The sequence below is a fragment of the Vipera ursinii genome (assembly GCF_947247035.1).
Source record: "Vipera ursinii genome assembly, chromosome: 3".
Lineage (NCBI taxonomy): Eukaryota > Metazoa > Chordata > Lepidosauria > Squamata > Viperidae > Vipera > Vipera ursinii.
In genome coordinates this window covers 201,793,993-201,865,626 of record NC_139516.1, presented here as the reverse complement: position 1 = coordinate 201,865,626, position 71,634 = coordinate 201,793,993, and the positions used below count along the sequence as shown (strand labels likewise).

The 71,634-nt window shown below is 43.9% G+C and overlaps 1 protein-coding gene and 1 long non-coding RNA gene across 4 annotated transcripts in view; both read right to left on the bottom strand.

Moving 5' to 3' along the window:
* The window catches only part of LOC310638791, a 119,361-nt gene extending 108,544 nt beyond the window's left edge, over positions 1 to 10,817 (bottom strand). Inside the window, exon 1 of the long non-coding RNA XR_014492183.1 lies at positions 10,660 to 10,817. This is a non-coding gene — a long non-coding RNA (uncharacterized lncRNA). The remainder of the gene's footprint in view (positions 1 to 10,659) is intronic.
* A 14,949-nt stretch (positions 10,818 to 25,766) lies between these two features.
* On the bottom strand, positions 25,767 to 31,778 carry MYC (MYC proto-oncogene, bHLH transcription factor). Of its 3 annotated transcripts, XM_083358102.1 has the most exons (3): positions 31,269 to 31,778; positions 29,073 to 29,787; positions 25,767 to 26,994 (listed from the first exon to the last, which is right to left on the bottom strand). In XM_083358102.1, exons 2-3 carry the CDS (start codon positions 29,770 to 29,772, stop codon positions 26,420 to 26,422), a joined length of 1,275 nt encoding a protein of 424 aa, XP_083214228.1. In that variant the 5' UTR covers positions 29,773 to 29,787; positions 31,269 to 31,778; the 3' UTR covers positions 25,767 to 26,419. The 3 variants fall into 3 exon arrangements, with proteins under 3 accessions (XP_083214228.1, XP_083214229.1, XP_083214227.1); XM_083358103.1 differs by lacking the exon at positions 31,269 to 31,778 and having other exon boundaries at positions 25,767 to 26,991; positions 29,073 to 30,001; XM_083358101.1 differs by lacking the exon at positions 31,269 to 31,778 and having other exon boundaries at positions 29,073 to 29,999.
* Positions 31,779 to 71,634: the final 39,856 nt, after the last annotated feature.

The following is a 71,634-nucleotide window of genomic DNA, read 5'->3' as shown; positions in this document are numbered from 1 at the left end:
GCAAGCGAAGGACTCTTTTTTTTTCTTTAATACGCACACAGGAAAAACACAACCATAACACGCTTCCGCTCATGCCTGAGATCCTACTCCATTCAAAGGCCTAGAACAGGGGTAGGCAACCTTGGCTCTTTTATGACTCGTGGACTTCAACTCCCAGAATTCCTGAGCTAGAACAATGGACATCTTTTTATTCCTCTCTCTTTTTAATGAAAAGACCATAGATATTCAAAATGTTCACCGTTAAAACAAATTACGTTAGTTTTCATTCCAAACTCTTAATCAATGTTCAGCCCTGACGTTCAGATATAAATGTACTTTATTAGTAAGCTTTTTATTATGCCCAGCATATCCATGAGACTTAGAGGCTGCAGTGAATCCTTTTCCTCAACTTATAACCATTTGTTTAGCGACCATTTGAGGTCACAATGGCACTATAAAAAGTCACTTATGGCTGTTTTTCACACCTATGATCCGTTGCAACATCCCCATGGTCACATGATCAAAATCCAGGCTCTTGGCACTCACTTAACTGCCTTGCTTAGCTACAAAAAAAAAATGGGGTTTAATTGTGGTTGCAAGTCAAGACTAACTTTTAGTTGCAAAAGTCTGGAGAAAACAGATGGGTAACAGACCTGGGATACAACCTCAGGCAGCTGCAAACCAGACATCCTATCACCATCAGCAAAAAACTCCCGAGCAGCTTTAAAACTCATCTGCATTTCTCAACCTATATTTAGTAAGAAATGCATGAAGTCCTCAACTTATGACCATAGTTAAGCCCAAAATTCATGTTGCTAAGTGAGAAATTTGTTAAGTGAGTTTTGTTAAGTGCCTGGCTGAGGAATTCTGGGAATTGGAAGTCCACAGGTCATAAAAAGGGCCAAGCAAAAGATGGTCGCATGACTGTGGGACACTTCTGCCATCATAAATGTGAGTCACTTGTCAAGCATCCAAAGGCAAATCACATGATCCTGGGGATGGTGCAATGGTCATAAGAGTGAAAAACGGTCATAAGTCACTTTTTTCAGGGCCGTTGTAACTTTGAATAGTCACTAAGCAAACTGTCGCACGTCAAGGAGTGCCCATACATGAAGTCCTTAACTTACAACCATAATGGAGCTTGCCCATCATGATCATAAGTCAAGATAGTCTAAGTCAGGTCTCCCATGTGACTAACCCAAATTTACAACCTTTTCAGCAGCAGCCGTTAAGTGAACCAATTGTTCACAAAGGGCCAGTTTTGCTGAAAATTGGAAGTAAATGCCCATTTTTACCCAAACCGTCCCAAAACGCACTCACGTGAACACAGGATCCTGCAAACAGCTGTAAATGCAAGTTGGCTGCAAAGTGGCCACCAAGCAGTCATCTGACTATGGGGAGGAAGCTTTTGGAACTTCAGAACTGGGTTATTAGTATACCCAGGGAAGTCTGTTATAACTTCCAACAGTCTCTAAGCCACCAGTCGTAAGTCAAAGACTATCTTAAGTTCTTTGGAGATCACTAGCTCGCTCCCAAGCACTTACACACAATTGCTGTTCTTCAGCCTCAGTGCTAATTTCTCTGAGGATACAGGTGAAACTCGAAAAAGTAGAATATCGTGCAAAAGTTCATTTATTTCAGTAATGCAACTTAAAAGGGGAAACTAATATATGAGATAGACTCATTACATGCAAAGCAAGATAGTTCAAGCCGTGATTTGTCATAATTGTGATGATTATGGCATACAGCTCATGAAAACCCCAAATCCACAATTTCAGAAAATTAGAATATTGCATGCAATCAATAAAACAAGGAGTGTACATAGAACAATATCGGACCTCTGAAAAGTATAAGCATGCATGTGTACTCAGTACTTGGTTTGGGTCCCTTTTGCAGCAATTACTGCCTCATTGCGGCGTGGCATGGAAGCTACCAGCCTGTGGCACTGCTGAGGTGTTATGGAAGACCAGGATGCTTCAATAGCGGCCTTCAGCTCTTCTGCATTGTTCGGTCTCATGTCTCTCTTCTTCCTCTTGGCAATGCCCCATAGATTCTCTATGGGGTTCAGGTCAGGCGAGTTTGCTGGCCAATCAAGCACAGTAATCCCACGGTCATTGCACCAGGTTTTGGTGCTTTTGGCAGTGTGGGCAGGTGCCAGGTCCTGCTGGAAAATGAAGTCAGCATCCCCATAAAGCTCGTCTGCAGAAGGAAGCATGAAGTGCTCCAACATCTCCTGGTAGATGGCTGCATTGAACCTGGACTTAAAGAAGCACAGTGGACCAACACCAGCAGATGACATGGCTCCCCAAATCAACACAGACTGTGGAAACTTCACACTGGACTTTAAGCATCTTGCAATGTGTGCCTCTCCATTCTTCCTCCAGACTCTGGGTCCTTGGTTTCCAAATGAGATGCAAAAGTTGCTCTCATCAGAAAAGAGGACTTTGGACCACTGAGCAACAGACCAGGTCTGTTTTTCTTTAGCCCAGGTAAGACGCTTCTGACATTGTTTGTTGTTCAGGAGCGGCTTGACAAGAGGAATATGACATTTGAAGCCCATGTCCAGGATCCGTCTGTGTGTGGTGGCTCTTGATGCACTGACTCCAGCCTCAGTCCACTCCTTGTGAAAGTCCCCAACACTTTTGAATTGTCTTTCCCTGACAACCCTCTCCAGGCTGCAGTCATCCCTGCTGCTTGTGCACCTTTTCCTTCCACACTTTTCCCTTCCACATAACTTTCTATTAATGTGCTTTGATACAGCACTTTGGGAACATCCAACTTCTTTTGCAATTACCTTTTGAGGCTTTCCCTCCTTATGGAGGGTGTCAGTGATGGTTTTCTGCACAACTGTCAGGTCAGCAGTCTTCCCCATGATTGTGATTCCTACTGAACCAGACTGAGAGACCATTTAAAGCAGACATGTCAAACACAAGGCCCGGGGGCCGGATCCGGCCCGTGAAGAGGTTTCATGCGGCCCACGAAGCCATCCTGGAAACAGTGAGGGAACGGCCCCCACTGCCTTGGCCCTGGCCCAGAGACCCTCCTTCTGCCAGAGCCTCAGATCTGTCCCACTCCTGCCCAGGCCCCCATAGGCACCCTTGATGCGAACGATGTAGAGCTGGCCACGCCCACCCAGTAGGCCATACACACTCTAGCCATGCCCACCCTGGCCATACCCACCTGGCCCCCTGAGGGTAACCGCAATGCTGATCCGGCCCTCAATGAAATTGAGTTTGACACCCCTGATTTAAAGGCTCAGGAACCCTTTGCAGGTGTTATGGCTTAATTAGCTGATTAGAGTGGGACACTTTGAGCCTAGAATATTGCACTTTTTCACAATATTCTAATTTTCTGAGATTGTGGATTTGGGGTTTTCATGAGCTGTAGGCCATACTCATCACAATTATGACAAATCACGGCTTGAACTATCTTGCTTTGCATGTAATGAGTCTATCTCATGTATTAGTTTCCCCTTTTAAGTTGCATTACTGAAATAAATGAACTTTTGCACGATATTCTAATTTTTCGGGTTTCACCTGTATGGCTAAACAAACAAACAAAAAAGACAAGAGATATAATTCTAGCTAGGAATAACAAGAGGAAGTCAAAACAAGCTATCCGGCTTTTTCCTTTGCAAAGGTGTTAAGAAAACTTCTTTATATCCACTGCGTTCCCATATTAAACAATGCAATAAACAATTAACAGATGCTTTTTCACGCTGACTGAGCAATGAATCATTACCCAAAAATAATCCCTTGGTCCGATTCCTAGTTTTGCACCCTTCACACCAAGAGAGCATTATTAGAAACAAATGACCTTGGAATGCCACAAGTTGGACATACTTGAAGGGGCTGGTTCAAACTCTGAATGCTTTGCACATATCTAGCTAAAAAGTCACAAAGAGTCTTGAGTCAGGAAAAAAAAAAACCTCATCAACCCTGCCAGTAGCTCCTACAGTTACTGAACTCCACACTCCCCGTTTTGTGACATCTTAAACATCAACCAAATTCCACTGCCACAAAGGCAAACATGATCTCCGAAACTATGCACTAATGAAACAGTTAATTGTTAAGGTGCACAAATCTCACTGCTTTTTGCACTGCAAAAAAAAAAAACACAATACTCTTTTTAAGTTTCATTTCACAAATGAGGACTCAGCACAGACCATGGATGATGAATTTATGGCTCTCCAGATGTTATCCAATCTCAACTCCCAATAACCTGAATGATCCTCTTGAAGAGCTGAGCAACTCACATTGTCCACGTTCTGGATGAAGTTGGTGCCAGGTGAACTCCTCTGGGTACGCAAATGTTTGTATACAAAATAAAAGTAATTTCAGAGCAGGGATATGAATGCACACATTCTATAGCAGTGTAGTGGTATCTGCTCATAAATACAAAGCAAAAGAGGATATTACAACTCGCCTGGCTGTCTCTATGAGGCCTAACTCAAAGACTAAGTTCATGCAATATACAAAAGTAGGCTAAAAAACCACCAGGTAGTTTGCAATTCGGCTTGTGGTGGGAACAGAGCCATACTTTGAGATCCAGGTCATCCCTTAATGCTATAATGTGATTTATTGGTTCAGACATCTATGGAGATTCTCAGTCATCCAGGTCATGGTTGTCCCAAAGGTGCTTTTTCAAGAGGCAACTGGACTATCTTTTTTATCTTTGAAGACATTTCGCTTCTCAGCCAAGAAGCTTCCTCAGCTCTGACAGGATGGTGGGAAATGGAAGGATTTATACTCCTTGCAGACAGCTGGTCATTTGCATTCTTTTTAGAGAGTTCTTGAGGCCACCTGGAGAGTTATCTGCGCCCTCAGGGTCACCTGAGTGGTGCAAATGGGTGTGGAGCCTTCTTGAACTCTTTGACCCCTCTTTCAAACCAGTGTCCTCTCTGTCCAAAATGTGGAGTTTGCTGCATTCAAAAGAGTGGCCTTTGTCTTTTAAATGCAGATGGACTGCTGAATCTAGTCCTGATGGTTTTTATTCTCCTATGTTGTGCCATGCGTTTATGTTTATGAAGTGGTTGTTTCGTTTCCCTAATGTACAGATCTGCACATGGCTCACTGCACTGTACTGAAATACAGTGTACATTGTACACTGAACATTGTATTGGTTCAGGCCCAGCATGGTAGATGGACACAGGAACTATGTCCTGTTAATCTGAGATTTGGGTTTAACATGTCATGACAGCAAGAAGGTAACTTCTATGCAAATACACGCAGCGCATGATCAGCCAACCCAATTCCACGCATCTCAAACCTGAGCATAAGATTGCTGATTGCAACCACAATTTAGATCTTTCCACGGTTTTTACTTTGTGCATATCTAGTTCTGGCACAAATTGTAAACTCTCATTCAAGCTATTAATAGGATGTCCAAAAAAAAGAGAGTCATCATAGCAGAGTGGCTATAGTGTAAGTCTGGGAGTGGAAAGATTCTGGTCCATCTTTAGCCACGAAAAATCGCTGGATCTTTCTGGCCTGATATCTTTCTCCACTTTGGCCTAGTTATATAGTTGTTGCTGTTTTGGAAAAGGAGACAAGAAGAGCACCATATTACATCACCATGAACTCCTGGACGAAAGGCAGGAGATAAACCTCACAAGCAATTCAATATATAGGCAATAAACACAGATGCTCTACCTAGTTGACTAATGAAATTTTGCAAGCAAATACCAATCTCAAACAGCACCAAGAACTCCATAAATAATAATTAGTAAAATAAAACGTACTCCCCCCCCAACACACAAGTCCCCTTCAATGGCATTGAACAGTGACTTGCGACCAATCCTCGCACTTATAACCATTGCAGTCATGTGATTAAAATTCAGGCACTTGGCAACCGGCAGGCGTTTTAGGAAAGTTGCAGCGTTTTCAGAGACACGTGATCGTCACTGGAAACCTTCCCAGTCAACTTCCAACAAGCAGTCAATGGGGGAAACCAGTTTTGCTTCAGCACATTTCACTTAACCATTGCCTTGCTTAGCAATGGAGTTTTGGCTCCCAATTGCGGCCATAAGTTGAGGTCTACCTGTAGTTCATAATTAAAACAAACTAACAAAAAAATCTTGGTTCCCTCATCTTCCCCACAGACACACAGTTTCCCTGAAAGTAAGGCCTACCCCAAAAATAAGCCCTAGCTTGATTTTTTTTGGGGGGGGGTTTGGGCCTAATATAAGCCCTATCCAAAAAAAAGCCCTAGTTTTAAAAATTAAAAATTAAGCTAGGGAAGGGGTGGGGTGTGGATCTGCCCCATGCAACCCACACCCATTTACCTTGTAGCCAGGCCTCCTCCACGCTGGCCCACTTCTTCTGAGGCGTCTTCTGCAGCCAGGCCTGCATTTCTGGAAAGGCCACTGCAGCCGAGCTGCACTCAGCTGCAGAGGCCTTCCGGAAAGGCCTGACTTAGAAATGCAGGCCAGAATGCAGCTGCTCCTTCGGCTGCAGAAGAAGTAGACCGCCTGGGCAGGGCTGTTGGTGCAGGAGGGGAGTAAAAAAGACACACACACACACACACCGAAAATAAGATCTGGTGCATCTTTTGGAGGAATAATAATAATAATAATAATAATAATAATAATAATAATAATAATAATAATAATAACAACAACAACAACAACAACAACAACAACAACAATAATACCCGGCCTTATTTTCAGGGAAACACAGTAGTACAACATTCAGGAGATATCAAAAAAAATGTTGGTGGAACTTCCTACAAAATGAAATAAAGATGTTCTAGAATCTGGAAAATTATCTGTTGCTGGTTGTAATGTTAACTACTACTTAAAGTGAGTAAGTCTATGTAGCTATCACCCGAAGGATTCACCAATAGGACATACAGGTAGTCCTCAACTTACAATCTCAATAAAGTCCAAAATTTTTGATGCTAAGCGAGACATTTGTTAAGTGAATTTTGCCCCATTTTACAACCTTTCCTGCCACACTGGTTAAGTTAATCACTGCAGTTAAGTTAATGACATGGTGGTTAAGTGAAATCTGGTTTTCCCATTGACACTGCTTGTCAAAAGGTCACAAAAAGTGATTGCATGATCTTGAGACACTGCAATTGTTGCAATCAGGAGTCAATTGCCAAGTGTCTGAATTTTGATCACACGACCGTAGGGATGCTGCAGTAGCCATAAGTGTGAAAAATGGTCATAAGTCAAGACATTTTTTTTAGTGCCGTTGTAACTTTGAATGGTCACTAAATGAAGTGCTGTAAGTCAAGAACTACCTGTACATGCTACTCTGTCTGTTCCTGTTCTTTAAAATAACCAGAATTCCTCCTTATAGGAATGTAAATATTCCCATATATGTAGATTTGGCTAGGCACACAATGGACAGTTTTGCAGTTTGGAGTGGTCTATAAATACTGCCTGAGTGGTAAATAAATATATAATCCATTTCTGAGCTTCTCAATTGCTGAAGAGGAAGGGAGGTCAAACAGAGACCTGTCTTTCAAATCTTAACAACAGTAGAGAGAAAAGCTTTAGCAGATGCAAACTAGCAAGCCAGGGGTGAGATTAAATCCCCAAACAAAGCCCTGAGCCTGATCCATTTCTATATTTACACAAGCAGGAGAATCTTTCTGACATATGGACATCCTGCTTTGCATTAAAAGGATACAATTTCTTTTTAAGTGAGAATGTGAAAAGGAAGAGGAAGTCCTCTCAAACCAGTTTGTATACACATAACTTGCATCTCTGCCCATTAAAGAGCTCTGGGACCAAAAGGTATGTTCACACAATAATCAGCAAACTGCTTTTTCCAGTAAAAAGAAAGTTGGTTAAGAAAGGGTCTCTTCCACAAATCAGCCTTCACTGAGAAAGGTGCAAACAGGCCTAGCTTCAAATTCCATTTTACTGAGAGATTTGGGGTCAGTTTCTCCAATCTGATCTGATACAGGTAGGTTGGGACTACAACTCCCAGAATTCCCTCAACCAAATGAGCTAGGAATTTTGGAAACTCCAAGTCTCTAACACTTCTAAAGGCTCCAGCTTTAAACAAATTATTTATAAATCAAAAGGAGGCTTTAAATTAAAGCAGTACAGTATTCTGAGCTCCAGGGGAAAAAAAGTCCTAGTTAAACAATTAAATAAAATAACAAACAGAACAGGAAGACTACATTTTGTGAAAGATTGCAGCAAAAATAGCCAGAATGTCCTCTCACCACTTTGGTTACAGGCTACAGTTTAAAAAAGAGATAATCTTCCATTTTACATTAGGACTATCAAACAAAATTCATCTCGAATACAATCATTTATTTCAGTGCAAGTTATCAGTACTTTTTAAAATATTGCTTCACAAATCACCATGTACCCCCACAGGGCAATATTATGGATTATGAATGTATAGGCAACTCCCCTATAAAAATACAAATCCCACAACACTGCACGAAATAAGCTATTTGAAGAACCCCACAAATAAGATCATGGAAAATTTTAACCTGTATCGGGAAGATTTATTTAAAGGTTCTGCAGACCTATTAAAACAGGAAGGACCAAAAACTTAACATTAATGACTTATAACAAAAATATCACTGGATCAAAATAACAACACTTGGTAATGCAACTGGGAACTAAATATAATGTCTATATGCTTTATGATTCTATGTTCTATGAAAAACATCCAGTTAGAAACCATATTTCTTTCATATTTGTGGAGGAGGGACTGCTCCAAAGCAAGTGGTACAGTTATCAACTGCCAGATAAAATAAATCGTTTTCCACCAAATAATCCTCACCATTAAGGTGCCCATTTAAAGACAGAGATTTTCTGCAACACAATAAAAGGGAAATAAATATTGGGACTCTCCTGCCACAAGTGTTTCAGAATGACACAATGCAAGTTCAGAAATAAGTACCAAGGGCTAATGCAAACATGTCTCAACTTGCCAATTTGAACCTCGTGTCAAAATATTCAGGAGGCAATTTTATTTTATTTTATTTTTTTTGAGTTTAATGATGCCAGTACTTTTTCCATGCCTTTACTTATTCAGCGAGGCTTTGCAACCAAAGCATAAATATTCCCCCTCGCTGGAAGAGTTGGATCTTCCACGCACACAACACAGACAGGCACAATCACTTCTGCCCACCCAACTGAGGGGTCCCACTCTGGTTCTTCAGGATGGGATTTAAACCTGCACTTTTTTTTCCCCCCAAAAAAAGTTCGCTTTGTAGTCCAAACGGGTTTCTTGCAGGAAAACAGCAGGATTTCAAAAGCGGAGGGGGGAGGGAGGCTGTTTGGATTTTTGCAGAAGACGACTTTGAGGGGAGGGGAAGTTTAAACAAAATATAATTAGTTGCAAGAGGGAGAAGCGAGGTGGGTCACCTTACAGCGATGGGGGGGGAGGGAAGGGAGCGCCTTTTCTTGACTTAGGAATGGTCAGACCACGACCCCCCCATAGGCGAGAACCATCCCAACTCCGGTAAGGCAGCGTTTTCCAACCTTAGGAACTTGAAGATGCGTGGACTTCAACTCCCAGAATTCCCCAGCCAGCATAGCTGGCTGGGGAATTCTGGGAGTTGAAGTCCACGCATCTTCAAGTTCCTAAGGTTGGGAAACGCTGCGGTAAGGGAACTAACTGGAGGGGAAGACGGGACGTCGAGGGAGAAAACGGCCACATCGCAAGCCACGATCCAAGCCAGACCCCGGTTTCGCGACTCATCCAAAGCTGCCCTTTGGACCAGGGGCGCAGCGGCGGCGGCTAAACGGAGGGCGCGAACCGCCGGCCCGATTTCTCGCCTTCTTCCCAGACGGCGAGTACGGGCACCCCAAAATAATAATAATAATAATAATAATAATAATAATAATAATAATAATAATAATAATAATAATAATAATAAATAATAATAATAATAATAATAATAATAATAATAATAATAATAATAATAATAATAATAATAATAATAATAAAAATCCCAGCGTGCGACGATGCCAAGCCGCAAACCAAGTTTTTTTTGGGGGGGTAGGGGTGGAGGGTAAGGAGGGGGAGATCGCTGGCTTTTTTTTTCCAGGGGGGAGATGGGGAAAATCATCCGCCGAAGGTCAAACCCGGGAGTGGGATAGGGCGGGGGAGGGGAGAAGCCAAAAAAATAATAATAAAGGGAACGGGCAAGGCGCTCCGACGACCATCTTTCCATCCCTGCGCGCACAGCCCGCGATGGCCAACGACGGCGCTGATTCGGGGGAGGGGGTGTTGCAAGGTCTCCGGGACCCCTCCTCAAACGGATCTGATGGTGGGGGAGGGGTATATCGCCTTTGATCTTCCAAGAAGCTCAGGGAGCAGATTGGGTGCAGATGCAAAGAGACACACACACACACACCCCATGTCCACCCCCGCCAAGCGGGCGTGCGTGGGTCGGTGGATTGCAAGCGGGTCTTTCACCCCACCACCGCCGCCACCCCCCACCCGCGCGCAAAACCCACGCAAAGGCGATGGGCACGAAGGGCACCTGTAAACTTCCGAGCCAAACTCCGAGGCCCGACTCGTTAGGAAACAAAGGCAAGGGAGCCATCGGAAAGCGACGACGCCCCCACCCCACGCACGCACCCCCTCCCTCCCTCCCCTCCCCCCCCAAGGGCCTTCTTCACCTACCCCCTTTTTTGTTTCCCCTCCCCCCTCCCCACCCCCCCCACCGCCCCCGCACGGATCTTGCTAGCAGACTTACCACGCATCCTTCTCGGGCCCGACCAAGTTCCCCTGCAAAAAAAAACAAAAAAAAAACAGTTGGGGAAGCCTTGCGAAGTTATTCGCGCTTTTCGATCGGGGGATTTTCCTCCCCCCAAAAATCGAGAACTATCCACGGCGATGAATGAGAAAAATTTAAACCAAAACCAAAACAAAAAAAAATAAAGAAAGAAAAAGCACAAACGGGGATGGCGGGAGGGAAGGGGCCGCCAAGGCCGCAGTTCTGCAGCCCAGAAAGCTCGGCTCGCGGCTTGTTTCCCATGTGCTCGCCGGAGCACGCGCTCGCCTCAATGGAACGTTGTGCTGGCTGGAGCTCTCTGACGTCACTGCCCCCAGCAGCTGATCCTGCCTCGCTGCCTGCAACGGCAACGGCAACGGCGGCGGCTTTTGCAAGGAAAACTGCGCGCTCCAATAAGAACGTGCGGTTTGGCAGCCCGAGCCGCCTCGCATCTTCCAATACGCTGGGGGGGAGGGGGGGAGGAAGGGGTAGAGGAGGAAGGAGGAGAGCGCTGGGCACCAAGTGCAGCAGATGACCAAACTTTTTATTTGCCCCCGCCTCTTAACGCTTGCTCCTTGGGAGGAAAGCCATGGCAAATCTAGACAGCACACTAAAAAGCAGAGACATCACCCTGTCAATAAAAGTGCGTATAGTTAAGGCTATGGTCTTCCCAGTTGCAATGTATGGCAGTGAAAGTTGGACCATAAGAAAGGCTGAGCGCCAAAGAATTGAGGCCTTTGAACTATGGTGCTGGAGAAGACTCCTGCGAGTTCCTTGGACTGCCAGGCGATCAAACCGGTCAGTCCTTGAGGAGATCAACCCTGACTGCTCTTTAGAAGGCCAGATCCTGAAGCTAAAACTCAAATACTTTGGCCACCTGATGAGAAGGAAGGACTCACTGGAGAAGAGCCTAATGCTGGGAAAGATGGAGGGCAAGAGAAGAAGGGGACGACAGAGAATGAGGTGGCTGGATGGAGTCACTGAAGCGGTAGGCGTGAGCTTAAATGGACTCCAGAAGATGGTAGAGGACAGGAAGGCCTGGAGGAACGTTGTCCATAGGGTCGTGATGGGTCGGACACGACTTCGCAACTAACAACAACAACTTAACGCTGCTCCCTGTTCCCTTCGGAGAACGGCTTAGCAAGGCCTGGTGAAGGAATCTTCACACACACACACACACACCCCGAATAGCTTCTGCAGAGCTGGGTTGCAAGTCGTGAGAGTGTCCTCTTGGTGGGGGAGCGGAGAAGGTGGGTCGCTCTCTCGCCCATCGCTCTTGCCAATTCTTCAGCCAGGCCTTGGGGTTCTTGTCTTCAAGGGCAGCGAGATGTGGATAAGCCAAGTTGGTGTGCTTTGCTGGGCGCCAAAATAGCTGGTCAGGGAGGATGGGGTAAAAAGGGCAATCAAAGGTAAAGGTTCCCCCCCCCTCACATGCGTGCTAGTCGTTTCCGACTCTAGGGGCCGGTGCTCATCTCTGTGTCAAAGCCGAAGAGCCAGCGCTTGTCCGAGGACGTCTCCGTGGTCATGTGGCCGGCATGACTAGACGCCAAAGGCGCACGGAATGCTGTTACCTTCCCACCGGAGTGGTCCCTGTTTTTCTACTTGCATTTTTACGTGCTTTCGAACTGCTAGGTTGGCAGAAGCTGGGACGAGTAACAGGCGCTCACTCTGTTACGTGGCACTCGGGATTCGACCCGCCAAACTGCCGACCTTCTTCTGATCGACAAGCTTAGCGTCCTAACCCATTGAGCCACCGCGTCCCTCTAAAACAGACATGTCAAACAAAGGCCCGGGGGCCGGATGCGGCCCGTGAAGTGGTTTCATGTGGCCCACGAAGCCATCCTGGAAACACTGAGGGAACAGCCCCCACTGCCTTGGCCCTGGCCCAGAGACCCTCCTCCTGCCAGAGACCCTCAGATCTGTCCCACTCCTGCCCAGGCCCCCATAGGCACCCTTGATGCGAACGATGTAGAGCTGGCCATGCCCACCCAGTAGGCCATACGCACTCTAGCCATGCCCACCCAGTAAGCCACACCCACCCTTACCACACCCACCCGGCCCCCTGAGGGCAACCACAATGCTGATGCGGCCCTCAATGAAATTGAGTTTGACACCCCTGCTCTAAAAGGACAATGGTGGGATTCAAATGTGGAAAAACCAGTTCTCTGTGTGGATGCTGCTTCCGGAAGTCCACTCTGGGCCTGGGCAGCAAAAAATTTGCTACCGGTTCTGCCAAACTGATGCGAACTGGCTGAATCCCACCACTGGTAAAGTGGGTAGGAGACACTAAGAAGAGAAAGTGCATGCATATGTCATCCTACTGTGCTGTTATTGATGGCTTCACCTGCAGCATTCATCTGTTTTTGCGCCACCACATTTAAACCCCATGTTAGTGTTGTATAGCAGTGGTTGACCTATGATGGTGATGGTGCTGCTGATGTTATCCGTTCAGCTGTGTCCGACTCTCTGCGATTCTATGGGCCAGATCTCTCCGCTTCCTCCAATCTTGCATTATTTCTTTGACTTGCTCTATGCTCTGGTAGGTGTCAGCTTTGATGGTGTCCAGTCACTGTGTTCTTTGATGGCTTGGTTTCCTTTTATCCTTAATTCTTCCAAGCATAATTGCTTTCTGCAGTGAATTTTACACACACACCCCCAACTTGATGTGGCCAAAATAAGTGAGCCACAGTTTTGTGATTTTGCCTTCCAGTGCCATGTCTGGTCTTTTGCACTCCAGTACTTTCTTGTTATTTACCTTTGCTGTCCAAGGAATACGCAGGACCATGCACCAAGTAAAATAAATACAGGTAGTCCTCGACTTACAGCACTTCATTTAGTGACCGTTCAAAGTTACTGAAAAAGCACGGGAAAAAGTGACTTATGACCGTTTTTCACACTTACGACCATTGCAGCCTCCCCGTGATCACGTGATCAAAATTCAGAGGCTTGGCAACTGACTCATATTTAGAATAGAATAAAGCTGGAAGGGAGCTTGGAGATCTTCTAGTCCAGCCCCCCCGCTTGAGCAGGAGAACCTATACCATCTCAGACAAGTGACTGTCCAGCCTCTTCTTAAAAACCTCCAGTGATGGAGCGCCCATGATTTCTGGAGGCAAGCTGTTCCACTGGTTAATTGTCCTCACTGTTAGGAAGTTTCTCCTTAATTCCAGGTTGCTTCTCTCTTTGATCATTTTCCAACCATTGTTTCTTGTCCTGCCCTCTGGTGCTTTGGAGAATAATTTATTATTATTATTATTATTATTAATAATAATAATAATAATAATAATAATAATAATAAGAAGAAGAAGAAGAAGAAGAAGAAGAAGAAGAAGAAGAAGAAGAAGAAGAAGAAGAAGAAGAAGTTGGAAGGGGCCTTGGAGGTCATCTAGTCCAACCCCCTGCTCAGGCAGGAAACCTTATACCATTTCAGGCAAATGGCTGTCCAGTCTCTTCTTAAAAACCTCCAGTGTTGGAGCATTCACCACCTCTGGAGGCAGCTTGTTCCACTGGTTAATTGTTCTAACTGTCAGGAAGTTTCTCCTTAGTTCTAGGTTGCTTCTCTCCTTGACTACTTTCCACCCATTGCTTCTTGTCCTGCTTTCAGGTGCTTTGGAGAACAGCTTGACCCCTCTCTTCTTTGTGGCAGCCCCTGAGATATTGCAACACTGCTATCATGTCACCCCTCGCCCTTCTCTTTGTTAAACTACACATACCCAATTCCAGCAACTGTTCCCTATATTTGACCCTTTCTTCTTTGTGGCAGCCCCTCAAATACTGGAATACCGCTATCATGTCACCCCTATTTCTTTTCTTTAGACTTTTTTATTTATGACACTTCCCATTTCCTATTTATGATGTTTAGCAGTCACCCGGGGTCATATGACCAACTTTTGCTTTCTTCTGGCAAGCAAAGTCAATGGGGAAGCCAGATTCACTTAATAACCATATTACTGACTTAACAACTGCAGTGATTCACTTAACAACTCTGGCAAGGAAGGTAATGAAGGGAAAGAAAAAATCACTTAACAAATGTTTTGCTTAGCAACAGAAATTTTGGGCTTAGTTGTGGCCATAACTTGCAAAAGCACCAACACACATCCCACGCTTACCCTTCTGAGAAATATTAGCTTCCTTTCAAGGCAGAATCAACACCGTTGTGCTTTGCACATTGACTAAGAGAGAACCAACCTGGTCTAAAAACAGCTGATCAGGCAGTCACTTGGGTTCCAATATTCCAGTCATGGTTCGCCAAGGAAGGGCGGCTTTCTGCCAAGTGAGACCATCAATCAAACCCTTTAACCCAGTTGATTGGACTGGTGGCATTTCAGGCCAGACGCTGCAACCTTTAGAAAGTATGACTGAAGCCAACACCGTCCCCACATTACATTGATTTATGACTGTATGGATTTTTCTGCTTGCAGAAGCTCAGAATACGTTGTGCTGATCTTGATGAGTTTGTAGACTTGATGTATCTTATTTCTTTAGTTCTGCTAGTGATTTTAACCCCAGTTTGGCACACCACTGATAAGATTGTAAACTGCGGTGAGTCAATCAACTATTGGAGCTATATACCAGCTGAGTAAAAAATTACAGGTAATCTTCAACTTACAAATTTATTTGGGACCAGGATTGCTATCTAGGCTATTACTGTACTAAGTGAACCACTCCTGATTTTGCGATCTTTTTTTTTTTTTTGCCACATGGGCATGCTGAAGCCCATAAAATCCAGATTGGGAATCATCCACCCCCCTGAATCTTTGCATGGGCTCGCCTCAGGGCTGCATGCTTAGCCCCTACCTGTACTCACTGTATACATACGATTGTGTATCGTCCGACCCATCCACCACGATCATTAAGTTCGCAGATGATACCACCATAGTGGGTCTTATTACAGATGGAGATGAAACAGCGTACAGCGGGGAGGTACAATAACTATCCTTATGGTGTTTAGAGAACAACTTGCACCTGATCATCGGCAAGACAAAGGAGATGGTGCTAGACCTCCAGAGTAAAAGAGAGGAACCTGTCCCACTTTACATGGGGGGGGAGGGACTGTGTGGAGAGAGTTTCCTCCTTTAAATTCCTGGGAGTCTACCTCTGTGAAGATCTTACCTGGAAAGTCAATACAACCCAGGTGGCCAGAAAGGCCCAACAGAGACTCCACTTCTTCAGGGTCTTGCGGAAGAACAGGGTAGAACAACGGCTAATGATCCTCTTTTACCGGTCTACTATAGAGAGCGTCCTCTCGCATTGTATTGTGGTTTGGTATGCTGGCTTGACAGTCGCAGATAGGACGATATTACAGAGGGTGGTGAGCACAGCACAAGACATCGTGGGCTGTCCCCTGACACCACTGGATGACCTCACCAGGGCTCGCTGCCTTGGAAGAGTGAGGAAAATCCTCAGGGATGACTCACACCCTGGTCGGTTCCTCTTTACTCTCCTACCATTAGGTAGGAGATACAGAGATACAGGTGTATAGCCATGCGTACCAACAGGCTGCAGAACAGCTTCTATCCGTGGGCTGTCAGGCTCCTGAATGGGAAATAACTCTATGTATGATTGACTTGCGAGGCCGGTGTGTTGTGCAATTAGTTCATATGGTGTAACAAGATGGTGGGTTTGTTGTCACTGTGAGTTGTTGGGGGGGGGCACGAAGGGAGGCTCAGCCAATCTCACTGTACACATGTTGTACTTTGATAATAAAGGTTCATTCATAAATTCTGGGAGTTGAAGTCCATAAACCTTAAAGTTGCCAAGCTTGAGAAATACTGCTCTGGAGGCATCTTAGAATATAAAAATGGTTTTATTCTTGCAAGGAGACCAATAACCCTCCAGTGCTGGATTGCCATTTATGATAGGGAAAGCTTAATGCCAAGAGCAAATGGAGGTGACCGAGGATAGTACAGAAATATTTCAATCATATGTATTTATTTTTCCCTCTGTGGCTTGGAATTGAGGATCCTGCAGATGGTATTTCCACCTTCCTTTATTCCTGCAAAAACCTCCCGCACAGGCCAGAGAGCAGACCAGTGTTTCTCAAACAGGCCAACTTTTAAGATGTGTGAACTTCAACTCCCAGAATTTTGAGAGCCGAAGACCACACATGTTAATAGTTGACCCATTCAAAAAACACTGGGACAGACTGATGGGAATCCATGCCTAAATATAGTTAACCCATGTAATAGGTAGGGCTGTGTTGCGATTAACCTTCTCATCTTCCTATCTTTCTCATCTTCTCAGCTGTCCCACTAACTTCTAATAAATCTCTTATGATTTATGATTGTGTGATTTATGACCTATCCCTTTTCACTCTGTTGTTTGTATGTACCCTGTGATCTCAGCCTCTTGTTGCAGGTGAAGAAGGAGAGTGCAAAAGTTGGCTTGAAACTTAACATTAAGAAAACCAAGATCATGGCATCTGGCCCTCTCAATTCCTGGCAAATAGATGGGGAAGAAGTGGAGGTAGTGACAGATTTTATTTTCCTGGGCTCCAAGATCACTGCAGATGGGGACTGTAGCCAAGAAATTAAAAGACGCTTGCTCCTTGGGAGGAAAGCCATGGCAAATCTAGACAGCACACTAAAAAGCAGAGACATCACCCTGCCCACAAAAGTGCGTATAGTCAAGGCTATGGTCTTCCCAGTTGCAATGTATGGCAGTGAAAGTTGGACCATAAGAAAGGCTGAGCGCCAAAGAATTGAGGCCTTTGAACTATGGTGCTGGAGAAGACTCCTGCGAGTCCCTTGGACTGCAAGGCGATCAAACCGGTCAGTCCTAGAGGAGATCAACCCTGACTGCTCTTTAGAAGGCCAGATCCTGAAGCTAAAACTCAAATACTTTGGCCACCTAATGAGAAGGAAGGACTCACTGGAGAAGAGCCTAATGCTGGGAAAGGTTGAGGGCAAAAGAAGAAGGGGACGACAGAGAATGAGGTGGCTGGATGGAGTCACTGAAGCAGGAGGCGTGAGCTTAAATGGACTCCAGAAGATGGTAGAGGACAGGAAGGCCTGGAGGAACATTGTCCATAGGGTCGCGATGGGTCGGACACGACTTCGCAGCTAACAACAAGTGATCTCAGGCACCAGGGACAAATTCCCTGTGTGTCCAATTGCACATGGGCCAATAAAGAAATTCCAATTCTGAATTCCAAATGGGAATTGTAATCTAGCGGTCTTCAATCTTACCCCCCAAGAACTTGGGCATGTCACCTTCTACCCCTAGCCGTGAAGACACATCCCAGTCCCAGTGATTCAGTTTTCCCAGGTAACTGTTGCTGGAAGAGAAGTTACAGCACCGTCACTTTTATGCTGTTCTTTTTTCGTTCCACCCAGAGCCTTCAGCTAGTCTTCCCAATGCACCGGGCACTGCAAAGCAGACATGACTCATCACAAATCCAGCTTTATTTAGCAGGAGGCATGGAGAGCCTTCACCTTTGCCATAAAAATACCTCAGCTCAGCTCTTCTTGTTTAGGTCATGTGTATTGCTAGAGGATCTGAACCTCTGACTTGTCTCTCAATTCCCATTCTATTCCCCTGTATTACACCCCAAATATTGATTTTGGGTAGAGTTACTAGAAAAGGCACCACTTTGTTTTTCTGTCATTTGAATTCCTGCAACTCCAAGGAAGAAGGGGGTGGTGGTGGTGGTGGAAAACCAGAGGAAAACAAAAGAAAACTAAAAAGCAGAGCCCAAACGTTGTGACTACAGTCCAGGAATGAACTGAAATAGTCAACAAACAGCCAAAGTTCCTGGAATAACAAGATAGTGTGTTTTCCATCCTGGCTATTGAACTAAGCTCTCTTCACTTCCCCAGGAGCATAAAGATTGGGCTTGTTCCTTGTATGAACCTAACATCTGAGTCATTCCCTTTAATTGTGGTTTGCAAGGACAACATAGACGCCTAACATTAAAAGCCTTTGTTGAGCAAACATTTATCCCAAATAAACTGGGGTGTGTTTGTTTTCTGCAGCCCTCTCCCACACTGGAGAGTTGTTGAAGGAAGCATCAACCCGAACTTGATGACAGGCTGTGAATGCAGCCTTCTGCTGTGTGATTAGATGCCTGCACACATTAACACCAGATGCAATTCAGCTGAAATGAAAGAGTCGTCAGGGAGGAAATTAAAAAGAAGGCCAGTGGTTTGCCTCCATTTAATTTTGCACGAGGGAAGCATGTGTGCCTGGGAGGCATAGTTGGATTCTTTGGAGATGCTGAGGTGGAGCGAAGTCCTTCCTATCAGAAGACTGAGAAGGAGAGGGAAGGAAGGAGCAGGAGAAGAGGAAGGAGAAGGGAAATTGGATGTGGAAAGAGGAGAAGGAGAAGGAAAAAAGAAGTGGGAAGAGGAAGAAGAGGGGGGAGGAGGAGGGGGAGGAGGAAGTGAAGGAAATGTTCTAAATAAGTGATAACTTTTTAGCATGACCCTCATTTCAGGCTGGCAAGCTTGACACTTCACAATATCATTGACTGAATTATGTTGGTGCTGCGTTCATGAAAAGAGGGATAGCTACTACTGCAGGATCCACTTCCATTTGTCTAACATGCCCCTTCATCCTTACTTTGAATACTCTGCTGCTCATCTCACCTCTAAATTACTTCCTATGGTACTTCTTAAAACATTCTGCCAAAGCTAATAGGTTTGCTGTATGACAGCACATGTAAGAAACATATCTCTCTCTCTCTCTCTCTCTCTCTCTCTCTCTCTCTCTCTCTCTCTCTCTCTCTCTCTCTCTCTCTCTCTCCCTCCCTCCCTCCCTCCCTCCCTCCTTCTCTCTCTGTGCCCGTGTGTACAACTATCATACAATGCCAACAAGAACTCTGGGTTTCAGCATATTAACATTTTACTTTTCTATACTGATCAGGTAGTCCTCAATTACAACTTGTTGGTTAATTACTGTTCAGAGTTATGACAAATCCCTTGGACAACATTTAGACTAACCCCAGCCCAGGGCAGGAATTCTCAGATAACCCCAGACAAATGACTGTCCAACTATCTAGAGGAGGGGGTCTAGTAAATTAAAGTCTATCTGCAATAGAGACATTGGGCCAAAAACTCAAAGCAAAGCACATATTTTCTTTGCAGAAAGTTCATCTCCATTTCAAAAAAAGGATAGCCTTTAGTAGTGACTCCTCCTCTTTCTCCTCCTCCTCCTCCTCCTCCTCCTCCTCCTCCTCCTCCTCCTCCTCCTCCTCCTCCTCCTCCTCCTCCTCTCCAAGCGGTCACCAGGAGTCAAAGACACATGCACAGACAAACATATATACACAGACACATAAAATTATAAAATATGCCTGAAATGTCCATGACACTGCTGCATGTATATTTTACCAACTGTTTGACCCTGTCTCTGTTCAATATCTTTCCCACTTTAATATTTTCTTAATTATTGGTACATTGCATGTGCCACCCCATTGATTAATGCCACTTAAATTGTAGCAACAGGACAAAAATTATCTTTCTATTTTCAGTAAAAAGGAAGGGCTGGGAATTTAACCTGGGGCCAAAATTCCTCTAAGGATCACCAAATGACATCACCACACTCCTCTGAGCAATGACAAAATGCTAGGTTTAAAGCATTTCTTTCAGTGGACCTCTCTGGGTTCCCAGTCTTCAAGCCTATGCACCAATTTCACCAAATACAATATACAGAAGTGTTACTACCATTGTAGAGAAAAAAATAATAGCACTATATTTAATATAAATTATTGATGGTATTTTATTTTTATAGGGCTTTTCAGTTTCCCCTTTCCCAAAGTCCACAGCATGTTAATAAAAGGACATTACTGATATTTGACAATAGAAATGATGAAATTCAGAATGATAAGGGACTGTTGGTGGGGAATAGAAGGCTTTAAAAGGGACGCGGTGGCTCAGTGGGTTAGGACGTTGAGCTTGTCGATCAGAAGGTCGGCAGTTTGGCAGGTCGAATCCCGAGTGCCGCGTAGCAGAGTGAGCGCCTGTTACTCGTCCCAGCTTCTGCCAACCTAGCAGTTCTAAAGCACGTAAAAAAATGCAAGTAGAAAAATAGGGACCACTACGGTGGGAAGGTAACAGCCTTTGGCATCTAGTCATGCCGGCCACATGACCACGGAGACGTCCTCGGACAAGCGCTGGCTCTTCGGCTTTGACAGGGAGATGAGCATCGGCCCCTAGAGTTGGAAACGACTAGCATGCATGTGTGGGGGAACCTTTAGCTTAGAAGATTTTAAATTCTTTGCAGTTATCTGTCCTAAGCACTCTTAAGGTTGGTCCTTTGCTCTCTGGGAGTCATTGGGACCACTTAAGGGTTTATTTGTATTCCCAGAGTCACCTGAATCAGAGTGTAAATGGGTGTGGAACTTTCTTGAGATTGATGAAAGGGCTGCATTGTAAACAGGATAGTATCTTATCTCACTCTTTCTGTTGAGGGAGGGCTGTTCAATTTTAATATGTATGGCCTCTTTGACCTCTCTTTCAAACCGGTTGTCCTCTCAGCCCAGAATGTGAACTTTACTGCCTTCAAAAGAGTGTCTTTCAGATGCAGATGGACTGTCCTGATGGGTTTGTTCTCCTGTGTTGTGTCCACTCTGAGGATAGAGCTGAATTAAGAAGCTTTTTGGATGAGAAGTGAAAGGTTTTCAAAGAAAACACCAAGAAAGTCCAGTTGCCTTTTGGGGATAAAGCACCTTTGGGACGACCCCTTGCTCAATGCAAGAATCTGAATTAAAGCAAGGTGCCCTACCAAGTGGGGTCCTGTAAATTCAACCCAGGTTTTGTGTCCTTCTCTTGAGATCAGTATTTCTCAACTTTGGCAACTTTAAGATGTATGGACTTCAACTGCCAAAATTCTGGGAGAATTCTGAGAGTTGAAGTCTGCCCAGTTGCAATCCACACATCTTAAAGTTGCCAACATTGAGAAACAATGGTCTAGAATCAGCAGGATTCTCCTCCCAATCTTCTCAGAATTAGTGTAAAGATCTCAGATCTTAATCACCTCTCCTGGTAGGACCTAGTTTTTAACTGCCCTTCACCATACCTGTATGATTTTCTATAAAATTCTTCTTGAAAAGTAGAACTTCAAACTGGACACGGTGTACAAGGAGATGTGTGATCTTGCAGAATAAATTGGGAAAAAACAACTTCCCATGGCTTAGAATGAAATGAAACCCTTTGAAGTTCATATCTTAAAACAAGACAGTAAAAATACCAAAAATAAAAATGAAAATGAAAATGAAAGCAACATCCATTTTAAAGCTGTGTAAGCTAATAGGTATCTTTAGATTTTGGATTTAGTTTTCCTCTCTTCCAGTGCAATGAAGTGAAATGAAGGTAAAGGAAAGAAATCTATTAGCCAGGTTTGCCTATCAGAAACCTGGACTATGAGTCACCAAAGGTCTTAGCAGATCAACAGGAAGGATAAAGTGATCAAGTTCGGCTGCCAGGATTTGAAATGAAAGCATCCTTAGTGAATGGCTTGTTCAACAGCTCCTCAAAAGCACCCAGCAAAGGAAGCTGTTGCTGTTTCAAATAATAGATGGCCAAATTGTTTTGATTAGGATTTTTCTTCTTTACATCGGCATACACCCTGCTGCCCTGTAAATTGAAAATATCATTCTTTACCCTGCAAGTTGAGACAGTAATGAACCATTTCTTGGTCTTCTTGGATGCAATCATTCTCCGGAATTTGAGTCTTGTTATTCCATACTTCAATTTTTAAATCCTCAAGGCTCAATATATCCTCTTCTTAATTCTCTCACACAAGTTTCTAGTCCCCAGTCATATGTCTTCTTTTAAAAGTTACTCGGCTTTCTCTGAGTCTTTCTTGAAGCATGGTACCCAAAAGTGCATGACTTGGTGTCTTCTAGATATGTGGAATCATCTTATAATTCCCTCAGTCTCATCCCATACAAGCAAAACCATATCGAGGAGAGAATCAAAGACACAAACAAGAAAAGATTCTTTAAAGTATACACATTACTGCTTATTTCACATCTTATTACTCTTTTTTTGGGAGCAGTTCAGCTCTTTCAAGCTGCTGAACCCCTGGGAAGTCCTCAAATTTTGTAAATCAATAACTGCTTTTGGTTTCCCTTTAGAAGACTGAACGCAAACACATCCCTACAACAAAGCAGTTTTTCACTCGACTCAGCCTTCCATCCTTTTGACGTAGGTAAAATGAGGACCCAGATTGTTGGGGGCAATTAAGCTGACTTTGTAATAATGCCGCTTGGGGGTGTGTGAAAGCCCTAATAAGCAGGCATATACATAGAATGAAGGCTACTGCTAAGCTTGTAAGCCGCCCTGAGTCTTCGGAGAATGGAATTTTAAAATGGAATTTTAAAAAAAATATGTTGTAGGCTTTTTTTCCTTCTCTCATTATCTGCAGTTTCCTCATAAACACATAACACAGGCCACGTTTGCATTGAAGAAGCGAGAGGTTGATTTCAGGACTCAGTTGCAAGCCAGGTAGAAATGATGGGTAACCATAGGCAAATCCAGTCTAACCTGGAACAAAGATGATGATAATCCAATTGCAATATTCTGGGCTAGTCGATATGGATTTTTTTTTTCTTCTCCTACCTATCACCTTGCGTTTATTTCAGGAACTCTGCATCTAAGATTCTATCTTATATGGACTTCAGGAGATTAACCAACTTCTTGCATCCTCCTTTCCCAGTTATACACTTTTGGGCAAATCAATGCTTCCAAGTCATCTGTAGGATAATTAGGTTCCACCAATTTCTGGTCTCTGTATGGGCAAATGTCTCCCATCTCAGCCTGTCTTCTTTGGCAAGTCACAGATCTTTCAAAAGAAGCCCAGTGATTCAACTCATCTTTCTTCTGTTTTCTATATTACTAAGCAAAATTTATTACTATGAGGATTACCAGCTATTAAGGGATCCATCTTCTAGAAGATCTAGACATGTTCAAAAGCACCTGAGAACAACAGGGAACATGCGCTCCTGCCATAGTTATCCTTACTGGTATGCTCCAAAGGAGAGGTATAACTGTAATCCAGAGGACAGACATGTACAAATAATTCACCCTGGAAAAGAAACTCTAACCCTGAAGGGAAACTCTAAACACACACCCCGCAAAAAACAAAAAGAAACCCCCCAAACCCCACCCAGATACAGCTTATCCATAAAACTACTTGGGAGAGCTTTTCTGAAATATTGTAGAAATGCTTATGAAAGAGCTGCCCTATTAGATTGCAGCAGTGGAATGCAGTGCTTTAGAACAAATCAAAAGGCAAGCATCTTCGCAATACCCCAGAATAATTAAGCAGTTTTACCAGGCAGATAAATTGTCTCAGTTTAATCTGTTCTTGCCAACTGTTACTCCATCTGAAATGTGTTTGGTTTTACCTATATGGAGTTTGCTGTTTGTATTTATTTACCTGGGCTTGCAGAAGTCACGTTCTGGGTGAAGGAAAAGATTCAGAGATCTCTTAGTATTAATACAGAATTTGATTTGTTTGGGGAGCTTAGCTCTGTGAAAAGCTAATCCCAATTTTTGGTCCAGCTGCATAAATATACCCAGGAAGGGTACTCTGCAATTAACTCCCTTTTTATTCATAAAATATAAAGATGTTGTGACAGCCCCTCAAAACTCATTCCTGATGGGAAGAAATCAATTACATCTACCTCTCCCTCTTTAAAAAGGGTGAAAAAAGTTACAATTCTTGCACATATAGCTTGACCCTCAGAGCTACGAAGTTCACTGTAATTAGGGGTGGAGTAATTGGTGACCTTTAATATGTCCTGATGCGCTGGCTAAGAACGATGGGAGGTGAAGTCCTAATGCATCAGGATGAAAGCGTGAAGCCATTAGGGTTGTAACTGAGAAAGCCTGTGCTTCAAATGACCCAAAATAGCCAGCTTGGATAGGAGCAAAACGTTTGCCCCATTAACCCAGAATGCAAGCCTCAAATCAGTGGCTCTGTTCAGTCCACGTGCTAAGCTAAAGGGTCTTCTATGGGCTTAGTCAAGGTGATCCCTAAACTGATTTATTGCCCAATGCATTCCTGCGGAGGAGACAGACCCTGTTGCAAATATACAGTTGTAACAGGACACTGGGGTTGGTGTGGAAGTGCGAGTGAAATTGACACAAGAGACAGGTCGTGCCTTGGCAAAGCTGCCCCTTTAGAACAGGAACATCAACATACCTACATCAGGTATGGCTTGCATTACTCCAGTCTACCATTTCGCTTGTCTGATGGCATCACGCCAGAAGCTGATGAATCTATTTGCAGCTGTTGGAAAGTTGCTGATTGTAATTCCAGCCAAGTTGTGTTAACACTATACTACAATGCTAACCCATAACACCCCCCCCTTTTTAAAAAAAATCTTTTCCATACAGCCTTAATAAGAAACGTGGAATTTCAAGCTTCCGTTTTTTTCTGAAGTGCCAGGACCAACCTTCATTAGCAAGCACCATTCATACAAAGTATGGAAATAAATGTATGAAAAGCTAAAACTATCGCATCTTAGGTTCCCAGTTTGTGAACTGGACAGTTTTTCTAACTGTTCAAGGAAGGCCTTGGATTATATGCAGTTCGTTGTAAGCACAAGGTTATACTATTCCTAATTTAGCTAATCACAAGATTGAATCATGGTAGGCAAAGGTTGAATCGTGGCAACTGCATTCTTTTTTTTTTTTTTTGCTAATTTGAGACATTTCGCTGCTCACTTGTCTTCATCAGTCAGATGTACCAACTCTTGCCCTAACCTCAGGGGTTTTCTCCCCAAAATGCATTTTAATATGTCGACGATTCTGCCTAGATGACTGACAAGTCTTCAAGGATGCACCATGATGCGTTTTGGACAGGCTATCACTTTCAACCTTACAAGGCAGGATTCATTCTTTTGCAAACCTGAGGCAGGCATTAACCTGAAATACACCATATTTATATTTGTGGGTAGGGGAGCCCCCCCCCAACTACAGATAACAAGTTAGGAGGGCATACACAGCAGCCCTCTTTCAGAATAACTCTCTAGATATTTAATAACTCAATCCATAAATATCCGTACTGCTGTTTCAGGACACTCAGTTGCTTTAAAAACTTCCAAGAAAACACACTTTATATAGCTAGTTACAATTTTACAGGAAATAGTTTATTTTTCTATAAACACAAAATAAAATCAGATCTTTTTAAAAAATGACAAAAAAGGTACTTAAATAAGAATCTGTGAAGAGATGTTATGGCACCAAAAATTCAAGACAATTTATAAATTCAGTTGCCACAACCATTAAGTTGTGATCTTAATGATCTACCAACGGCTTCTTTTTTTTAACCTTTTCTATAAAGATTTTTATTATTAAAGATATTTACATATCATTGGGCTGTGTAAATATTTACAGCAACTCTTGACAACAGCTAGTCCAAAATCACTTTTAAGAGAAAAATGCTTTAAATACAAAAATGAAAGTGGAAAAAACTTCATTACTCATCCCACCCCAATACAACCCTCGCCCCTTTTTGCAAGCATAAGCTTGCACCCCAAATTTTCATCCGTTCTTAGACAAGGCTTGGAGAATCCAGCCTTAATGCTGGACGGCTGTTCGGCATGCATTCTCAACAGTTCAGTTTTACAAAAATGGGAGTCCATTATAACATTTACGCAGGGTAACGTTGTCAATGACAACGTTTATGTCAGGTTGATATTTCATGCCTCCTAGGTCCACTTCTGTTCCCAAAGTTTATAGGTTTTATAGGCTTTAATAATATTAATAGCAACACTTATTCATTTTTATTTTTATTTTTAAACGCAAGAGTTCCTCAACTGTTGAAGTTTGTTTTTGAGTTGTTCGTGTCGCTTCCTCAGAAGTTCTTTTTCCGCTAAGAGTCTATGCTCTTCGGACTGGATGGAGAGGACGTATTCGGTGGCCTTTTTAAGGATGACAACTTTAGGAGCTTTTTCGTTATTCGCTACTTCGGGGATCTGGTCACGCAGGGCAAAGAAACTCAGTTTCAACTCATTCCGCCTTTGTCGCTCCAGGACGTTGTGTGTTCGCCTTTTGTCGTTTTCTTCTGAGTCTGAGGTGCGTGGACTTGAACATTTGCGGTTGTTACTGATCTGTTTCAGAACCCGACCACTGTCCAACTTTAGCCTTTTGGCAGAGCTGTATTCGTGGCGCGGGGAAGGAGGGGCGGCATAATTGTGCTGCTTCATTGGGACATGGCAGCGCTTGAGAACCAGAGGGCTGTGCGGGGGTTTACTGTGCCCCCCAGATGTGTGAACAGTGGACTCTGACTTCTTGGCTGCAGGTTGCCTTTTTTCTACAGTAACAACATCAATTTCTTCCTCTTCCTCCTGTTCTTCCTCCTCTTCTTCTTCTGAAAAAACAAGATAGACGAGATAAGGTTAAAATTGATTCTCCCCACAGAAAAGATGGGATTAGCCTCCCCTGACCTGTCTGCCTCGGGCAAGCTGGAAACGGGTGCCAGGAACTATAGACAAATGCACAGGTTTCTGAAAAATGGGCTTCTCTCCAAAAAGGGCAGCTCTTAGGTTGTTATGCAATTGAGGACACAACCCCACACATTTGCACCAAGACGACAATTCCAAAGAACTTGTAACTGAATCCTGGCCATCTCACGAATGTTGAAATTGTAGCATTGCATAACTCTGTGCAGCATCTCAGCAAAAAAAGGCGAATTTCTAGGCTACTTAACCGGGATCACCTGTCTCCAGGGGCTATCCTTACCTACCATATGCCAGCCTTTTTTTTTTCCTCCAACCACTAGTGAAGACAACCTGTTACATCCTGAAGGTGGCAATGCTAAAATTCCCAGGATCCCTCACTTCCAGGCTACTTAGGAATGGTAGGAGCTGACCTTCAGCATTTGGGAAGGCCACTTACATGTTTGTTGTCCACCCACACCCGAGTTCCCAACTACTGCATGTGTAAGAAGAGACAAAAAAGCTGTGTAATGTGAGAAAGTGTAAAATCCTTGGAACCACACCCAGTTCTTGGTAAGTTTTAATGGCCAGGAGCAATTCCTCCCTAGTTATCCTATCCTGGGAATGCCACAACCACCCTATTATTCAGGCATGCAAAAAGCAGGCTGAAAAAGAGGGTGAGCCCACACACACACCCCTTCTCCAAGACTCATTCCTTTTTCTCTCTCCTTTGAACCTCTCTCTTCCCCCCCCCCTCACCAGGTATATGTCAATCAGAGGACAGGCTGGATTAAAGCCCAGCCAGTGGGTTTAAAGTTCCCGCTCTGGAGATCTGCGGTGACCCCATTAGACCCAAGTGAAAAAGCTTGGCTTTGATCTGTCTCAGGCTAGTTTTTCTAGGAAATGCAATTCCTGGGAAGACCGGCCCATGTGTGTCGCTAACGTGGCAGCGTACTAAGAGTATACACATATGCTGGGAGGGGAGTTGCTGCACAACTGAAGTATTTGGGGCAGGGGAAAGAGAGAGAGAGAGAGGGAGCAGACGCGATCTCGAATGTTCAGCCCAGCCAACATGTGATGTAAGGAAAGGCAGTACATTCCATTAGGCTTTCGTTATCTCGGAGGCTACGTCAGTAAAACTTTCTAGAGGGAAGCCGAATGTTGCAAGCTTGCTCTCTCTTTTAAGAGGAAAAAGTATTCAAACCTTCAACTCCCCCCCCCTCTCAAAAAAAAGGGGGCAGGCAGCTCTTTAATTAATCCCTGCCTGAAACTTCCTTTTTTGAGGTGGCACTAATAGGAGAAACACAAAGCGAAAACAGAACCAACTTTTTAAGTCCTAGTTAAGCTCTCTGAAACTTTCCAAGATGCAGGAACAGCCTGGCAGAATCCCATCCGCCCCCTCCCCCCCACCCCACCAGCCTCCCTGAGCCTATCTGTACAATGGGAATATTCATTCATGCCACCTGGAAGAGGAGAGATGACGAAGTCATGAAAGCTAGGGTGGTTTCACTGCTGAACAAGCCACTCCAAGCTGCTTCAGGCAACTGAAAGGCAAAGTAGCCAGTTCACCTGAAAATGGGGCCAGGTGGAAACAGTTCAAGCCAGTTTGGGTCTTGGTTTTTTTTTTTTTTTAAAAAAAAGTCTACCCCATATCTTGCTCAGAAGTGCCACCGTTGAGGTTTGTTCATAGACTTTTCAGCTTGAACTTGAGAAAGCTGTTATGTATATAGTCCATGAGAATGTACGCACCGCTTTGGATTTTGGTAGCTGCTGGAACAGTACTAATGAATTACTCCAGTACGCAATATCATAATACTAAGTGTAGTATTTCCAGTTTGACAACTTTCTAACCTCACCTACAAGTCCATGCTTTGCAAATAAGCCTGGGGGCCTGTTCTAAGCACCACAGGAAGGCACCCGGGTAGCCCAAATCCCACCTTGTCGAGTGGGAAACCCCTTCCCCACCCCCCAAGTGTGTTAAAGGGGCCCTAAAAAGAAGCCCACCGCTCACCTGAATCACTGCTGGTGGTTGGGGGCGTATCTTGGCCGAGCAAGGAAGCTGGGCATGGGTCAGGCGAGGCAGCAGCTTCTACAGCTTTGGGGGTCTTCTCCCCCAGTGGGTAAGGAAAGACCACGGAGGGGTCAATGCACTCAGCCGCAGAGGCCCCCAGGTCTTGCAGGTAGGCGCTGCTGGGAGAAGAGGCAGAGGTCTGCGAGGAAGACAATGGGAGGCCACTACTGCTGCAGTTCCCACTCCGGAGGGGCAGCGGGGCCCCCGCCCCGTCCCGTCGTGCAGCCTGGTAGGAAGCAAGTTTTTCGGAGACCACCTTCTGGAGTTTGGCTGCTGCCGAGCCCCCGCTCCACATGCAGTCCTGGATGATGATGGACTTGACGAAGGCGTCATCGTCCGGATCGCAGATGAAGCTCTGATTGACCACCTCGCTGCCCAGGAGCTCGGTCACCATCTCCAGCTGGTCAGCATTGGAAGGGAAGCTGCTGGATCTGCGACTGGGCGAGAGGGGCGGCGTAGGCAGCAGCTCAAATTTCTTCCAGATGTCTTCCGAAGGGGCCGGAGGCTGCAGCTCACAGCCTCGATGATGGCCGGACAGGTAGAAGTTCTCCTCTTCATCCTCGTAGTAGAAATAGGGTTGAATCGAGTCGTAGTCGTAATCGTACGCCCGGCTGGGATAGCTCGGGACAGTTAGGGGCATGGCGTTGGAGGGTGCCTGGCAGGGAGAGAAAAGGGGGGGGGGGAAATCTGGTTAATGGGGCCAGTGGCTACCTCTGGGGCAACTCTACTCTGCTTCTAATAGAGCGCCACCACGAAATCTCAAGACGGACGTCCCGGAGGAGGAAACTAGCACGGCGGCAACTAACTCCGGAATCGCTACCTCGCTTCAGTTAATTCGGATTGACTGAAGCCAGAGGGGCGCTGCTCCAGCACGGAACTCGCGGGACTGGACCTGGGCGCTTCCCCGGGCCAGCTGGCTAACGCGTCTGCCCAGGTCAGGGGTAGGCAACCTCGGCTCTTTTATGACTCATGGACTTCAACTCCCAGAATTCCTGAGCCAGCCAAGCTGGCTCAGGAATTCTGGGAGTTGAAGTCCACGAGTCATAAAAGAGCCGAGGTTGCCTACCCCTGGCCCAGGTGGGACAGCCGTCCAAGCGCGGCTTATTTTACCGGGTGGCTTCGGCTACACCAGGGGTCGGCAACCTCGGCTCTTTTATGACTCGTGGACTTCAACTCCCAGAATTCCTGAGCCAGCATAGCTGGCTCAGGAATTCTGGGAGTTGAAGTCCACGAGTCATAAAAGAGCCGAGGTTGCCGACCCCTGGGCTACAACCTCTTCTCTCTTCCCCCTCCCCAGCCTCCGAGAGGCGCCACCCAGCGAGAATCAGCTCAACTCCGGCTTCATGCCCCAGCGCCCCTGGGCGCCACCTTAAAAAAGGAAAGGCGGGCAGCTCTCCAGCAACGCCTGTCCGGGATTTACTCTCGGCTCCCGCCGCCCCCGCGGTAGTTCGCGCTCTGAGCCGGCCGCTCTCGACTTTTCCTGGCGCTCCGGCTCGGGAAACCTCCTTCCTTCCTCTCTTCCTCTCTTTCTTCCTTCCTTCCTTCCTTCCTCTCTTCCTTCCTTCCTTCCTCTCTTTCTCTCTTTCTTTCTTTCTTCCTTCCTTCCTTTTTCTTTCTTTCTTCTTCCCCACCCCACCCCGCCCCGCCTCTCCAAAGTGACTTCGGCTCGATCACCCCGCAACCTCGTAGTTAGGACTTATTCCGGACCGCAAGCCCTCTCCCCCTCTTCCAACGGATCCTTTCCCGCCCCTCCTTTCCACCTTGGCCGGCTGCACGGCAAAAACGGGGAAGGTACGGAAAAGCAAAAGGAGACGACCCGGCGGCACGGAGAGCAAATCGGCTGGCGAAGTCTTCCAGCGGCCGGAGGTTTTGCAACGCGCCGAGCTTTCTCTCTTCGACTGCTGCAGCAGCAGCGGCGGCAAGCGGCGGCGCAGCTCCTTCCCGCCGCCTTGGGAGAAGGCTCGAAGGGGGCGGCATTAGGAAGCTTGCCTCCCCCCCGGCGGATCGATTCAGCCATTCCGCCTCCCCCGCGCCTTCTCGGCGGCCCGGGCCCGGGAGATAGGAACGAACGAGCGAGCGAGCAAGCAAGCAAAGAGGCTGCCGAACGCCGGCCGGACAGCCGCTTCCCAAACTTACCGGTTCCCTTTCAGATCCCGGCCAAGACGGTGCTGGAGAGTCCAAGATCGATGCAAAAAAAAAAAGAAATATATATATATATATATATATATATATATATATATATATATATATATATATATATATATATATATATATAGGAAAATCCAAGTCTTTGCAAAAGACCACCCCGCCAAGGGGCGGAGGGGGAGAAAGGCGCGCAAGTTGCACCGTCTTCCTTCGGCGTCTCTTTAAACGGGTGCTCGGATATTTTAAGTCCACAGCGGCGCAGTCGGCGGCGTCTCCAGCTCCGAATCCCAAACTGGAGTCAAACCCCCTTTTTTTTTCCAAAAGCGCCGGCTCGGGAGCGAAAGCAAAGGGGCGGGGGGGGGAGTGGGGCTTCGTGCACGCGCGGATCCCCAACGCTCGTATGTATTTATTATGCCCCGGCTGGCGGCGGCGGCGGCGGCACCAGCAGCAACAGCACCGCCACCAGCGCCTCCTCCTTCCTCGGTTAGCTCCGCTTCCCTAACCCCCCCCCCCGTGTTCGCCTCTGAGCTGCAGGACTCCGCTTGCTTGCTTTATAAACCCTTGGCCGCTGCTCCGCCTTTTTCTTTTCCCGCCAACCGCCCCCCCCCCCGGTCTCTCTCTCGACCCCTCCCTCTCCCGCTTTGCAGAAACGCCTGGATAGTGAGAAGCTGGAAGCCAGCGGGTGGGCGAGAGAGGCGGGCAGGAAAGGAAGAAAAAAAAGGAAAAAGAAAGAAAGAAACCCACCCCCAACACACACACACCCGCGCGCGCGCACACACACACACACGCTCGCGCAGGGAAAGGAGGAACGGGTGGGCTGGCCGGCTCTCCTTCTCCTCTTTTGTGCGCTTTTGTGCGTGTCTTGGTCTCTCTCTCTCTCTTTCTCTCTCTCTCAATTCTCTTCCCCCCCCCAACTCCCCAAAGCGGGGAGGGGGCGACCTTGCAAAAGGGAGGTAGGGGAGGGGGGCTTTTTCCAGGGGCGCTGCCGCAGTGAAGGGAGGGAGAGGTCGCGGGGGGGGGGGTTGGTTGGTTGGGGGGGGCTGGCTCCGGAGCGCGCGCGCGCTCCCGGGGCTCCGCTTCTGCACTGCGATCCGGGGAAGCGGCGGGGCGAGCGCGGGGCTAAGGCTGGCCTGCCCCACGGTGGTGGCCGGCGGAAGTAAACAGAGCAAAAGACACGAGTGTGTGTGTGTGTGTGTGCGCGTGTCTGTGTGTGTGTGCGTGCGCGCGTCTCTGTGTGTGTGTGTGTGTGTGTGTGTGTGTGTGTGTGTATGGGGAGGGACGGGGTGGGGTGGGGTTGGGGGGGTTTGCAGGGCCGGCGATCCGGCTGCCGCTGCGGCACGACGCGGCTTCTCCCGGTTTGCAAAGGGCTGCGAGGAAAGCTTGGGAGGTGGTGGTGCGCCTTTCTCGGCCAGCCCGGGTAAATTCGGCCGTATTCCCGCTTTCGGATTGAGGAAGCTCGAAGCAAAAAAAAAAAAAAGTCGAACCCTTTAAAAAAAATAATCGGGGGTGATGGGCGATTTGGGAGGAGGAATTGCATTATTTTTCTGCAACCCCCCCCCCCAATGCAAACACGGGACTGACTCGATTTGAAAGGTTTCCTCTTACGGAGGGAATAAATGCTTACTTCGGAATTATGCAAGTCTTGGAATCGGGGTGCGAAAGAAGAAGCGAGGTGGATAACGAAATCAAACAAGCCGTGCTCTGCGTTTCGGGAACGTGGAGGAAACGACGTTCCCACGACCTCCGTGCGCTTAAAAGCTGCTTGAGATGGTGTGTGTGTGTGTAAAACACGCATTTCCCGGGGCTCTACTACTCGGAGGAAAAGTTCGGTGCAGTTTTACTTGCGAAGTAACCTTGCAAGCCAGACCCAAGATTGAAGCCGAGCTGCAAGCACCTGCTCGTGGGAACGCGCAACCGGTGTCCTAAGGACAACGGTTCCGGGACGCAAGAACAGAGCGTCTTGGCTCGGGAGAAGCTGGCTTCGCCCCGGGGCTCTTGAGAAGGCGACGCAAGAGAACAGCGTTGGAGGTTACCGAGTTCAAAGTTTAATTACAGACGCAACTCTTTCAATATATGTGCGGGGGAGGGGTTGGAGAAGGGATAATCCTTCCTCCCCTTTCTTTAGAGGCGAAGGGATTAAAAGTTGTAGGTCCCGGGTGTCAGCGCTACTGAGCTGGCTGGGAAATACTTCTAAAGCCCGGCCTTGGTTTCAGACGACAACTCTAAACACGTGAAACGATAACAATTGCTGCTTTTGCATAATGCTGGCTACACCCCCCCGTCTAAATCGGCCAAGAGAACGTAAGCGACCTCCCAGCGTTTCGCCTCACTTCGTGGGTTGTGTGAACGCGACCTCGGCTTCTTTTTTTCCGCAGCACCCTTACGTGCTCTTGCAAAAAAAAAAAAAAGTCGCTTTCGCATTTCCAAACAACTGATTCCTGCCGCGCTTAAAAGTCGGTTTCCTGCTCCTCCTCCTCCTCCTCCGAGGCGGCGTGCACCGGAGCCGAGTTGTGAAAATTGTGTATGTCAAATTGACCCACAAGATCGAAGGAGCCGCTCCGCTTGCAACCGGCCGGCGACTGGATTAAGCCGAAGCTTCCCCTAAAGGCATCTCCTTCTTTTGCAATGGATTGAATCTAGTCGATTTCCCGGGAAATGCTCGCTGTTTCCCCCCCTCCCCTTCTCCCCCCCCCAAAAAAGGGAGGCGAGCCCCCTCTTGATTAGTAGATTTGCAACTTCGGGGTGTTTTCAAAGATTATAAAGCGCTTGGCCAGGGCCACGGTGCATGGCCGCCCACCACCCGCGACCCCCCGCGCATTGCACTTCTGCGGCAGACCTCCCCCCCACTCGCGCTTCCCCACCCAGCTTTTTCCCTTCCAGCTGACGTGGGGCGTGTTATCAACTGTTGCTCCTTTGTGCAAAGTGCTACAATCGCGCGCTTACCAGAGGGGTGGGGTTGCAAAGAGGCCGATTAGGCCAGGCGGAGGAAGCTTTGGAAGCCGGCAGCCCATTGACGGCCGCGCCAGGCCATTTCCCCAGTCCAATGGGCGGCGAATCCCCGCTCGACGCGCGTCGGAACGCTCGTTCCCAAGGCCCGTCCTTTCCCGCAAACAAACGTCTCTTGCGTGTGCATTTTTATTTATTTATTTTTTATTATTATTATTATTTTTTTTACGCGTGGGTGCATTCCTTTCCCTGGCGAGAGCTCTGGCTGGAAAAGCACCGGGGCTTTCCTTGCAAGTCCGTTCCCAGAGGATCCCGCTTTGCGGGAAAAGAAGGCTGCGGGTTGCACCCACGCCCTCGGAAAAAGGGGAAACGCCGCAGCCTTTTAAGATTTGCGCAAGGAAAGGGAGCCGGCTGCGCGGAGGAGGAGGGCTCGCCCGCGAAAATGAAGTCATCGCGCCCTCTAGTGGCGGCCCGCGTAGCAGGGAGAAAGCGAAGGAGGGGTGTGGCGGGCTCGCCGCTGGTCTGCATGCCGAGATACGACGGGCGGGGGTCTTCCAGCTGCTCGAAAACCCCCTCCCCCTTTTTTTTTGGTTTTGTTTTACGGCTTGGATTAGACGCAGCGTTTCCCAACCTTAGGAACTTGAAGATGCGTGGACTTCAACTCCCAGAATTCCCCAGCCAGCTATGCTGGCTGGGGAATTCTGGGAGTTGAAGTCCACGCATCTTCAAGTTCCTAAGGTTGGGAAACGCTGGATTAGAGGACATGGCAGTTTCCGGTCAGCCTGTTCTGGGACCGCTTCTGAAAACTCATTGTGTGTGTGTGTGTGTGTGTGGTTTTTTTTTTGCAAACCTTTTTTTGGGGGGGGCCCAGCATCTCCCACCCTTGCAGAAAGTTTCCTGGAAAAAAAGTGGAGGTGCAAAAAACCCATCCGCTTCTCTTTCTCCGCACGTTTGGACTCGGTTTAATCGTTTTTAAGGGCTTCCCTCCTTCGTGCAAATTCCCTTTGAGGCGAATGATCGTTTGGTGTAAGGATTTGGGGGCCCCCCAAAAAAATAAATAAATGCTGTTTGTTTTTTTTTTGGCAAATTCACACAAGCAAACGCGCCATTGGCGCCAAAGGTCTGGAAATGTGCCAAGGTGGTTCCCCCCCCCCACAAACCTGCAACATTTTCCTTAAAAACAACAACAACAGACAAAACACCCTCCTTTCTTTCCTCCACATGTTTACCATTGTCTTGTGCTGTTTTTCTAATTTGTGCGGTCTGCCTCCCACTTACAGGCAGTCCTCGACTTATGACTGTAATGGAGGCTTCCCAGCATGGTTGTAAGTCGTGAGGGTTATAAAACGATGTCCCATCTGATTTTATGACCAGTTTTGCTGGGGTCCTTAAGCAAGCCAATGGTTTGCTATGGGTGTGGTTTGGCCGGTGGCCAAATGCCAGAAGCTTGGTCACATGACTGGAAGGGAATAACAGAGCTGGAAGGGACCTTGGAGGTCATCTAGTCCAACCCCCCTGCTCAGGCAGGAAACCCTATACTATTTCAGACAAGTGGCTGGCCAGTCTCTTCTTAAAAACTTCCAGTGTTGGAGCATTCACACCTCCTGGAGGCAGGTTGTTCCACTGATTAATTATTCTCACTGTCAAGACATTTCTCCTTAGTTCTAGGTTGCTTCTCTCCTTGATTACTTTACATCCTCTGTTGTTCGTCCTGCCTTCTAGGTCTTTCATAACTTTGAACAGTCACTAAGTAACCCGTCGTAAGTTGAGGACTATCTGTACCTGAAGTAGGTATTCCTGTTTTTATGGGCCAAAAAAGTCAAGGACCTCTCTAACGCTAGGAATAAAGCTATCCTGAAGCAAATCAAGGATCCTCAGCTCTAGATAGGCCTTTTACCTTGGCTAAATCTGCTGTGCACATAAAAAGGAATATTAATACTTTTTTTTTAAAGGGGAGGAAATAATAATATAATGTAGGTTTGTGTTCTCTTATCTCTTTATCTGCCCTGATATCCAGGGACACTAGTCATCCAGATGGAGAAAATGTTTCCCGTGTGCATGGAACACAACGGAACGAAGAACCCCTTGATTCATGAATGTTGGGCTTATGAACAGGGCTGTAAAAACATTGCATTTGGGCCACTAAATCTCACATGGTGCTCAACAATGCCGGTTCAATCTCTAGCTTTGTGCATTTTTTTTTACAACTGATTTTTTTTACAGCTGCTTTCTCCTTGTTTTTTTTTCCTCCTCAACAACAACCTTGTGAGGTAGGCTGGAGTAAGAGGAAGAGCGGCTGGACGAAAATCAGCCAGTGCTTCTGTACAGATAGTTTTCAACCACAATGAAGCCCAAACTTCTGTTGTTAAAGACATTTGTTAAATGAGTTTTGTCCTCTTTGCCACAGTTGTTAAATAAATCATTGCGGTTGATAAATTAGTGATACGGTTGTTAAGTGAATCTGGCTTCCCAATTGACTTTGCTTGTCAGAAGGTTGCAAAGAATGATCACGTGACCCCAGGACACTGTAACCATAATAAATATGAAACGGTTGCCAAGCCTCTGAATTTTGATCTCATGATCATGGGGATGCTACAAAGCTAGTAACTGAAAAACGTTCATACTGTATGTCACTTTTTTCAGTGCTGTTGTAACTTTGAACGGTCCCTAAATAAACTGTTGTAAGTCGAGGACTATTTGTAGCTGGGAATGGATGAGGATCTGGGTCTGCCGGTGTCATTCAGACATTTTGAAAACCGAGCTCATACTTTTCAAGACGACCCTTCGAATAGTATTTTAATGCCTGAATATCCAATTGGGCCCATTTTTGCTTTTTTTTTTTTAAAAAAAAAATTGGCAATTCCGTATCAAACTCTAACTGGATTCAAGTTCATTTGGAAGCAGACCTATTGATTTCAGCCTGCTTTGAGTTCATCTTGCTTTATTTCTTGTTTTATAGTCCCAGTGGGTTTGCAAAATAACATTTAACATGTCTGTAATTTTTCTTTTTTTCTTTTTTCCCTTTTGGAAAGGAAAGTTGCCTTAAAAAAACACATCATTACTTACATAGTAAAAGTAGCAATAAAATATATATTTAGCACACGGGTTTATTAGAATAAAAGTCCCTTTCTTCAGAACAATTGGACATTGCTGTTTTTTTTTTTTTCTAAAAAAAAAGCGTTTCCTCTAATTATTGTAAACATTCCGAATTATTTTTGTCTACCGGACTAATTTCAGAGGCACGTTACAAATTAACTGCCTCCTTTTCTTACAGAAATCCCATGACTTAATGAGTGGTGTAACACAGAATCATAGGGCTGGAAGGGACCTCAGAGGTCATCTAGTCCAACCCTCTACTTAAGAGCCTTACACCAGGGGTCTTCAAACTTGGCCCTTTTATGACTTGTGGACTTCAACAAGTCCAAGTGGGAGTTGAAGTTCACAAGTCATAAAAGAGCCAGGTTTGCCATCCCAGCCACATGGTTCTCCAGCCTATTCTTGAAAATCTGCAGTGACAGTAATATATGAAAAGTTGGAGTGAATTTATATTCTTTCCTCCATAGTTTTATTTCCACAAGACAGAAAGTTCTACCTAGCCATTTCTTCCAGACCAACATTCCTAAGTATGGGAGAAATACACGTTACCAATGTGTTAGCATCCTTATTTTTTTCTTCCAACAATTTCTTCCTGATTGGAAGCTTGTACAGGCCATGACTGCCACTGGACAGAAGGGAATTCAACAAATGCAGCTTCACTCCGCCCCCACCCCCTTTTTTAAAAAAACGGTGCGAGTGCTGTTGTAATTGTGTTATTCTTATACCCTCTGGGTTTCCAGGGGAGTCAAACAAAGCATAGACTTGAACCCATGTCTATCATTTCCATAAAAAGGGGTGAGGCTTTGCTGACATGGTTATAGCCACCATCACAACTTTTTTGACCTCTCTGCCCCTGATTATTTTATCCTTAAAATGTGAGTAGTGTTGACTGCCAGTTCATTCCCAAACTCAAATTAAGACAGGTTTTAAATGTTTCAGCCGTTTGGACCTCACTTCCTTTTAGATGTAGGTTTGTGTGTAAAGAATAATAAACCTAATACTTTGTAGATAATGGTTTGGAGTTAATAAAGCAGGAGTCAATAAAATTCCTCCATGTTCATGAGGACTAGTCACGTAATCCAAAAGGTATTTTGAAAAATTCGGATGTTTTAGGGAAAGGAGATGGGGAATGCCTCCCCACTCTGTCCCATATTGTCGAAATTCTATCCCACAGCTGAACCACCAGTTTTATTGAGGGGTATAAGTTATTCGATTGTAGTTTTAATTTTTTTTTAAAAAATAACGAACATTAACCCATTATTACATAGGCTTGTTTGTACTTTTTTCAGATGGTCTTCTCCAACTTGGTTTAATATGTTGCATCTCTCCTGTATCCTTTTGGCCCTGCTGGCTGGGAAGAATGGGAGTTGTAATCCAGGGCAGTTAAGAAAAACATTGGCAATTTGTGGAGGAAAGATGGAAAATTTTTCCAGTCTTCTTTCTGGCTTCCTGTTTAGGAAAAAGTTTTGTAATTTGGAGATAAGGCTTCCCAATCATTCTGTCTCTTATCCTCCCTCATCCTCTGTTTTAGTTCTCTGTTCCTTTTTTCTACATTTTGTAGTCCTTTGTCTGGCAGGTATAGTGGATAAGCTTTTGCATGATAATAAAACCATTAAAAAGCAATGTTTTTCAACCTGAGCGGCTTTTAAGATATGTGGACTTCAACTCCCAGAATTCCCCAGCCAGCATGGCTGGCTGGGGAATTCTGGGAGTTGGAAGTCCACACATCTTAAAGCCACACAGGCTGAAAACCACTGCATTAGAACAAGAAGTTTATGAACGGTAACATTTCTCTGAGTGATCCAACAAGCAAAAAACAACAACAAACCAAGTTAGCTTTTAGTTATGAACTGTTGTAACCAGGATGCTTTGTGGAAACAGCTGTCAATCCTGGAAGTATTTTACAGCAAAGTATTATGCCATCCGCCCTTCCCTGATATTCTTTTAGCACATGCAAAGTATCCTTACATTGTGTGTGTGTGTGTGTTTTAAAAAATCTCCCCCCTCCCAGCAGTTTCAATGTCAGTGTTTCTCTGATTTGATTTTTCTGGAGGGTTTACCTTTTATTTTTATTTTTTCCTGTTTGTGTTCCATTTTATTTATTGTATTCTTGATCCTTCACGAGCTGTTTAGGGGATCTGTGCAGAGAACAAAGCAACGATTTGAGTAGGTTAAAAAGCAATAAATCAGTTCTCCTCGATAAACTGCTGCTTCAATTTACTTAAAAAGGGAAAGTACTATAATACAAGTCATGGATGACTTGACTTCACATCTGGTTATATTTCTGGTTTGTTTCTTTTTTTGTCTGTTTCATTGCCTGGCTTCCCCCCCCCCCCCCGTAAAATCAGTGTTGGGACTCTATTATTTTGTTGGAAACCACACATTTCTCTGTGTTGATCACTTGGAGCTGGTGGCCAGTAAGCAAGCAATCCCCCTTACTCGAATTTTCTCAAGTGTGCAGAAATTGTGGGACAAGAGAAAAAAAATCAAGATCACGTGAAGTATTATTGCCACTTTATAAAACCCTAGTAAGACCACACCTGGAATACTGCAGCCAATTTTGGTCACCATATCACAAAAAAGACGTTTAGAGTTTGGAAAAAATTCAGAGAAGAGCAACTAAGATGATCAAAGGCCTGGAGACCAAAACATAGGAAGAACAGCTACGGGATTTGGGTTTGGCCAGTCTAAAGAAAAGAAGAAATAGGAGAGATGCAGTGTATGCCTCCCAGCATACACAAAGGACAGCACAGCAGGAGGCTGATGGTGCAGATCAGCAGAGGGGTTGGACAGCTCCGGGCGATAACTGCTCACTCAGGATAAGCCTAATGACTTAAGCTGTTGTCAGCCCCAGGCATGGTCAGCCTGGTGGGAAGCCAGGATCTACACCCATTGTCACCTGTACTGGCAGGAAGCCCAGGTTTGAACTGATTGGATGCCATCCACCTGGGCAGGTACAAATAGACGCCAGGCTTCCCTGTTTCCCCAGTTTGTTCTGCTCAGAATAAACTCATCTTTACCCCAGCTCTGTGTCCGTCTCTATGTGAAGCACGCGACTTTATAGGAGACATGATAGCAATGTTCCAGTATCTGAGGGGCTGCCACAAGGCAGAAGGGGTCAGGTTGTTCACCATAGCACCACAGGGAAGGAAGAGAAACAATGGTTGGAAACTGGTAAAGGAGAGAAGCAACCTGGAACTAAGGAGAAACTTCCTGACGGTGAGGACAATCAACCAGTGGAACAGCTTTGCCTTCAGAAATCGTGGGCACTCCATCACTGGAGATTTTTAAGAAGAAACTAGACAGCCATTTGCCTGAAATGGTATAGGTTCTCCTGCTTGAGCAGGGGGCTGGACTAGAAGACCTCCAAGGTCCCTTCCAGATTCTATTCTATTCTAAACATAGATTCCCCTTTTTCCTGGGGAAAACAACCCCAAAGATACTGAGAAAAGTCGTAATTTGAGTAAACCTATTTGTTTTGCTCCATTTACAGATCTAAAGTCCTTTCCATGCTTTTAAAAACATGTTACAGGTCGTCCTCAACGACCACAACTGAGCCCAATTTTTCTGTTGCTAAGCGAGACAGTTGTTAAAGGAGTTTTGCCCCATTTTACGACCTTTCTTGCCACGATTGTCACTGCAGTTGTTGACTTAGTAACACAGTTATTAAGTGAATCTGGCTTCCCCATTGAGTTTGCTTGTCAGAAGGTCACAAAAGGGGATCACGTGACCCCGGGACACTGCAATTGTCGTAAACATGAGTCAATTGCCAAGCGTCCGAATTTTGATCGCTTGACTCTGGGGATGCTGCAGCGTTCGTAAGTGTGAAAAACGGTCATAAGTCACTTTTTTCAGTGTTGTAACTTTGAACGGTCCCTAAACGAACTGTTGTAAGTTTAGGACTTACCTGGATATATGCCTTGTTTTACTCATTGAACTGGTTGCTATAGAGAATGGAAGAGTGTACTTCATTCCTTTCACCGTTGTTAATAATAATAATAATAATAATAATAATAATAATAATAATAATAATAATAATAATAATAATAATAATAATAATTTTATTTGTATACCGCCCTTCTCCTGAAGGACTCAGGGCGGTGAACAGGGCAAACATATAAAAATACAAAGATACAAAAGTTAAAAAAAGAATTAAATGAAATGCCCAAGCTAAAACAATAGATTAAAATACATTTAAAACAACAATAAAATCCAAACCCATCCCCCATCAGGCCAGGCCGGCTTGTTCGAATAAGTGAGTCTTCAGATCGCGTCGGAAGGAGCGAAGGTCGGGCGTCATCCGGAGCTCAACCGGCAACCGATTCCACAAATCCGGGGCGCCCACAGAGAAGGCCCTCCCCCTGGGGGCCACCAGCCGACACTCTCTGACCGGAGGCACCCTGAGGAGGCCCTCTCTGTGGGAACGCACAGGGTGGAGGGAAGTTGACGCCGGCAGCAGGTGATCCCTAAGGTACTCCGGACCCATGCCATGATGGCTGTGGTGTTTTAAGTTGCAATGGGGTATTCTAAACTGCTGAACTGTTAAGGAATTGGGGAAGGGTCTTTCTCCATTTTTATAGATGAAAAGAAGGTGGCAAAAAGTCCACAGAAGAAAGAAAAATCAGTATTACAGTAAAATAAACCAAGTCATATATTTTGGACATTATGTTTTCCTTTGATGATATACAAAAAGTTCTCATTTTCAGGGGGGAAAAATGCCGAAAAAGAGAGAAGGGGAAAGAAATTAAATTTAGAATGTATCATTTGTCTACTTAATCTCGTTCTCTGCATTTTAAGACTTACTAGCACTTCTGGTTCTGATCTTTTATTATTTTCATGGACTTCTTCCTTCGCTATCTTGAGACAAACTTTGTTATTCTTTGGCATGCTAGTCCCTTTCTTGAGTTGTGGTGACAGTTCCCAGAGTTCAATATCTTTTGACGTTTTGTGAATAATTTGTAAATATCTTAGGAAATATTCCACCCCTCTTTTCACCCCCCCCCCTTTGTTTTTCCTCTTCCCCTCTGCCCAACAAGGTTCTGGGACAAGAAGATATTTAATTCCATTTATTTTATTTTAATTCCATATTGCTCTTATTAGAGCTCCAACTTAAGAGCTGATGGGTTTTTAGAAATACAGGAGTCACCAGTTACTGCTTATTGCTGTAAAGCATCATTGGAATTAAGCAGAAAACAGTTCATCAGACTAAAAGTTGGTTATAGTGGTGATAACGAGGATCTCCTGTCTGCCTCCGTCCGTCCCTTCTGTCTTCCCTCTCTTTCGCCTTGCTTCATTTCTCCCACTCTTCTCTTTTCGCCCTTCCCTCTCTTTCTTTCATCCCTTCTTCCTTCCTTCCTCCTTCCTTCTATCCCTTCCTTTTTTCTTTCCTTCCCTCCTACTCTTTCTTTCATTGTCTTTCTCTCCTTCTTTCCTCACTCCCTCCTTCTGTCTCTCCCTACCTTTTCCTTTCCCTCCCTCCCTCTCTCCCTCCCTCCCTCCTCTCCCCTTTTCCCTCCCTTCCTCCTTTCATCTTCTCTTCCTTCCTTCCTTCCTTCCTAACTTCCAACCTCCCTCCCTCCCTCCTCTCCCCTTTTCCCTCCCTCCCTCCTTTTCTTTCATCTTCTCTCCCTTCCTTCCTTCCTTCCTTCTTTCCTTCCTTCCTTCCTTCCTTCCTTCCTTCCTTCCTTCCTTCCTTCCTTCCTTCCTCCCTCCCTCCCTCCCTTCCTCCCAACCTCCCTCCCTCCTCTCCCCTTTTCCCTCCCTCCCTCCTTTTCTTTCATCCTTCCTTCCTTCCTTCCTTCCTTCCTTCCTTCCTTCCTTCATTCATTCATTCCTTCCTTCCTTCCTTCCTTCCTTTCTTCCTCCCTCCCTCCCTCCTTTGTGGGCAGTGCCTGGCTTCAAAGGCTCCACCTGGTAACAACACTCCCCTCATTTTGTCTGTCTTCCCCATCCAGTCATATAAAGAGCCATAAAGAAAGACAAGGGCAGACTAACCTCTAAATAAAAGATGAGGTAATTTTGGAGGCACATTAGAGTTTTATGTGTACTGTGGCTTCACGTTGGTTCTTTTTCGTCGGCTTTTGAGATCTATATAGGCCCGTGAGGGCTGCTCTATCTCCAAGCCAGGAGCTGTCACCCAACATTTTCCAGTTTATGGCAATCCTCTCATAAAATGTGAGCATTTGAGAGTCAAAATAGCCGAGAAAATGCCAGGCACAGCAACGCAGGTTGGGAGATAACAAGAGAGAGGAGAGGTGCGTTTCCACACGCACACACACACACACACACACCCCGGCCGCCCCTTTCCTTTAAAGCGGTTGTAGCTCTCGCTAGAGCATTATTTTTTATTGTGCAGTAAAATGCTTTCTGAATAAAGATGATCAAACTGTTTTATATGGGTATGGATAGTAAAAAAAAAATATGTTTCTCTTGCCTTAGAAGAGATGTGTTCGGAAGACATCACTGGGAAATTAAAAATGGCTTCAGGAGCAATGGAGAAAAGGGTGTGCTATAAATCAGATTTCCTCACTTGTGTCTCTCCAGCAGTGCTGGACTTCAACTCCCCAAATCCCCTGGGCAGTTCCTGCCTAAGAATTTAGGAATAACCCATATTGAAGTCCGGAGAACAGTCTGCTGGGATGAACCCACGAGATTAGAAACAAATCTGGAAATAACACTGTGTTTTTAGAGCAATGTTTCTCAACCTTGGCAATTCTTAAGAAATGTGGAATTCTGGGAGTTGAAGTCCCCACGTCTTAAACGTTCCCAAGGTTGGGAAACTTTGTTCCAGAGAGCTGAAGGGTGCCATTTATTTCATGCATTTTAAGAGTTATGATCCCCCTTTTCTTTATTTAGTTGGTGCTTCTGAGCTTTCCATTTGCAAAGCACCCAAAGTGTCTTTGAACATAATAAAAACAACGCAACAATGGCAGCGTAGAACCAGAATAATACACAAATCAAGAAAACGTTGTATTTGCAAGACAACCCACGACCATTTTCCCCTTCTCTGAGTTTTTTTCCAAATTCTTGACTATTTGAACTTGCCAGCCTGGACTGAGGGACTGGGACTCGGATTTTAGATTTTAAATTTTACATTTTAAAACGTGTTTTATTGTTTAGGGCTACTTTTTTTAAAAATTCCATTTATATCCCACCCTTCTCCGAAGACTTAGGGTGGCTTACAAGCTTAGCAGTAGCCTTCATTCTATGTATATGCCTGCTTATTAGGGCTTTCACACACACCCCAAGCGGCATTATTACAAAGTCAGCTTAATTGCCCCCAACAATCTGGGTCCTCATTTTACCTACCTCGGAAGGATGGAAGGCTGAGTCAACCTTGAGCCTGGTGGGATGCGAACCTGCACTAATTGCAGGTTCTTGGTTTAATTTATTTTAATTGTTGTATATTATGTGTTGTATATAGTGTTTTAATTGCCCTGTACACCGCCCCGAGTCCTTTGGGAGAGGGGCGGTATATAAATCCAAATAATAAATAAATAAATAAATAAATAAATAAATAAATAAATAAATAAATAAATAAATAAATAAATAAATAAAAGTACTTGTTCAACAAATGTGTTGTCTGAGTTTATCATTCACTAATACAAATTGCATTCCTAATCCTTTATTCTTTTCTCCAGACATTGATAAAATAAGTCCCAAGTTTGAAAGTATTATGTTTCTTCTTTTTCTTTCAATCTCAAAAGTAAGTCTGTCCATTTCTGTACAGTCTAGGTTTTTTATTATTATTATTATTATTATTTTCTCTGGTGGTATTTTTTCCTTTTTCCCAATATTGTGTGAATATGATTCTTGCTGCTGTTATCACATGTAAAATCAAATATATACTTTGTTTATCAAATTTTTCTGGCATTATACCTAATAAAAAAGTTCAGGTTTAAAATCTACATGTTTTCCCAACATCTTTTCTAGCCAAGTATGTATTTTTGTCCGATATCTCTTTGCTTTAACACATGTCCACCATACCTGGTAATAAGTACCTGACTTATGTTTACATTTCCAGCATCTATCTGATATATTGTTAAACATTTGTGCCTATCTTGCTGGTGGCAAGTGCCATCTATAAAACATTTTATATAAGTTTTCTTTGTAAGAGGTTGATATTGTCAATTTATAATTCCTTTCCCACAAGTTTTGCCATTTTGCTAAATCTATGTTATATCCAAAAAAATTTCCCATGTTATAAAATTGTATCTTTTACTTGTTCATTTTCCATTTTCAAATTCAGTAAAAAGTTATACATTTTCTTAATTAATGTCTCATCAGAGGTTAATAATATCTGGTCATACAAGGTCTGCTCTTTGTAAAATCTGTCCAATTTAACATCTTTATCATATCTCACTTGCATTTGTAAATATGCCCACCATGATAAATCAGTACCCTGATTTTCCATCTCTTGTTTAGATTTTAAATTTCCTTCAGAATTTAGAATATTTTTATATGTCCATATTTTTTTCAAAACTAACTAAATTTGGATGTATAAATGCTTCCATTGTTGAAAGCCATCCTGGAATTTTCAAGTATATTTTACATTTTATTTTTTCCCATGTTAGTAATAGTGCATTTCTAATGTAGTGGTTTTGAAAATATTTATGAATTTTGTTTTTCTCATACCATAAGAAAGCATGCCACCCGAGTTGTAAGTTGTGTCTCTCCAAATACAACAACCTTTTATTTCTAAGAGTTATCCATTCTTTTACACATGTTAATACTGATGCTTGATAATATAAAATCCACTCTGGCAGGCCCAAACCTCCATTTTCCTTACCTTCTTGTAACATTTTCAATTTAATTCTAGCTTTCTTTCCTTGCCAAATAAATTTCAAAATTAGGGAATTTAAGTCTTCAAAAAAAATTTCTCCAGTTTTGTAGGTATCGTTTGGAATAAAAACAATATTTTTGGTAATATATTCATTTTTACTGTAGCAATTCTTCCTCGCATCAACAGTTGCAAGTTTTTCCATTTTTCCAAGTCAAGTTTTATTTGACCCAGTAATTTTATATAGTTATCCTCTTTTATCGTCGGAACATCTTGCTGTCAGGTATATTCCCAAGTATTTAACCTTTTTGACTATTTGTAATTCTGTTTTCTCTGACATTTTTTTTGTTTATCTGTAAGATTTTTGACTATCATTTTGCTGTTTGTTTCAATCATATTTATAAAATTTTGTCCAAAGTCCATTTTTAAAAAATTGTTGAGTCATAAATTGCCAGGAAACATTATCAAATGCCTTTTGAACATCTAGAAATACTAGCACCAGTTGTTTCCCTTTATGCATTTTATAAGATGGCGGCGCCTGGAATGGCTGCGGCTGCATTGGCTCTTGAAGGCGAATAGTTTTGGGAGGGATAGTAAGGGCTATAGGCCACATGATCAAGAAGATTTTAATGTGTTTCAGCAACATGGTGGAACTAAGGTAACATATGACATACGACCGACAATCTTTGCTGGCCTGGCGAGTTTCTAGTGGTTTTGGAACTGTTGGTGAGACCGTTAAAAGTCGTTGGCGCTGTTTGAATTTGTTCTACCAGCAGCAAGATCTGACTGCTGGCCCAGTGATGGATTCTACTGCAAATCAGGGCTGTTTCCAGAGGAGGCAGAGGAAGAGAGGACCTGGAGCTTATGGAGCGAAGGAACTGGATGAGGCTGTCGGCAGGCCCAGAGGAAGAGAGAGAGGCTTTTGGAGGAGTTGGTGGCAGCAGCAGCGTGCTCCAGGGGTGAAAAGAAGCAAGGCCTCTTTAAAGAAAAGGTGGAAGAGTCAAGATCGGAAAAAGGAAAGAAGGCGAGGTTGTCAGAATACAAGCAAATTTGAGGGCTAATCCACATGGAGCCCCATTTCCATCTGTCTTGTTTGCCATCGTTCACTCCCTAGAGACTAAAAGGGACAATGTCAAATTTGAGCGGGCCACGAACAAGGAGTATATATCAGAGGTGGTGACCCTTTGAGAGCTGTATGCAACGAAATTTCATTTTGATGTATGCCGATTGGTGTACATTCAAAGTGACAATAAAGTTATCATCATCATCATCATCATCATCATATTCTAATATGTCCATTATAACTCTTAAATTATTTTTTTATTTGTCTCTTTGGTAGAATTCCATTTTAGTCTGGATGTATAAATTCAGTCAGAAATCTTTTCAGTCTCTCTGCTATTATTGAAGTAAAGATTTTATAGTCTGCATTTAGTAATGATATTGGTCTGTAATTTTTTTACCTGTGTCAAATCTGAGTCCTCTTTTGGTATCAAAGTAATATTTGCTTCTGTCCATGCGTTTGGGAGCTTAGCCTTCAACAAAAGTTTGTTATACACATCTTTCAACAGTACACTTAATGTATCTTGTAGACATTTGTACAATTCTGCCAGGAGCCCATCCGTTCCTGGTGTTTTTTTAAAAAAAATGTCTTCTTATAGCCTCTGTCAATTCCATCATTGTTATTTTTTTAATTTAACATAGTTTGGAAGTTTTTTGAGATTTTTTTTTGCTAAATTAGCTTTTTCCATATATTGAATTGTTTTCTCCCATGAAATTTCTTCTATATCATACAGTTTCTCGTAATATTCTTTAATTATCTTTTTTATTTCTTCATTTTTGAATTATAAACAGCCCTTTTCATCTAGTAAATTGTTTATCAATTTTTTCTCCTTCTGTTTTTTTAAGTTTGTAGGCTAGCCATTTTCCTGGTTTATTTGCATTTTCAAAAAAAGTTCTGTTTTGCTCTTTTATTTTTTTTTTTATTTTATTTTTATTACATTTATATCCCACCCTTCTCCGAAGACTCAGGGCGGCTTACAAGCTTAATTTGCTGTGCCAATTTTTCTGATTCTGTTAAATTTAATTTAGGTTTTTTATTATTTCCATTTGTCTTTTCAGTATTTTCTTTTGTGGATTTATTTGTAATTCTAGTTCTACTTTTTTAATTTTTTCCCTTAACAGTATATGTTGTTGTCTTTTTTCTTTATTTTTTTCTCCCCGCCATGCATGTTATAGCTACACCTCTAAAGTATTCTTTGGCTGTGCCCCATACGTTTGTATCTTCTTTTTTTATTTTCTTATTTTTTTAAAAAAGCTCCATTTCTTTTGTTGCTAATTCTATAAATTCTTTGTCTTTTAATGTGGATTGGTTCAAGGTTTTTTTGTATTCCTTTCCACATCATTTTTAAAGGATTATGGTCTGCCCAAGTGCCTAATTCTATCTCAATCTCCTGCAGAGAGATTTAACAACCATTTGTCTGGAAGGGTATAGGGCAGGGGTAGGCAACCTCGGCTCTTTTATGACTCATGGACTTCAACTCCCAGAATTCCTGAGTCAGCATAGCTGCCTCAGGAATTCTGGGAGTTGAGGTCCATGAGTCATAAAAGAGCCGAGGTTGCCTACCCTTGGTATAGGTCAGGGGTCGGCAACCTGAAAAAGGAAAAGAGCCACTGGGAACCGGTTCCATCACACACACAAAAAAGTGGGAGCCATGTGCGTGCGTCCATGCACGCGCATGCGCAAAAAATGTTTTGCGCATGCGCAAAACATTTTTTCTTGCACATGTGCGGACGCGTGCGGTTGCCATTTTTTAAATGTATGATGGAACTGGTTGCGCGACAGTGGCGGCCCGTTTGCAGAGCTACTGCCTTCGGAGGAAGGTGGCAGCTCTGCAAACGTGCCGTGGCAGCTTTCCCAAAGAGCGCGCACCTCTTGGAACGGGCAGCGGCGCCGCTTGGTGGGAAAGCTGCCGCGGCCCATTTGCAGAGCTGCCGCCTTTGGCAGCCTGCAAACGTGCCGCGGCAGCTTTCCCAAAGAGTGGCGCTGCTGCCTGTTCGCACGGAGGTGCGCGCGCACCTCTCCAAAGGTTTGGAGAGGTGCGTGCGCACCTTCGCTCGTTCGGAGAGGTACGCGCGCACCTCCGCTCGTTCGGAGAGGTGCGTGCGCACCTCGGAATGGGCAGTGGCGCCGCTTGTTGGGACAGCTGCCATGGCTCGTTTGCAGGCTGCCGCCTTCCTCTGAAGGTGGCAGCTGTGCAAACGGGCCGCGGCAGCTTTCCCAATGAGCGGCGCCACTGCCTGTTCAGACGGAGGTGCTCATGCACCTCTCCAAACCTTTGGAGAGGTGCGCGTGCACCTCCGCCCATTCGGAGAGGTGCGTGCGCTCCTCTCCAAACGGGCGGTGCCACTCTCCATTTGGAGAGGTGCGCGTGCACCACTGCCCGTTCGAAGAGGTGCGCACACACCGGGCGGCTGGGAGCGGCGGGTTGCCAACCCGTGGTATAGGGTATCCTGCTTGAACAGGGGATTGGACTAGAAGACCTCCAAGGTCTCTTCCAACTGTTATTCTATTCCATTCGGTTATGACTGTTTTTCACACTTAGGACTGTTGCACAGTCATCTGATCAAAATTGGGACACTTGGCAACTGACTTGTATGTATGACATTGTCTGCAAAAGGGTGCTACATGTCTAAAGATCTGATGTTCAGCAAACCTGAATAAATAGAATTCAGACTTTGTTCTCCCTCCATCTCCAAAGTCTTCCCAAAGAATCCCATTTATATAAAGCCATAACTGCTGAAAAGCTACCTGTGTCTTCAGCTACCTGCCCCAGTTTACATCGGGGAAGACTGTGTGGAGAGAGTTTCCTCCTTTAAATTCCTGGGAGTCTACCTCTGTGAAGATCTGACCTGGAAAGTCAATACAACCCAGGTGGCCAGAAAGGCCCAACAGAGGCTTCACTTTCTCAGGGTCTTGCGGAAGAACAGGGTAGAACAATGGCTAATGACCCTCTTTTACCGGTCTTCTATAGAGAGCGTCCTCTTGTATGGTATTGTGGTTTGGTATGCTGGTCTGACAGCCGCGGATAGGAAGGCATTACAGAGGGTGGTGAGCACAGCACAAGACATTGTGGCTTGCCCCCTGACACCACTGGATGACCTCGCCAGGGCTCGCTGCTTTGGAAGAGTGAGGAAAATTCTCAGGGATGGCTCACACCCTGGACGGTATCTCTTTACTCTCCTACCATCGGGTAGGAGATATAGGAGTATAGCCAGCCGTACCAACAGGCTGAAAAACAGCTTTTATCCATGGGCTGTTAGGCTTTTGAATGGGAAATAATTTTTATAAACTTTATGCATAACTGACTTGCGAGGCCGGTGTGTTGTGCAATTAGTTCACATGGTGTAATAAGATGGAGGGTTTGTGTCACTGTAAGCTGGGGGGGGGGCGCGAAGGGAGGCTCAGCCAATCTCAATGTATACATGGTTGTAGTTTGACAATAAAGGTTCATTCATTCATTCATTTTCATTCATTCAACCCAGGGCTGTAAGGAGGTGAGTTTATCTCCTAGATAACTTTGAAATGCAAGCTATACTTAAGCTATCTTAAGAGGAAGCAATGTCCTTGAGTAGGCAAACCCAACAAGCAATCTTCCTTCTAAGATAGCTCTTGTTAACCCTGCATAGCCTATAAAAGAGAGGATAAATGTTTCAAAGAGAAAGAAAAGAGCGAACAGTTTCCAAGCAGGAGACTAATATTATTATTGTCTGGATGCTAGGGGTCTGGAGCCCTTTAAATGAGCTAGACTTCATTTCCCAGAATTCCTAGCTGGCACTGATTTTGGAAATTGAAATCCAGCTTTCCTGGAGGGCATTAAGTAAGGGAAGGCTGATGAAAAGATTCTTTATATAGTCATAGCAGTACAAGGGCTTCTAAAATATTTAAAATAACATTTTATATTTCCATCAGCCTACATGTCTTTAAGCAGCTGTTTTGGTGGTTTAAAAATCACAGTAGGGCAGGCCCAGAAAGCAGGCAACATACCAAGATAAATTTATATTTATATATCTTTCCCTCTGAAATATAACAAGGCACTTGGCTCAACAGCAATAAATTGTGCCATAAAAAAATTACAAAGCAATAAATGCCACTCAAGTTAAAATTAAAAACACACACTAAAAACGGCAGCCCTGAAAACATGATTGTTTTTCTTCTTCTTTTTAAATAATAACTACAGGGAAAGAGGGAAAAGATCAGAAACCAGATAGCTGGAGAAACGATCAAATAATCTTTTTATGTCATCCAAAAGGTTTCCTAGAGAGAAAAGTTTGCTTAATGTCTTAATGCCTAGAGGTCTTCCTGGAAAAACTGCAAAATTAGTACAAGACAGTGAAAATGTTTAATTTTAAATGCAGCATCCTTTTATTATCTTCACACAGGACACCCAGCAGGGAGGCTTATATCAGTCTTTTGAAACATGCCGGAAAAAATAATAGGCATCAATTCCTCATGATGTGACGCTGGAAACATATGCTTGTTTGATTTGGTGCAAACAGTAATCAAGAACAGTATTGGAGAGCAATTTTGCAATGATTTCGGTACCTTACACATCGGGAGATCCAGTTAGACTACCGCACTTTACAGCCATGTTTTTTTGAGTCTATTTTAAGGACGAGAAATAAACTAGTCATTATTGGTTCATTGCATCTCTGCATTGGGTGTGATTCGATCATGCAATGGATCCCATATCTGAGATCCCAAGAAATTTTAGCCAATTTTAGAGATGCTTAGCTCAATAAATTTAGGTAATGTCTAATCCAGGGATCGTCAAACTTGGCCCTTTTATGCCTTGTGGACTTCAACTCCCAGAATTCCTCAGCCAGCATGCCTGGCTGAGGAATTCTGGGAGTTGAAGTCCACAAGTCATAAAAGGGCCAAGTTTGAAGACCCCTGGTCTAATCCAAAGAAATAATGGATGAGTTTTCAGTGGTTGTATATCTTCTTGTCCTCTTACTCTTGAAAATCAAGCAAGAGATACATGTCTTCTGCTTGGATTCAGCTGAAGCAGAGCTGGAATTTCTAGAGTTTGGGAACTCTGCCAGATTAAAATAGGAATAATTAAAGCTGGTCGCTTTAGTATAGCTGTTTTTTCAATGATGTATATGTAGGCGGGTTTTCCTGGTAGACTATCATTTCAGCCAGGAGGAACCCGATTAATAATAATAAAAATCTAATTGAGTAAGCGTGGCCGTTCGTGTATTAAGCAAAGGGGTTCATTGATCTTATCAATTGGATAAGCTATGTTATGGGAGATAGAGTACAAAAGCAAAGGTTAAACTGGGATTATAAACACAGAAGGAGCATTAATGCAAGATACAACTGACATGATAAGTGTGCTGTTTTGGAAGGCAAAATCTGTGTGCTGATTGGTTCAGCTGTTGCAAACTTCAGGATTTGTTGGTCAATCTGACTACTGATGGTGCTTCTGAGGGACAGCCTGCAGGCCTTGTAAAGTTCTCTGGAAGTCTTTCTCATTACTTCAATTAGAGGAATCTCTTGGCTCCCTTTTACTGTTTTAGATTTTGCAATCTAGGCAGGATATGCACCCTCATTGGGGAAATGTGTTTCTTAAATCTAATTTTGTTGTGTCAAGGAGAACATACACGTGGGACTGCTTTTGTTTTGGCTGCCCAACTCTCTGTAGGAGTTTGAAGCCTCTTCGGTTTCTCATGTTCTCATTAGACCATAGAATAACAGAGTTGGAAGGGACCTTGGAAGTCTTCTAGTCCAGGGGTCCCTAACCCCTGGTCCGTGGCAACCCAACAACTGTCCGCACAAACAAGCAAAGCCCCATTCGTGGGGTGCAGGCAGCACACAAAACCGCACACTCTCCAGTCCATGGAAAAACCTTTCTCCACAGAACTGGTCCCTGGTGCAAAAGGTTGGGGACCTCTGTTCTAGTTCAACCCCCTGCTCAAGCAGGAGACCCTATACCATTACAGACAAATGGCTGTCCAGTCTCTTCTTAAAAACCTCCAGTGATGAAGCACCCACAACTTCTGTAGGCAAGCCAATTCCACTGGTTAATTGTTCTCACCCTTAGGAAATTACTTCTTAGTTCTAGGTTGCTTCTCTCCTTGATTAGTTTCCATCCATTGCTTCTTGCCTTGCCTTTTGGTGCTTTGGAAAATAGGTTGACCCCCTCATCTTTGCGGTAGCCCCTCAAATATTGGAATACTGCTGTCATGTCTCCCCTGGTCCCCCTTTCCACTAGACTAGACATACCCATTTTCTGCAACTGTTCTTCCTATTTTTTACCCTCCAGTCCCTTAATCCTCCTACAGTAGTTGGTCTTCTCTCAGAAAAAGTAAAGGTAAAGGTTCCCCCGCACATGTGTGCTAGTCGTTTCCAACTCTAGGGGCCGGTGCTCATCTCCGTTTCAAAGCCAAAGAGCCAGCGCTTGTCCGAGGACGTCTCCATGGTCATGTGGCCGGCATGACTAGACGCCAAAGGCGCACAGAACGCTGTTACCTTCCCACCGTAGTGGTCCCTATTTTTCTACTTGCATTTTTATGTGCTTTTGAACTGCTAGGTTGGCAGAAGCTGGGACGAGTAGCAGGCACTCACTCTGTTACGTGGCACTTGGGATTCGACCCGCCAAACTGCTGACCATCTGATCGACAAGCTCAGCATCCTAACCCACTGAGCCACCACGTCCCTCTTCTCTCAGTAGTGGGACTCAAATATGTGAACAACTGGTTCTCTCTGTGGATGCCGTTTCTGGAAGTCCGTTCTGGGCCTGGGCAAGAAAAAATTAGCTACCAGTTCTTCCAAAGTAATGCAAACCTGCTGAATCCCACCACTGTCTTTTCCTCACTCTTTCCAGTGTCTCAACATCTTTTTTATACTGGGTTGACCCAAACTGAATGCAGTATTCTAAATGTGGTCTTTCTAAGGCTTTATAAACCAGTACGTGATCTTGATTCTACCCCTCTATTAATACTGCCTAGGATTACCTTGACTTTTTTGGTTGCTGCTGCATGTTGTTATCTGAAGGGATAATAAATTCTCCTCCCAAGAGGCTTTTTCATGAATGGTTGACTGTCCAGGGAGAATCCTGTTCCTGAGAATGGTCAGATCATTCCTAGTTAAGAAGACATTTGTAGGAAGGTGTCCAAGGTGGGTTACTAGAATCACACCAACCAAGATGGCCTAAGAGAGATTTAAGAGAATATTTGTAGCTCAGGATTGAACTGCGGGGTTCTTGGTACTCTCTGAGTTTGATGGTTTTCTTGCAGATGTTTCACTAGCAAACTAAATAACATTATCAGTGCACTGATGATGTCATCTAGATTGGTAATGAAACGTCTGCAAGAGAAGCACGAAGCTCAGAGAGCACCAAGGACCCCAACATATGACAGATTTTTCCCCCAGGGTATTTATATTTACCTATTTGTTTATTTATTTATCAAACAAAATTACAAATTTAAATGAACAAAATGAAAAAAAACACCTAAAATTATGACAGGGGTGATAGGGACGTTAGTGCACTTACGCAGGCCCCCTTAGGAACCTCTTAAATATGGGATGAGGTCCAGACAAGTCAAGTTGGAATTAAAACTGCGAAAGTGTCCTTCAGATGTTTGCACTACAGTTCCCGTCAGAACCCAGCTGGAAAGGCAACAAAGCTGACAAGGATGGAGAAATTATACTGAGAAATTAACATCTAATGCAGTATGACTGTAGACAATAAATTCATGAGAGCCAGTTTGGTGTAATGGTTAAAAGCACCAGGCTAGCAAATGGGAGACTGTGAGTTCTAGGTTTGCCTTTGGGTGACCTTATGACAGTCACTCTGCCTCAGTCCTAGGAAGAAATCTTTCAAGAAAACTACAAGGACTTGTCCAAGCAGTCACCAGGAATCAACAACACAAAGGGACATGTGAACAAACACACACTATTTTCAGGCCTTCCAAATCTGTGCCAGAATCAGGCTTCTTTAAAAACATGTGTTTATGCAGTAAACACTTTTTCCTTTCACATCATCCTGAAAGCACTCAAGAAGAATCAATTTCCTCCTATATCAATTTATAGGTATTCATGCCAACAATCTATCTACTTCTGACTAGGCACAGGTTGGAAGTGGTTTTCTGCCTGCTTTTTCAGCAGGGGAGGAAGTTGGTTAAAAAATGGGATATAATAGGATATTGAAAGTGGAATTCAAAAGGGATCCGCTTTTAAAATTTAAAAGCTCTGCTCTTAAGTCACAATATCTCTCACTTCTATTCCACTTCACCCCTGCTTCTTCATCTAGATTTTAGGGAGTTTTAATTTGGTCATATTCCTCATGTGCTCTTGGGATTTTCTTGCAGGTCCTATGGATTATGTGAAAGAGATCTAAAGTATATCAGTTGTCTACTTGGATGTATGCTGGGCATCAGTCTCGTGCATCAAAATCCCAAAGGGCAATTCATTGTACAATATGCAGTCGTCAAGTTGCTGCAAATGGTTTACAAGACATAAGCCTTCCTTTTCTCCGTTCGCACTTCTCAGTTTGAATACGTGTGTGTGTGTGTGTGTGCACATGCGCAGCCTTGACTGGTTAGTTGCTAGGAGACCAGTATTGCAGAACTGGAAAGCTACAATGCAGACAACCGTAGAAAAACACAGGGATGGAAAGAATCAAGAAAGAAGATAAATGGGGCAAGCTTTTTATCTTTTAATAAATTAAGCTGTTTAAACAAGCCACTTGTTTAAGTATATCTAGACTTTCCAAGCATCTAATATATGCATTTTCTGCAAGTCATACAACAACCCTGCACAGCAGACCAGGTTTGTTAGCTCTTACCAGATGGAGGGGTGAAGTACAGGGATAATTCCAGGGCTCGTTGCCTTGGAAGAGTGAGGAAGATTCTCAGGGATGACTCACACCCTGGACGGTATCTCTTTACTCTCCTACCATCCGGTAGGAGATATAGGAATATAGCCAGCCGTACCAACAGGCTGAAGAACAGCTTTTATCCGTGGGCTGTTAGGCTTTTGAATGGGATGTAATCTTATGCAGAGTTGACTTGGGAGGCCGGTGTGTGGTGTAGTTGGTTCACATAGTGTGGTGGGATGGAGGGTTTGTTGTCACTGTGTGTTGGGGGGAGAGAGCACAGGGGGAGGCTCAGCTAATCTCAATGTACACATGTTGTACTTTGACAATAAAGGTTTATTATTATTATTACTGCCGACTTATTGCCTGATTTACCTATCTGGCACTTTCCAGATTTGTAATGACTACATTTGCAACCATTCTGTGAGCAGACTGTTATTGACATTTTTGAATATGGCAGGCTGCAGTTGCCAATTTCTTCATGTCTTTATTTCATTCTTGCAAGCCCACTGCAAAGTAGACTAAATCAGACAATGAGTTTGCATTGCCCTAACTGCAAGCTTAAAGGTCTCCATCTTCAGGCTTTTAAATGTATTAGACTTCAATTTTCATAAATCCTTAGGCCAGGGGTCTGCAACCTTGACAACTTTAAGACTTGTGGACTTCAGCTTCCAGAATTCCTCAGCCAGCTATGCTGGGAGCTGAAGTCCACAAGTTGTCAAGGTTGTAGACCCCTGCCTTAGGCCCATGTTTATTACATCAACATTCAAGATCCTATTTCTTTCAAAGCCAGGACTGTGCTGAAGCATTATATAGTTGTGAAATTCTTGAATTAAGACTTATTTCTAGTGTCCTGCTGAGATGATGATGATGATGATGAGAAGGAGGAGGAGGAGATGATGATATTGTTGTTGATAATGATGATGATGATTTTGGAGAGGGAGGGAAGTTGTGTGAATTGTCAGCACGGAGACCCAAGCCTGGATTAAAAATTATGGGGGCTATGAGCAAAACAAATACTGATGCTATAGTCAATAAAACTACGTAACTGTACTTTAATTTTACATCAAAGGATAATATAATTGTAAGGTTTACTGTCAAATGGAATATATGATTAGACTGGAGGAACTTTAGACTGATTTGATTTAATCACCAAATCAAACTGACTCTTTGATAACATTGTTTCACTTTTTATTCAGAAAACTTAACTGACCCAAGTTAGTGCTTTGATTTTCCCAAGCCAATGTTTCTCAAGCTGGCTAGGGATTTCTGGGAATTGAAGTCCGGACATCTTAAAGTTGCTGAACTCAAGAAACCCTGTCCTAAGTAATTTAAACAGCTGAAAAAGAGCATATCCAACATACCTCTATGAATGTGGTGAAATACAGATCCTAAGATACTATCTTCACTTAATCACTTGTAGACTAGCTTTGCAAAAAAGGCAAAGTGGCTAAGAATGAAAAGGATTAAAATTATTTCACCAGAATGCATGTTCTAAACAGTTATAGATAGATAGATAGATAGATAGATAGATAGATAGATAGATAGATAGATAGATAGAGATAGAGATAGAGATAGAGATAGAGATAGAGATAGAGATATATTACCTTCCCACCGGAGTGGTCCCTATTTTTCTACTTGCATTTTTACGTGCTTTCGAACTGCTAGGTTGGCAGAAGCTGGGACGAGTAACAGGTGCTCACTCTGTTATGCGGCACTCGGGATTCGACCCGCCAAACTGCCGACCTTCTGATCGACAAGCTCAGCGTCCTAACCCACTGAGCCACCGCGTAACAGCGTTCTGTGCGCCTTTGGCATCTAGTCATGCCAGCCACATGACCACGGAGATGTCCTCGGACAAGCGCTGGCTCTTCGGCTTTGAAATGGAGATGAGCACCTAGAGTTGGAAACGACTAGCACACATGTGCGGGGGAACCTTTACCTTTACCTTTATAGATATATTAATGTACAATAGGGAATTGTCTAAGTAGTGCAAAGGGTTGATTGAGTGACTCAACCATTTACATGCCTGAATAAATTCCTCTGGAAAAAAAATTGCCCAGCCATTCTAGCAAACCTGAGACCTTTTTGGAATCACAACAAGCAATGCAAAGCCCAGTGAATTTGTCTTCCTTGGGGAAATTTATATCTTATTATTTCTTGGAGAATTGACTATTCCATTTCCCTGTACATAGGGATAGTTCTGACTTCTTGTTCTACTTTTTCACTGAGGAGATGTCATTCAGACCTAAGTTGGCTTAACTCAGAAACATAGGCTTAAGTCAATGTTTGCAGAAGTTATGATTTACCAAACTGTAAGCAGCTCAACAAGCAAACCTTTTGAGATTAGCCATTAGTGTTTCTTTCAGTTGCCCATGACAGATGGAATTCTGGGAATTGCAGTCTAATTTTTTCAGAAGAGAAGCAGTTATGGAATTTATACTCAAGTACTCAGGACTCTGGCTCAATCTGCTGTCAACCATAGAAGTTCATTGAGTGATGGGGGCAGACACTACTGCTCACCCCAATGTATCTCAAAGGAAAGTGATAACTAGGGAACTAGCTGGTTTGATGGAGTCCTTTTATATTATGTTTGAGAATTGCTGGAGAACTGAGGTTTTCCTGGACTTCAAAAATGGAAGAAAAGAAAATCTCACAAAATATAGTCCATTCAGTTTGACAGTGCTGATTGGGAGGATTCTGAAGCAGATGACAAACAAACTGATTTCCAAACACCTTGAAAACAATGTCAGCAGGGGCTTGTTGTCAGATCTTGCCAGATAGGTCTTAATTAAATTTTTGACTGAATAAGTTCCTTAATAGATTGTGGGAAAGCTGCAGACATACTATATCTTGCTTCAGCAAAACGTTTGATGAAGTACATCATGACTTAGAGATTAGAAAGCTATTTGAGTGTGGCTAGAAGGCCATAACAATCAAACTAGTCTCTGTTTACTCCAATTTTCTTTAAAAAAAAAGTGTCCTGTGATTTTGTCTTTAAGGGACTCTTTTGATGTGTTCGTCTCGCTAAAAGTGCTATTTGCCAGACCTTTGCAAAGTATCTTTGGATGGGGAACTTGGTTCCTTTTATAGATAGGGATACCTGATACTACGGTAGTAAAAAGCAACAGTACCTTGCAGATAATAATTAGGAAGAAACAATGCTAATCAGACAGTCCTAATGGAAAAATGTTCTTCTCTGCTTTAGTATGAAACTTACAACTGCCTCCACAGCTGGCAAGGAAGTTGGCAAACAGAAATTATATTGTAACAGGGAAAGGAAAGGAAAGGAAAGGAAAGGAAAGGAAAGGAAAGGAAAGGAAAGGAAAGGAAAGGAAAGGAAAGGAAAGGAAAGGAAAGGAAAAAGGGATTGAAGCAGTTGACTGAGTAAACATAGAAAAGGAAGGACATGGATTTAATCTTGAACTTACATCTATTACTACATCTGTACCACAAGATGTACACCTACACACATAATTCCATGGTAATCATACTGTAAAACCTGAGTGATCTGAAAAGCGGCTCTTTGAATACTCGTTACTTAGTAAATATAGGTGCGAAGTACAGTTTTGGTGGCCTTGAAACCCAGCTCCATTCACAGGGAGCTTAGATTTTCTCCCCTTCTCCTCCCACCTTTTAATTTTCCAAAGGGTTATAGAGCTGATGGCCTCCTGTTAATCTGTGATGTTTTAAAAGTAACAACGTATAAGTGAGCAAAGGCAATTAAAGCTTGGGGTAATGATCAACACTGGGAAATGATTGGCATGGATTAAAGAGAATTTAAAGAGTAATTGCTTGCAAACCAGCTGCACAAGCCTGAATGTTAAATACTTTGAAATTAGATTGGAGGAAAGAAAGAAAGAAAGAAAGAAAGAAAGAAAGAAAGAAAGAAAGAAAGAAAGAAAGGGAAGAGTGAATGAATGAATGAATGAATGAATGAATGAAGGAAGGAAGGAAGGAAGGAAGGAACAGTTTTTCTCCCAAATCCATCCATCCATCCATCCTTCCTTCCTTCCTTCCTCCCTCCCTCCCTCCCTCCCTCCCTCCCTCCCTCCCTCCCTCCCTTCCTGTCAAAATAATTTGGATGTTCTACTTTTAATCTTTCTTTAAAGCCAATAAACATGTAAGTTTCAGCTGATTTGATATCTCTTGGGTGGTTACATTTTTTTTTAGTGTAGCCATGGCAATGTTTTTAAAATGTGTCATGCAATTTGACAACGACACATGGATTGCCTCCCATTTTGGCTTTTTGTATCATTCCAAGGCCACATGCCTAGGAAGAATTCTCTTTGCGATTGAATAGAAGTGTGGGAAAACAGGGAGGACACAAGTTACCAGATAGGTGATTGCACAAAGAACAATAGAAACTTGTCCATCCACCCAACCGTAATCCTGACCACCTCATCACTCAAACACACGATGGCTGAAAACCTCACTAGTTGGTTGGCCCCAATCCTGGTGCCATTCCAGAAAAGCTTAAAAACACTGTGGTTTTCCCAGGTTTGGGGGTCAGAAGGTTAGAGCCTTGGTGGAGCAGTGGACTCAACCTTCCATCCTTCCGAGGTAGGTAAAATGAGGACCCAGATTGTTGGGGGCAATAAGCTGACTTTGTAATAATGCTGCTGGGGGGGGGCGAAAGCCCTAATAAGCAGGCATATACATAGAATGAAGGCTATTGCTAAGCACATTGGTTTGTGCTTAAATTGTAAGCTGCCCTGAGTCTTCGGAGAAGGGCGGGATATAAATGGGATTAAAATAAAAAATAAAAAAAATAATGCCTCCTTAAGTAACACCAGCTGCCTGCAATTAGTGCAGGTTCGAGTCCCACCAGGCTCAAGGTTGACTCAGCCTTCCATCCTTCCGAGGTAGGTAAAATGAGGACCCAGACTGTTGGGGGCAATTAAGCTGACTTTGTAATAATGACACTTGGGGCCCCCAAAAGCCCTAATAAGCAGGCATATACATAGAATGAAGGCTACTGCTAAGCTTGTAAGCCGCCCTGAGTCTTCGGAGAAGGGCGGGATATAAATGGATTTTTTTTAAAAAAATTATACTGTGGTACTGATGTCTGCTTTACTGCTGGCTCATGTTGTCCTCAATTGTCATTATGTATACAGTATACTTATTATAGTTTAGTTGTATCTGAGACCTATGTCAGCCTACCAGAGTCACTGTAGAAAAACGCATCCAACAAACAAAACAAACACATTTCTCTTCTCCATTTAAAGAAATTTATAAAGAGAAGAGTTCCTTTCCTTTGATTGATGACAGCCTTGAATAAACAAACATCTACAGAACTTTATTTTCCTAGCATTATCTGCAGCTTCGGATCACCAAAACCTACCCCAAGTTCTTTCTAGAGTTCCAAACTTTTTCTTTCTTTTAAAAAAAAATATCTCTCCCCAAGTGCATTTTCTCTTCAGATGCTGATGTCCTTCTGATGCTTTTCTTTCTCTCTCTCTTACGCTCCCTTACTATCATGTTTTAGTTGGAAGAAATGCTGATGTGTCACTAGTACCATTTTGCAATGTCTTGGTAAGACCACACTTGGAGTATTGCATCCAGGTTTTGGTCACCACGACATAAAAAAGATGTTGAGACTCTAGAAAGAGTGCAGAGAAGAGCAACAAAGATGTTCAGGGGACTGGAGGATAAAACATATGAAGAATGGTTGCTAAAACTAAGCCAAAACTCCCTAACAGTGAGAACAGATAATAGGTGGAATGGCTTGCCTTCAGAAGTTGTGGGGGCTCCCTCACTGGAGGCTTTTAAGAAGAGACTAGACAGCTATTTGTCTGAAACGATATAGGGTTGGATTGGAAGACCTCCAAGATCCCTTCCAACTCTGTTATTCTGTTACTTGTCTCAGAATAGAATAGAATAGAATAGAATAGAATAGAATAGAATAGAATAGAATAGAATAGAATAGAATAGAATAGAATAGAATAGATGTAAAGTCGCGTGCTTCACAAAGAGACAGACACAGAGCTGGGGTAAAGACGGGTTTATTCTGAACAGAACGAACTGGGGAAACAGGGAAGCCTGGCGTCTATTTGTACCTGCCCAGGTGGATGGCATCCAATCAGTTCAAACCTGGGCTTCCTGCCAGTGCAGGTGACAATGGGTGTAGATCCTGGCTTCCCACCAGGCTGACCATGCCTGGGGGCTGTCAACAACTTAAGTCATTAGGCTTATCCTGAGTGAGCAGTTATCGCCCGGAGCTGTCCAACCCCTCTGCTGATCTGCACCATCAGCCTCCTGCTGTGCTGTCCTTTGTGTATGCTGGGAGGCATACACTGCAATAGATATTGGAATATAGAATAGAATAGAATAGAATAGAATAGATATTGGAATATAGAATAGAATAGAATAGAATAGAATAGAATAGATATTGGAATATAGAATAGAATAGAATAGAATAGAATAGAATAGAATAGAATAGAATAGAATAGAATAGAATAGAATAGAATAGAATAGAATAGAATAGAAGAACAGAGTTGAAAGGGACCTTGGAGGTCTTCTAGTCTAATCCCCTGCTTAGGCAGAAAACCCTATACCACTTCAGACAAATGGTTGTCCAATCTCTTCTTAAAAACTTCCAGTGTTGGAGCATTCACAATGTCTGGAGTCAAGTTGTTTCACTGATTAATTGTTCCGTCAGGAAATTTCTCCTCAGTTCCAGGTTGCTTCTCTCCTTGATTAGTTTTCATCCGTTGCTTCTTGTCCTGCTTTCAGGTGCTTTGGAGAATAGCTTGACTCCCTCTTCTTTGGGGCAGCCCCTGAGATATTGGAACACTGCTATCCTGTCACCCCTCACCCTTCTCTTCATTAAACTAGACATACCCAATTCCAGCAACCGTTCCCTATTTGTTTTAGCCTTCCAGGAGAGGACTATCTGAATTACTCACTGTCTCCTACTGTAAGAATACAGCCTGGTCCTTCTGGATCGTACTTGACAATGGGTATAGATAACCACCTAACTATTCTTGGTTGATCCTGTCCAATAATGTTTCCTTTCTGGAAGCATAATACAGAACAATAGAACTGAAGAAGCTTCTTGGATGAGGAGCAAAACATTTTCAAACATTAAAAAAAAAACCTAAGAAAGTCCAATTGCCTTTTGGGGGGGGGAAAGCACCTTTTTGTACAGAACAATAGGTTAAATTTTCCCAGAGTGACTGTAAAATCTTTTTTTGGGATTTTGCTTCAGCCTGACTCCAAGATATTCATTTATTTTTGACAGGAGCCATGGTGATAAAGAAAGCCCCGCTGAGCTACGATGCTATTAATACCGTCTTCCTTTTCATTGCTTCTCGGAGTTGGATGCCTCAGCCTTTGTCGACGCACTTTATTGTGAATGAAGTTCCTGCTGAGGGTGTTAAAAAGGGAAGGAAACCATTACTACCAATGTCTCTCCAGGAATCTTGGAAGCGCTTCTGCCATTCGTGTTTTTGGAATCCTGAGTAAGATGCAATTTGAGCCAGGATGACAGCGGTTCTCGGATTTCTTTGAAGGGGCCCAGCCCCCCAAATTCCAGAGCTGGACTTTTTCTCTCGCCTTTTGCAGAGATTTATAGCTCTGCAGATGTTCCTTTTATGGAAAAGGATTTTAAAGATCCCTGAATCAAGAGGGTCTTCCTGCTGAATCTTTTGCAGGGGACCTTCCATCGGTAACCCTGTTGCAATGCAGGAGCAAAGAAGGCTGGGAAGATCCCATTGCAGCACTCTTTATTTATGTATTTACTCCTCAGTTTTTAAAACTGCCCATCTCCGACACAGTGAAACTCCGGGTGGTGTACAGATAAAAAATATTACTGTAGAGGAGTAAGACTTGGTAACTCAGCCCAGATATTATGTGTGAGAGAAAGAGGGTGAAGAAGAAGAAATGGTAGAACCCGGGGGGGCGGAGTTAAAAGAGGGATCAGCCTAAAATCCCTAAAGGTAAAAGGTAAAGGTTCCCCCGCACATGCATGCTAGTCGTTTCCGACTCTAGGGGCCGGTGCTCATCTCCGTTTCAAAGCCGAAGAGCCAGCGCTTGTCCGAGGACGTCTCCGTGGTCATGTGGCCGGCATGACTAGATGCCAAAGGCGCACGGAACGCTGTTACCTTCCCACCGTAGTGGTCCCTATTTTTCTACTTGCATTTTTACGTGCTTTCGAACTGCTAGGTTGGCAGAAGCTGGGACGAGTAACAGGCGCTCACTCTGTTACGCGGCACTCGGGATTCGACCCTCCAAACTGCCGACCTTCTGATCGACAAGCTCAGCACCCTAACCCACTGAGCCACCGCGTCCCTTAAAATCCCTACATAGCCACAAATAAAGTCCACACCCCACCTCTTGAGTGCCATTGATCCTTATCTATCTCTAACCAGGTGCTTGTCTCTTAGCTGGGAGGATTCCTAAGGGTAGGCTTTTAGCAATAAATCAGTTTAATTGCTTCTTCATGTGTGGCCCTGGTTCCTCCCCCCCCCCCCCGCCTGACACACTCCTCCTTAAAATATCACAGAGGATATTATAGGTGCAAACAGGAGAGTCTTTAGTCTGGCAAGCTTTTGTCTATCGCTGTGAAACAATAATGAATTCAGTTTGGAAGGATTCGCATTCTTGATTTTAGGCCCGAGACCCATGTACTGCAGTCAGTTTTGACAGAGTTAAACCTGGAACAACATTCACTTTTCGGCCCCAATTTCCTCATTTTTTTAAAAAAAAAGCCAGAAGACCTTTCTTGCTCTATTCTTCTATTTGTGCTAGTTTTTTTTCTTCTTCCAGATCTTAGCTTGCCTGTTTCTATTGTGTTCCTTGGGAAACCATAGGGGATGTTTTAAAAATACCTTCCATATGTGAATTGTTCAGGTTGCTTATTCCCCAATCTCTGTTCTGGGATAAGAACTTTCCCACTTAATCTCTTGAGGATGAAAAGACACCATCTGTATCCATAGACCTAGGATGCTTTACCCCACAGTTGAAATCATAGCAAGACACACTCTCTCTCTCTTTTTCTCTGTGTGTGTCTGTGTGTGTCTCTGTGTGTGTTTGTGTGCATGCACATGCGTGCACGTGCATGCACACAGAAGCTCTATAATTGTCCCCTATTGCAGAAAGGGCTACTGGGAGTGGAAAACTCCATGATTATCTAAACCAAACTGCATAACTGTTAAACCTTGAGGTACAGACCTAGAAGTATTTGGATTTTGTGCAGAAAATCAGCTCCCTTCCTTCATGCAGGCATACCTATACCAGTTTCCCAATTAACCAGTCCTTCTTTGTGGGGAGGGGGGAAGAGACAAAGAGAAACCAGGTTAATGCTTCCAGAGAGCCAAACTACCATGGGTTTTTAGCTCACTCTCACTCAATCCTCTTTCCTGCTAGCATAACCTTACAGCTTGGTGATTGATGGGCGGCACAAGATGATTAGCAAACTGCTGAGCTGGCTACTGCCTTAAAATGCAGGATTTCCAGAAGTAGCATCCAGCTCATCTTAACCCAGTCTGTCAAATCCAATCCAGCAAAATTCACAGCTACAGAAATAGCTGCGCTGGGTGTCTACGGAGATTCGCAGTCGTTCAGGTCAGGGTTGTCCCAAAGGTGCTTTTTCAAGAGGCAATGGGATTTTTTTTTGTTTTTCCTTGAAGACGTTTCGCTTCTCATCCAAGAAGCTTCTTCAGTTTAGTTCAGTTCTTGGGTGAGAAGTGAAACGTCTTCAAAGAAAAACAAGAAAGTCCAGTTTCCCCTTGAAAAAGCCCTTTGGGACAGCTGGACTGGGTGCTTTCTGGCTGTTGATGCTGCAACATGATTTTGACACCCTTGGTGTCCCTAGGATAGCAATAGCACTTAGACTTACATACCACTTCATAGTGCTTTATAGCAGGGGTCCCCAACCCCAGGTCCGTGGACCAGTACCAGGCCGCTGCATGCCAGCAACCAGTCCACACAAACAAGCAGAGCCACATCCATGGGATGCAGCCAGCACACAAAACCATGTACTCTCCGCTCCGCAGAAAAACCTCTCTCCACGTAACTGGTCCCTGGTGCCCCAAAGGTTAGGGACCTCTGCTTTACAGCCTTCTCTAAGCAGTTTACAGAGCATATTGCCCCCAACTATCTAGGTCCCCATTTTACCAGTGTTGGAAGGATATGTCTTGCTCTAGGTGGAGACTGGCCTGCCCCATCTGTGCCAGCAGAGAGGCATGCTGTGGGCCCTGTCAAGGAATCAAGGAATTCCGGCTGGTCCAGGAGAAGGGCCTTCTCTGCTGTGGCTCCTGCCCTGTGGAACATTTTACCCCCTGAGGTGAGATTGTCTGCAGGAGCCTGAAGACCTGGTTTTGCCAGTTGGCTTGGGGACCCTAGCAGGGAAGCATCACACTGGAGGGGTTTGATAAATTAAGAGGCAATCAATCCCTTAACCTACCTCCCCCTGTACATCCTGTTCCCTCCCCATCTTTTAACTATATCTTGATCGGGATTTCTATTTTTACTCTTTTAAAGACATTTATTGGTTAGATTTTTAATGTTTTAATGCTGGAAGCTGCCCCGACTCCTTTATTATGAGTTGGGTAGCCAATCAATTCAATTTCATACATACGTACATACATACATACCTAGCCTAAATCAGGGGTCTTCAAAACTTGGCAACTTTAAGACTTGTGGACTTCAACTCCCAGAATTCCTCAGCCAGCCAAGGGAGTTGAAGTCCACAAGTCTTAAAGTTGCCAAGTTTGAAGACCCCTGGCCTAAATCAATGTTTCTCAGCCTTGGCAGCATTAAGATGGATACACTTTGACTCCACACTGGCTGGGGAATTCTGGGAGTTGAGGTTTGGGAGTTGAAGCTGCCAAGGTTGAGAAAGACAGTCTAAATATTGAATATAGGATGCTGGCTGATTCTGTTATCTTCATTTTTGTACATTCCTGGTCTAAGTATTAAATGTTTCATCCATGAAGAAAGGCAATATTTTCTCTCTCTTGTTTCTCTCTCTCTCTCTCTCTCTCTCTCTCTCTCTCTCTCTCTCTCTCTCTCTCTCTCTCTCTCTCTCTCTCTCTCTCTCTCTCTCTCTCTTTCTTTCTCTCCTTTTTCTTTCCCTTTGAGCCCCACATCCCGCTACTACAGTTCTCTGCCTGCTGAGCCACAGATAGTAATTGGTTATTGATGGCCTATTTCTATGCTAATGCTGCTCAATAAAACAGGAATGGTGTAATTAACGCTCTTGCTACACCCAAACGTAAGCAAAGCTCTAAAAGGTCAATGGATTTCATTCCATACATTATTAAATAAAGAGAAAAGAGGGGTGTGGCTGTCCAGAGCATTGTGGACTATTACGACTAGTGTGGCCTTGACAGTTCCAATGGAGGGGAGATTTCAGTCACTTCACAAACGTGTTGCAAATTAGCATTAGACTACACGGATAATACAGGACATCCTCCTCATAAAATGCTAAATTACAAGCACAATATAGCCAGCCCTTGACTTACAACAGTTCATTTAGTAACCGTTCAAAGTTACAATGGCTTTGAAAAATAGGCGTCCGTTTTTCATACTTACGACTGTTGCAGCCTCCCCATGATCATGAGATCAAAATTCAGATGCTTGGCAACTGGTTCACTTTTAAGACCTTTGCTCCGTCCTGGGATTACGTGATCCCCTTTTGTGACCTTCTTGACAAACGAAATCAACGGGGAAGCCAGATTCACTTACTAACGGGTTACGGGTTACTCACTTGTCAACTTCAGTGTTTCACTTAACAACTGTGGCAAGAAAAATCGTAAAATGAGGCAAAATTCACTTAGCAAATGTCTCACTTAACATCAGAATTTTTTGTGCTCAATTGGGATCGTAAGCTGGGGAGTACCTATATAATTCTGCAGTTACCTTGCAGAACTGCACTGAAACTACAGCTTACAGTTCCCCAGGCTTGAGATGGGAAAAAGTCTTGGGAACCATGCTTTAGGAGCCCTTTTGGTGGTGGAGAAGGCTGGAATTTGGACAAAAAGCCTGGGTCAAAAATCAGAATGTATGACTAATTAGTGCATATTTTTTTTATTAAGCATTTGGATTGCAATAGTAAGATCTATGTAAAGTCGCGTGCTTCACATAGAGACGGACACAGAGCTGGGGTAAAGATGAGTTTATTCCCCAGAATGAACTGGGGAAACAGGGAAGACTGGCGTCTATTTGTACCTGCCCAGGTGGATGGCATCCAATCAGTTCAAACCTAGGCTTCTTGCCAGTGCAGGTGACAATGGGTGTAGATCCTGGCTTCCCACCAGGCTGACCATGCCTGGGGCTGTCAACAGCTTAAGTCATTAGGCTTATCCTGAGTGAGCAGTTATTGCCCGGAGCTGTCCAGCCCCTCTGCTGATCTGCACCATCAGCCTCCTGCTGTGCTGTCCTTTGTGTATGCTGGGAGGCATACACTGCAATCTAGTAGAAACTAAACTTAAAGAAGGAAAAGGGAATACAAAGGAGTAAAAAGTGCAAGGAAAAAAGAAAAAAGGGGAAATGAAAAGGAAAAGTGAGGATATAATGAAGAAGACGCGGTGGATATAATAAAGGGACGCAGTGGCTCAGTGGGTTAGGACACTGAGCTTGTCGATCAGAAGGTCAGCAGTTTGGCGGGTTGAATCCCGAGTGCTGCGTAACAGAGTGAGCGCCTGTTACTCGTCCCAGCTTCTGCCAACCTAGCAGTTCAAAAGCACGTAAAAATGCAAGTAGAAAAATAGGGACCACTCTGGTGGGAAGGTAACAGCGTTCCGTGTGCCTTTGGCATCTAGTCATGCCGGCCACATGACCACGGAGACATCCTCAGACAAGCGCTGGCTCTTCGGCTTTGAAACGGAGATGAGCACCTGCCCCTAGAGTCGGAAATGACTAGCACGCATGTGCGGGGGAGACTTTTACCTTTAATGAAGAAAGAGAAAAGAAATGTATACCGTTGAGAAGCAGGCTGGGTGGGGAATTCTGGGAGTTGAAGTCCACACAACTTGAGGCTTTTGAGATTGAGAAATATCGTTCTGGATCACTGACGGTAAGTTCATAAACTGCAATGGATCATAGAGCAGAAATCTGGCATCCAACGCATTATTTTGATGGTATGATTTTCTCTGCCCCTTCCTTTAACCCTGCCTCCTCTCCTATGAAGCTTCCTAATCTTCCTACTCTGGGTCTCCACTGGGTGGTGAACCTCAAACTTCAGTTAGTCCTTGACTTACATTCGTTCAATGGCCATTCGAAGAGGCATGCTGGCACAGTGGTTAAAATGCAGTATTACAGGCTAACTCTGCCCACTGCCAGCAGTTCGATCCTGACCAGCTCAAGGTTGACTCAGCCTTCCATCCTTCTGAGGTTATAAAATGAAGATAGAGATTGTTGAGGGCAATATGCTGACTCTGTAACCGCTTAGAGAGGGCTGTAAAACACTGTGGGGCAGTATATAAGTCTAAGTGCCACCACTATTGCTATTCAGAGTTACAACGGCACTGAAAAAAAGTGATTTATGACCGTTTTTTACACTTATGACCATTGCATCATCCCCATGGTCGTGTGATTAAAATCCAGATACTTGGCAACTGGCTCATATTTATGACCTTTGCAGTGTCCCGGAGTTCACCTTTTGCTTTTGACAAGCAAAGTCAATGGGGAAGCCAGATTCACTTAAGATCCATGTTATTAACAACTGCAGTGATTCAATTAACAACTGTGGCAGGAAAGATTGCAAAATGGGACAAACTCACTGAGCAACTGTCTTGCTTAGCCACAGTGGTTTTGGGCTCTGTTGTGGTCATAAGTCGAGACCTACCTTTATTCAACCTCATTTTAGCCTCGTCTAGAATGCTGTGTCCATGCAGCCAATGGTTCTGAGACAAAAGCAGAAATACCACAGTGTGATGGGGGAATTTCAGCAAAAAAAGCAGAAAGAAAAGGAAAAGAGATTGGTCCAGTTGAATCTATTTGTGCTTCATTCACGCTTTTGACCTGAAATTCCTTTTCACCCTGAAACCCTAGCTCTGTTTTCACACATTACTTAACCAGGTTAGTTTCATTCCTACTGAGTACATACTATCAGTACGTTTTTTTGTTTGTCTTATGTGCTGTGCAAATCTGGGCCACGTGGCCCAGATTTATGGTGCCACATATTATGCAAAGCCAAAAACATGGCAGAAATCAGATTAAATGCATGTATGTCTAGTTTAACGAAGAGAAGGACAAGGAGGGATATGATGGCAGTGTTCCAATATCACAGGGGCTGCCACAAAGAAGAGGGAGTCCAGCTATTCTCCAAAGCACTTGAAAGCAGGACAAGAAGCAACAGATGGAAACTAATCAAGGAGAGAATCAATCTAGAACTAAGGAGAAACTTCCTGACAGTTAGAACAATTAACCAGTGGAACAACCTGCCTCCAGAAGTGGTGAATGCTCCAACACTGGAATTTTTTAAGAAGAGACTGGACAGCCATTTGTCTGAAATGGTATAAGGTTTCCTGCCTGAGCAGGGGGTTGGACTAGATGACCTCCAAGGTCCCTTCCAACTTTCTTCTTCTTCTTCTTCTTCTTCTTCTTCTTCTTCTTCTTCTTCTTCTTCTTCTTCTTCTTCTTCTTCTTCTTCTTCTTCTTCTTCTTCTTCTTCTTCTTCTTCTTCTCATGGGCCTGATTATTTTTCCATGTAATGCATGCAGCCCCAATAAAGACCAGCATCTGTAAACTACATTGTAAACATTTTCTTATGTATGCATTATAGCAGCCCTGTTAACTAAGTCAGGAACACCAGTTCTCTTCATACGTATTGCCATTTATTTATTAGATTTTTCCACCATTGCAATCATATAACTCTCAGCAGAACACCAAAACATGAAGCTTCCAGCTCAGAATTCAATGTATATAATACAAGTGATTAAAATTGTCAATCGTTATTAAGCTACCCCTGCAATTAAGCAGCCCTTGGTGGATACAAAATGTAAAACATCCACAGTACAATGAATGGGTAATGCAATTAAAATCAAGTCAATATTTACCTAAACCGGAGTAAAATAGAAGGAATTGCTGTGGCGTTCTTTTAATCAGTTGAGGAAATCTGTCTTAATCTGCTCCTGGATGCCCCCATTGTGTCAGGGCGTGGCTGATTTCCACAAAAGCTTATTCTCAAGTGTGTTTCTGTAATAGAGGAACATCTGAATTCAGTTGTCCCTCAGCAGAGAATTACAAGCAGCTTTTCTCACGATATCCACAGTAATCCTCGATTTACAACCATTTGTTTAGCAACTGATTGAACTTACAACAGCATTGGAAAAAAAAAGTCTTATAACCGATTCTTGCATTTGCAATCATTGTAACATCCTCACAGTCATGGGATCAAAATTTGGGTGAATTTGAAGTCAATAGAAGATTCCACAATGGGATGCTTGTTAAGAACATAGGCAAAGTCCATCTTCCTTCCTTCCTTCCTTCCTTCCTTCCTTCCTTCCTTCCTTCCTTCCTTCCTTCCTTCCTTCCTTCCTTCCTTCTTTCTTTCTTTCTTTCTTTCTTTCTTTCTTTCTTTCTTTCTTTCTTTCTTTCTTTCTTTCTTTCTTTCTTTCTTCTTTCCCATTCATCCATCCATCCATCCACCCATCCATCGCATTATCCCAGATGTTATTTCCAAAGACCAGCTAGCATCACGAATACATAT

What these genes read in the sequence shown, in the direction of transcription:
- MYC (XM_083358102.1), bottom strand. Translation starts at nt 29,772, where the DNA reads ATGCCCCTAACTGTCCCGAGCTATCCCAGCCGGGCGTACGATTACGAC. An exon ending in AACCACCAGCAGTGATTCAG is followed by an intron (nt 26,995 to 29,072) that starts GTGAGCGGTGGG and finishes TTGTTTTTTCAG; the next exon opens with AAGAAGAAGAGGAGGAAGAA.